The 71,655-nt window shown below is 42.3% G+C and overlaps 1 protein-coding gene and 1 non-coding gene across 2 annotated transcripts; one reads left to right on the top strand and one right to left on the bottom strand.

Annotated features, from left to right (window-relative positions):
• Positions 1-17,316: 17,316 nt before the first annotated feature.
• LOC114217545 (U6 spliceosomal RNA) lies at positions 17,317-17,420 on the top strand. The gene has a single exon (XR_003610992.1). It is a non-coding gene; the product is annotated as a U6 spliceosomal RNA (small nuclear RNA).
• A 13,834-nt stretch (positions 17,421-31,254) lies between these two features.
• On the bottom strand, positions 31,255-40,643 carry STC1 (stanniocalcin 1). The gene is made up of 4 exons (XM_028114348.2): positions 40,476-40,643; positions 38,333-38,475; positions 37,438-37,649; positions 31,255-31,525 (listed from the first exon to the last, which is right to left on the bottom strand). Exons 1-4 carry the CDS (start codon positions 40,591-40,593, stop codon positions 31,255-31,257), a joined length of 744 nt encoding a protein of 247 aa, XP_027970149.1. The 5' UTR covers positions 40,594-40,643.
• Positions 40,644-71,655: the final 31,012 nt, after the last annotated feature.

Below are 71,655 nucleotides of genomic sequence, written 5' to 3' on the forward strand. Positions count from 1 at the left end.
CCTACTTTGCAGAGGGTTTTTATCATGAATGGATGTTGTGCTTTGTCAAATGCTTTTTTGGCATCTATAGAGATGATCATATGATTTTTATCCTTTCTCTTGTTGATGTGACATATCACTTTGACTTTGTTTTGTGAGTATTGAAGCACTCTAACATCCCAGGAATAAATCTCATTTGATTGTGATGTATGATTTTTTTAAAATGTATTCTTGGATTCAGTTTGCTAATATTTTGTTGAGGATTTTTGCATCTATATTCATGAGAGATATTGGCCTGTAGTTCTCTTTTTTTGTGGTGTCTTTATCTGGTTTTGGTATCCGGATGATACTAGCCTCATAGAATGAATTTGAAAGTTTCCCTACCTCTTTGTTGGAATAGTTTAGGAAGAATAGGTATTAACTCTTCTTTAAATGTTTGATTGGTAGAATTAACCTGTGAAGGTTTCTGGTCCTGGACTTTTGTTTTTTGGAGTTTTTTGATTACTGATTCAATTTCATTACTGGTAATTTATCTCTTCAAATGTTCTATTTTTCTAGGAATTTATCAATTTCTTCTAAGTTGTCCAATTTGTGAGTATATAGGTTTTCATAATATTGTTACAATTGTTTGTATTTCTGTGGTGTTAGTTGTTATTTCTCTCCTTTCATTAGTGATTTTGTTTATTTGGCTCCTATCTCTTCTTTTTGATGAGTCTTGCTAGAGTTTTATAAATTTTAATTTTTTCAAAGAACTAGCTCCTGGTTTACTGATCGGTTCTATTTTTTTTTTTTTTTTTTTTTTTTTTTTTAGTTTCTATATTATTTATTTCTGCTTTAACCTTTATTATATCCTTCCTTTTGCTTGGTTTGGGTTTTAGTTGTTCTTCTTTTTCTAACTCCTTTACATGTAAGGTTAGTTGTTTATTTGAGATTTTTCTTGCTTCTTGAGGTATAAACTTCCCTCTTAGAATCAGTTGTGCTGCATCCCAAAGATTTTGGACTGTTGTGTTTTAATTTCCATTTGTTTTTGATTTGTGGTATTAGATTTGTATGTAACATCTTCTGCATAAAGCAGTCTATATTAAGTTGGTGATCACTAAGTTTAAACCCGTTCTGTACTCCTCTCCCCTTTACATTTTAGGTAATGGTGTCATCCTTTCTTTTATGAATTCCTTGACTGATTTACAGAAATATTTTTACTAGTTTTGTGTTTTTTACTTTTCAAACTCTCACTTATAGTTTTTCCTTCCCACTCAAAGAGTCCTTTTTACTATTTCTTATAGTGCTGTTTTAGTGGTCATGAATTTCTTTAGTTTTTGTTTGAGAAACTCTTAATCTTTCTTTCTATTCTGAATTATAGCTTTGCTAGATAGAGTAGTTTTGGCTGCAGACTTATCCCTTTCAGCACTTTGAATATACAATGTCACTCCCTGCAAAGTTTATGCTGAAAAATCCTCTGATAGCCTTATGGGGTTTCCTTTGTGTGTAACTGACTTCTTTTCTCTTGTTTCTTTTAAAATTTTTTCTTTATCATTACTTTTGTCATGTTAATTACTCTGTCTTGGTGTGGACCTCCATGTGTTGAATTTTTGGGTGGATTCTGTGCCTACTGGATCTGGATATCTGTTTCTTTCCCCAACTTTGGGAAGTTTTCAGCTATTATTTTTTCAAATAAATTTTCTGTCTCTTTTTCTCTCTTCTTCTGAGATCCCTATAATGCAAATGTTATTATGCTTGAGGAGTCACTAAGTTCCCTAAGACTATTCTCAATTTGCATAATTTTCTTTCCTTTGCTCAGCTTGGTTACTTTCCATTACTCTATCTTCCAGGTCATTAACTGATTCCTCTGCTTCATCTGGCCTATTTATTCCATCGCGTGTATTTTTCATTTCATTTATTGTGTTCTTGGTCTCTGATTGGTTCCTTTTTTATCTCTGTGTTAAAGGTCTCACTGATGTCCTCTACTCTTTTCCCAAGTCCAGTGAATAACTTCATGATCATTATTTTAAATTCTCTATCAGGTATATTACTTATATCCGTTTCACTTTGGTCTCACTGTGGTTTGGTCCTGTTCTTTCATTTGGGAGATATTTGTCTCCTCATTTTATTTGACTTTCTATGTGTCTTTCTTTCTTTCTTTCTTTCTTTCTTTCTTTCTTTCTTTCTTTCTTTTTCTTTCTTTCTTTCTTTTTCTTTTCTTTCTTTCTTTCTTTCTTTCTTTCTTTCTTTCTTTCTTTCTTTCTTTCTTTCTTTCAAGATTTTATTTATTTATTTGGCAGAGAGATAGAAAGAGAGCACAAGTAGGCAGAGAGGCAGGCAGAGGCAGAGGGAGAAGCAGGCTATCTACTGAGGAGGGACCCCGATGTGGGGCTCAATCCCAGGACTCTGGGATCACGACCTGAGCTGAAGGCAGCCGCTTAACCAACTGAACCACCCAGGCGCCCTTCTATGTGTGTTTCTGTGTGTTAGAAATGTCAGTCTCAGGGTGCCTGGGTGGCTCAGTTGGTTAAGCGACTGCCTTCAGCTCCGGTCATGATCCCGGGGTCCTGAGATCAAGCCCTGCATCAGGCTCCCTGCTTGGTGGGGAGCCTGCTTCTCTCTCTCCCTCCACCTGCTCCTCCTCTTGCTTGTGCTCTCTCTCTCTCTCTATCAAGTAAATAAATAAAAAATCTTAAGAAAAAAGGAAATGTCAGTCTCTTCTCTTGCTCTTAACGATGATAGCTTTATAAAGAAGTGCAGTGTGCCCTGTTCCCTAGGGCATGGCCCTTCAGCGAGGGTCTCCTATGTGTGTTGTGTGTGCTCTGCTGTTGAGTCTTGGCCTCTTTTTTCTTCAGTCCGGAGAGCAAGGCTCCCTTTGCCTGTTGTGGGCAGTGTTTGGTCCTTAGCAGGGGTGGTGTGCATTTTAACAAGATGTGCAGTGGTCTGCCTTCCATACAAGATGTGCCCTTTGCCCCCACTGCTGAAGGAAGTAAGATCCTGCAAAATGTGTGGGTCAGGAGATGTGTTGTTGTAGTTTGTGCTGGTCTTCTGTGGGGGGGGCGGTCAGTAGTGCAGGAACTCAGGTGAGTGTGGCTGGGAAGGGTGGTTCCATTGCAGCACAGGGGTGTGGGGCTTGGTGTAAGCAAGTTAGGTGCTGTGCTTGTGCCCACAGGTGGCCATTGTTTACACTGGTGGATGGGGGAGGAAAATGGTGCCTGTCGGCTCCTTTTTTTCCTGGAGGCAGTCTCTGAGTGATCCCTTTCTCTCCGGGCTGTGCTCTGAGATGATCAAACCATTCTCCCTCCTGTCTGCCCCTGGTGTTTTTCAAACTGCTGATTCTATGTGATATCTGCACTAGCTCTTTGTCATGCTGTCTCTTTAAGGGCAGGGACTCAGCCTCCTAGTACCCTCTGGGCTCTCCCAGAGCTGAGCTGCCAATTTTTAAAATTCCAGGCATGGGGCACCTGGGTAGCTCAGTGGTTAAGCATCTGCCTTCGGCTCAGGTCATGGTCCCAGGGTCCTGGGATCGAGCCCCACATCGGGCTCCCTGCTCTGTGGGAAGCCTGCTTCTCCCACTCCTTCTCCCCCTGCTTGTGTTCCTTCTCTTGCTATGTCTCTGTCAAATAAATAAATAAAATCTTTAAAAAAAATAAAATTCCAGGCTTTTAGGCCCACTGGTTGTAAGAACTCATGAAATTTGGTCCCTCTCACTTTCAAATGCAAATATTACAGGGATTCATCCTCCCTGTTTGTGGGCTCCCTGGTGTGAAAGTCTGTTTTCCACTCTTCTTCATGCCACCAGCTCCCTCCCCACTGTGAATGGCCCTGGTCCATTTTGCTCCCAGACCATGTCTTCACCCTTCTTACTTTCTTCTGTGTGGTTTCTTCTCTTCCTTTAGTCATGGAGTTTGTTCTGCCAGTCTTTAGGTTGTTTTCTGGGTTATTTACACTGATGTGAGTGTTATCTAGTTGCATCCATGGGATAAGGCCAGCTTAGGGTCTTTCTACTCTGCCATCTTCCAAGCCAACCTTTACTTCATTTTTTCTTCCCTTCCTTCCTTCCTTCCTTCCTTCTTTCCTTCCTTCCCTCCTTCCTTCCTTCCTTCTTCCTTCCTTCCTTCCTTTCTCTCTTTCAGATTTTTTTAGTGGGGGAGGGGCAGAGGGAGAGGGAGAGAGAAAATCCCAAGCATAGGATTGACATGGGCTTGATCTCAAGACCCTGAGAGCATGACCTGAGCTGAAATCAAAAGTCAGATGCTTAACCGACTGAGCCACACAGGTGCCCCGAGAGGACCTTTTTAAAAAACATTTTATTTAAGTAATCTCTACACCCAACACAGGGCCCGAACCTACAATCTCAAAATCAAGAGTTGCGTGCTCTTCTGATTGAGCCAGACAGGTTCCCCTACTCCATTTCTTTAAAGAAGTTGCTCTGCTGTCTTCTTGTCTGTTTTTCTTCCCAAGTGAAATCTGCTTTTTATTTTAGAGTAGTTTTAGGTATACAGAAAAATTACAGACATAAAACAGAGTTCCCATGTATGCCACACCCAGGTTTCATTATTAGTAACTTCTACTATTAGTATGGTACATTTACCATAATTAATGAACTAATATTGGTATATTATTAACTAAAATACATATTTGATTCATATTTTCTTAGTTTTTACCTTATGTTGTTTTTCTCTTCCAAGATCTCACTTAGGATACCACATTATATTTAGTTGTCATGTTTCCTTAGTCTCCTCTTGAGTGTGATAATTTCTCAGGCATCCTTTGTTTTTGATGACCTGGTCAGTTTTGAGGAGTACTAGTCAGGTGTTTGGTAGAATGTCCTTCAGTTGAGATTTGTATGATGTTTTTCTTATGGTTAGACTGAGGTTATGTGTGCTTGGAAGGAATCCCACAGGGATAATCATGTCAGTCACATCATGTCAAAGATATACTATCAACAAAACTTCTCACTGGTCATGTTAACCTTGCTCACCGGCTTCAGGTAGCATTTGTCAGGTTTCTCCACTGTAAAGTTAGGTGCCTCCCCACCCCTTCAGAGCAGAGTATTTCCATAAATTATTTGGAATTTTTTTTGTGATTTATCTACTATCTCCCATTTATCTATTCATTCAGTTATTTATTAACATCAGTATAGATTCATGCATATTTATTTTATATTTTAGGTTATAACTCAATGCTTCTTAATTTATTTTGTTGCTCAAAATAATGAAAAAACAATTTTGTCGGCTATTATTTTTTCAAATCTTTTTTCCCACTCTCCTTCTTTGGAAATTCCCACAATATGTATATTAGTTCCATTAAATTTGTCCAGCTGATGATATTTTCCCTTTTCCTCTCTGTGTTTCTTTTTGTATAGTTCCTGTTGCTATGTATTTAAGTTCTTTATTCTTTTGTAATGCCTGATCTGCCATTAATCCCATACATCATATTTTATCATCTCTGACATTGTAGCTTTAATCTCTAAACATTATATTTGTGTTATTTTTATAGCTTACATCTCTTAACTTTTGGACATATGGACTATGGTTACATTTTATGTTTGTCCAATGTCCTTGGCTACTGATTCTAACATCCGTATTAGTTCTGGATTGGTTTTCATTGATTGTATTTCCTTACAAGCCATGATACTTTTGGTGTCTTTGCATGCCTGGTAATTTTTTTTCGTATTTCAGACATTGTGATCTTTACCATGTTGGATATCTTGGTATTCTTTTTGTTTGTTTGTTTATTTGTTTGTTTTTATTTTTGTTCTTTTTAGCCATGGAGAGAGGGGGGGGAAGGGCAGTGGGGGAGAGAGAGAGAATCTTAAGCAGGCTCCACGCCCAGCATGGAGCTTGACACAGGGCTCACTCTCATAACTCTGAGATCATGACCTGAGCTGAAATCAAGAGTTGGACGTTTAACCCACTGAGCCGCCCAGGTGCTCCAGATATCTTTGTATTCTTACAAATCTTTTTAACCTTTATTCTTGCACACAGTGGAGATACTTGGAACAACTTTGATTCATTTGGGGCCTTGCTTTTAAGATTTCTTAGGTGGCACTAGAGCAATGTTTGGTCTAGGGCTTATTATTTCACACTACTGAGGTAAGATCTTTCTGAGTACTCTATGCAGTGCCCTGAGAATATGAGGTTTTTCAGTCTGGCTGTTGAAAATAGGCAATATTCCTGGTCTTATGTGAGTATTGGGAACTTTTTCCCCTAATCTTTTTGGACTGTTCTTTCTGGACTCAGCTAGTCTTTTCAGAAGCATGTGTTGGTCAATATGCTGCTGAATGCTCCATGAGGACCATCTGCAGGTATCCAGGGTTCTTTGCCAGTACAGTTCTCTCTTTTCTGATATTCTGTGCTGTGAATTCTAAGTACCCTGGTCTGCTCAATTTCCTCAGTTCAAGGAGTTTTCTGGGCTCTGCACAGGTTCCCCTTCCCCTATATCATGGCCTGGAAGTTCTCTCAAGGCAGTATACTGAGGCAGTGGTAGGGCTTACCTCATGTGTTTCCCATCTTGTAGGGATCATTGTCCTTCATTACCTGATGTCCAGTTTCTTGAAAACTTTTTCTCTTATCTTTTGCCTTTTGTTTTGTTTTGTTTTTTTTTTTTGTTTAGTTTGATTGTTTCAGGGAAGGAGGTTAAATGTGGTCTTTGTTACTCTATCTTGGATTAAAGTTGAGCATTATTTTTCTCATTTGTTAAATATTGGCAATTACTACAGAATTTTAAAAATATATACTGCAGGCAAGCAAAAAAACATCCGGGGTTGCATTTAGCTTTTAGATTATCAGTATGTGGTCTCTAAAGGAGAAGATCACATGGATAGGCAAAAATGGCACTTTTTATACAATGTAATAAGGATCACAATAGAAGTTGCTATGGGAACTAAAAAACGAGGTTCTTCACCCATGCTGGGTATTGAATTAAGCCTTCTTGGAGGAAATGACACTTGAGTGAGCCTTGAAGACTGGGAAGATGTTATCCAATAAAGAAGGCACGGTAGGGGGGGAGAAGGGAGCTCAGGTTAGAGGTCCACCATGGGTAAAGGTATATTGGTGTGAAATCACTTGACATAAGATGGGAAGTACAAGCAGTTTGATTTTACCAAAGCATAAGAGGCAAGGTAGGAAGTAGTAGAGTGGGACTGGAGGAATAGGCAGGCAGCTCGTAAAAATCTTCCTATGTCATGCAAGCATCTGTCAGCCTTGGGAGAACCACTGAAGAGTTTTAAGCAGGGGAGGGATATGTCATGTTAGCACCTTAGAGCGGTCACAGTGATGGCCATGTGGAGCATGAAGTTGAAGTGCGAAGATAGACTTCAGGGAGACCAGCTGGGAGATCATTACATTAGCTCAGGGAACAGACAGTGGGGCCTGAGCTATGACGTGTGGTCAGGGTTGGACACTCAGGGAGAGACAGGAGAATTATTTAGGATGTAAAATGTCAGGACATCTTGACTTTACTATGTGTGAGGGAGTGAGGGAATGGGGGTGGATATAAAATAAGTTCCAGACCTTTGGCTAGAATTGCCATGAAAAGTGCTGAGATGAACTGTTAGGAGCTATTATGGGGGAAGAACAGTTCTTGGGTAGGGGGAATTTGGGAAATGCTGAGCATGAGATGGCCATGAGAGGATGCTCTTTGTCTGTGACCCTTGCTCTCACTCCCTCCCCTTGTCCCCCATTCATCCTTCCTCCTCTTTTGGTGGGGCAAAAAACATGCGGCTTTGCTACCTGGTTCAAGGAGACTTTATGCCCAAATCAGGTTCCTTTTTGTAGAACTCTGATCATTGGAACTTTTCATCAGTAGTCTCTGATAACTCAGGGGAAGCGGCAGTTTATGGCTGACATATTAGATTATGAAGATTGTCCTCAGTTCTACTTCAGGGCCACCATTCATACCATAGTACAGTGAATGATGTTCCTTGGAATTGGACAGTGCACACCCTAAGCAGCTGTATGTAGTGGTACATTATTGTGTCATAGAAACAGCCTGACCTTGGCTCTAACTGGACCACTTACACAATGGGTGACCTTGGTCAAGTCACTTAAACTTCATGACCCCTAGCATTTTTGTTTGTACTGTGATCTTACAGGGCTGTTTGTGAGGATAAAACACATTATAAATTCTAAAAGTGTTAGTTATTACTCATATTCTTATCTCATCTTTTAAATCTATTTGCTAATATTGGGGAGATTTAGCAATAGGCTTTGGGTGATATATTTGCTCCATGGCAAAGATGGCTGTAGCCAAAGTAAAATAGAAGCAAGACCAAGTCCAGATTCAGAATTTGGGACAGACAGAGTATAACCAGATCTTGTTTCTTTTTGCTGCCTTACTTTCTTTCCCCAGTCACCTAATTCCTGTATCTTCCTAAGGCTTCCTAAGGGGCATGGACTGGGTATAAAAATGAGATGGTAAAGGCTAAGGCAGTGGTTTTCAATGCTAGATGCCCATTAGAATCACATGAGGAGCTTTAAAAAATATTGATGTCTGAGTACCACCCCAAGTGATTCTGGGGTACTTGGTCTGGGGTGTGACCTCAGCAATTGAATTTCTTAATCAGTACCTTGGCCTTTATATCTCCTTGATCTAATGGGAAGCCAGGACTGAAGTTGGTGCTGGTGACAGGGGAGGGCTTTCTTTGTTTTCCTTTTGTTTTGAGCTTAGTTTTTGTTATTTGGAGAGGCTAGGCTGGAATGTGGGTATGATGAGAAGGGGGCTGGGGAGCTAGGCCTTCTAATCTCTGAGCTTTTTGCATTTATAGTCCTTTTATGAAAAAAAAGGTTGAAACATATTTATAAAATAAATACTTAAATTAAAAATAAAACATTCTATGTTTTCAAGAAGAATCAAATTAGCAACTAATGCCTCACTTTCTGTTATAAGGTTGGTCGACATCATTACTATGTTGAATACTGTTAGGTTCAGGAGGAGATAAGATGTCAGTATGTGAATAAAGTAGGGTTGCCAGATCCAGCAAATAAAAATATAGAGTGCATTTAAATTTGAATTAAAGATAAACAAAGGATACATTTTTAGTATAAGTATGTCCCATGTGTGATTTAGGATATATTAAAAAATTATTTGGTGTTTATCTTAATTCAAATTTAACTGGATGTCTTGCTTTCTTTTCTGGCAACTCTAAGATAAAACTACTTAGTGAAGTTAGGAAAAGTACCCGAAGCAAGTCACGGTGAGCTGATCTAGGAATCAAAAGTCACGTTTTGACTATAATCATAAATGAGTTGTCACTGGCTTAGGTTTTGGGATTAGTCTGGCTTTGAAAGAAAACTGAAAACTAAGCAGCCTGCAAAGCTGTTTTAATATGATCTCTTACATTGATATAACACATATGGTTTTCCAAAGTACTTTCACAGTGCATTCTCTCACTTTATCCTCCAAACGACCAGAAGTTTAGCTCACGTTAGCTGTAGCTTGACAGTGGGAAATAACCAGGGGCTAGAGAGAAGAGACTATTCTAGAGTCCCCAAATGGGTTGGTATTAAATCAAGACCTAGGATCTATTTTTTCCTACTTGTAGCCCAGAGTCATCTCTAGATGAGGAGTTGACAGTCTTAAAATAGAGGTGCCAAGGTTCAGACTCTGTGTGTGTGTGTGTGTGTGTGTGTGTGTATGTGTGTACACGGACAAATAGTTGTGAGTGTGTTGACTTTCCTAGCAAGGGAGGATGAGGTTAATTTGCTTACTATGTGCCTAAGCCTGTGAATTTAAACCAGGCCCCTCTTCCTCCCCACCATTTCATAGCTGAAACTGGATCACAAGCAGCCTGGGCACTCACAACTCTAGCGGGGGCAGTTCTTTTGGTCATGCATATTTCACTTATGTTTTTAGTTTCTCCCTACTGCCTCTCTTCGCCTCTGAGCTCTTGGATTTATCACCTGTATCTAGATCCACGAAGACAGATTTCAGGTTCTTGAGTTTCATTATCCTGTAGATGCAACCGGACTTGCTCTTACCCTCTGGAACTTCCTGTTCCTGCCATCTTGATTGAGTTCTAGCCTCAGGACCCCAGCCTGCTATTGACTTGGTGAGCTGATGTTCTAGCCAAGGTAGGGCTTTTGAAAAAGCAGCTGCCTAGTAATCTTGAACTGTGTGTGTGTGGGGAGGTGGGGGGAGTGCTTTGGCAGCAGCTGATTAGCTAGAGATCCTCTGCACGTTGTTCTCTTGGCCATTTTTGACACTCATGGCTGTCCCCCCGCTTCCCTCCCTCCCCTCTCCCCCTCCCACCCCGCCTCACACTCCACGGTGCTGCTAGTCCACCTGCCTCTCGGCCTGGAGTGCTGCAGCACAGTCTACTCCCTTGCAGGCAGGAGCCTCCATGGTGACTGGCTCTAAGTGTCGACTTAACCCAGGTTCATGAACATAAGACCCCTAAAGTCTGTTTATGTCTTAAGCTGCCAACAAATGTTTATTCAACACTTGATTTTGTTTTGCTTTCCTTCTCTTTCTCCCTTGTTCTCTTTTTTGCCCTCTCTTTAACAAACCACCCTCTTCTATCTTTGCCTCTCTTTCCAATCTTGAGCCTTTTGAATGAAGTAAGGAATAGATGAAGGCACAGCTCCATCCAGTAATATATTTTACTCTTTTCTAGTTCATGTTAATGTGCCAAAAAGCCAGTACTAAGTCAAACCAGGGACTGTCCCTAGTAGCAGTGAATTCTTATCAACTGCTTTGAGCTAAGAATGGCATAAAGTGACTGCTTAAATTGGGAATTTTTATTGACCTTAACACTTAAGGGAAAAAAATGTAACAAAGGGGGTGATCATGGTTGATCATTTGTGTACTAGTCAAAGAACTCTGTGTGTTGACCTCCAAGTCTAAAAATTTTAGCGGAAAATGATATACAGGAGCCTAAATTCCCTATCTTAGTATCAAATAACTTTGGAGGTGTCAAGGGCATTGGAAACTCTGAGATGTTGAAAGAGGTAGAGTCAGGACAAAATTCACAGCCTCTGGGCTTTATGATAATTTGCTGTTATCATGTATTTCCCTTTGTTTTCTGAATTTTTCATTTCACTCTGTGAACTTGAGAAATTTCCGAATAATGAAACTATCCCTGTTTCTGGAGTGGGTTCCTCCCTCTGTGTTATCTATAGCCTACACTACATCAAGGCCTAGTTCAGATATCACCTTATCTATGAAACTTTTCTGACATTTTCTGATCTCCTAAGCCATTTTTGTCTGCACCATTCTTTGAAGATTTAGTTGATACTAGGAATGGTATTCAAAATAGTGGGCACTAATTGATCAAATCGTTGCTGGCCCACTAGCACAGGGTCTCAGAAGCCTCCCTTTTGTCCCTTTAATTGCTAGACGATGAAGATACCTTTAAGGTCTGGGACAGGAATCAGAATGTCCAGAGTAGCAGGGAGACAGAGATAAGAAGGCTTTGGGACAGATGCAATTTTCCACTTAGAATATAAGTAATTCAAGATTTTAATGGTCGGCATAGACGTAACAATGCATATCAGATGAATGTCATTTCTCTCTATATTAGCTTATTTTCTTAACCTGCTTTATATGGGTCAGAAATCGTCTAGTCCGGGAATTCTTAATCCAAGGCCTGTACTCTAGATTCAAAGGGAGTTGATAGCTTTCACTGGATTTTTAATGGTCACATAACACAGAAAGTTTAGGAACCAGAAAGGTTTTCACCAGTGCTCACATTTATATATCAAAAAACTATAACCAAGTGAGGTTAAGCACAAATGCTCTGCATGCAAAAGTTTTCAGGGGAATGTTTGCTGCTCACTGTCCAATTTAAGTTCCCTTATTTTTTTTTTTAAAGATTTTTATTTATTTATTTGAGAGAGAGAGACAGAGAGAACAGGAGGAGACTGTTGGGGGGGGCAGGGGAGGGAGAAGCAGACTCCCTGCTGAACAGGGAGCCCGATGCAGGGCTCGATCCCCCTGGACTCCAGAATCATGACCTGAGTCGAAGGCAGACACTTAACGACTGAGCACCCAGGTGCCCCTTAGTTCCCTTACTGAAGGCACCATTATTATTAATCTTACTGAAGGTAAGTGACACCATGTTGACTGACTGTCTATATCTTTCTTTCTGCAGGGAGCCTGAGGAGCTTGCCTCCTGGGCTGGGGGTCTTGGTGGGGTGGGAGTGGGGAGCTGGTGGGAGCAGTAGTTCTTACAAAATAGCAGCACTAATGCTTACACTGAAGTGACATGTTGATTAAGCAATCTGCTGGGGAGATGGGTTGAGAAACTCAGAGCAAAGGGTCTAAAATGAGTTGTCAGACCATGGAGAGATGTCGAAAGCAGATATTAATAGTTTATATATTTTCTGTTACATTAATAGAGCACTTTGCACGTGTTAAGCTCCATAACCTTCACACAACCTTGTGAGGGAGAAATTGCCATATCCCATCTTGCAGATGAAGAACTCGAGGCCCAGAGAGGACATGTAACTCGCCCAAATCCCGAACTAGAAAGATTTGAGCTGACCTAGTCCTGCTGCAGTGTCTGCACTTCTAGCCACTATCTTGACCACTATCTCAATGATTGCCTCTTAAGAGTTGGGCTGTGGAGCCTGAGAATGAAAAGCAAGGAAGGGTAGTTTTAAGTAAGTGGGGGAGACTGACAGATGCCTCCATCAGGAGCTGCTGCCCGGGCCTGGGATCCCAACAATCTTGACAGAGGTTGAAAGCAACTGTGTTATGATATTTATTTATTCATCCATGTAGGCCCTGTGCTTGGTACTAGGGACCCAAGATGCATCTACTGCCTGGCGCTGAAGAAACTTGCAGTTCTTTCCAAAGGAAAAGAAAGCAGAATTTAACAGTTTATCTTCGGGGTACATCCTCCCCTTTCTGAACGTGTCCTGCCCCTTGATGCCTTTCTCCTTTCTCCCCTCCAGGGTCTAGTGCCCTCGTCCTTGGAAAGGGAAACCCTTTCAAGCCTGATGTGTCCATTGGCCAGGCGGGCATAACCTATTACCCTTCAAGGATGTCATGTTAAGCATGTTCTGTCTAGCTGCTCACTTCGAAGCCCTATGCCTCCCTGAAGACCCGTGTAGTCAGCACCCCTACAGCTAAGCCCCAAACACTCCTGCCTTATTCTGAGCCCTAGCCGTGGACCCTCATCTAGCACTGGCCTCTGGCTTTCCCTCTTCTTTTTGTGCCTGTCCCCCCCTTGGATCTGATGACAGTATTTACCTCCCCCCTGGCACTGCCTGGCTGCTCTCCTGTGCCCCCAGCTCTCAGCTGGGTCGGGATGAGCCTGGCTGGGAAGGGGGCTGGGCTGGGTTGGCCTGTGCTTGGGCAGCTAGCTGCTCAAGCCTGGACTGGGAACAGCCAGGGGATGAGTGTGACCATTCCTGACATCCTACCAGCCTCTGAACTTCACATCCTTTATCTTATTTAATCTTCTCAATAACCCTACATGGCTGGTATTAGTGACCTCATCTGACAGATGAAGAAACCAAAGATTAGGGAGTTTAAAATAACTTGCTCATGCGTGTGCAGGTAGTGAATGGCAGAGTGGGCACTAGGCCCCCGTCTGACTGCAAAGCCTCTTGGTGATATTTCCCTGCCCTAGTGCCATGGAAGCGAAAGCCCACTGTCAATCCAAGGCAGCAAGGAAGGTACTAGAAATGAGAAAAAAAAAAAAAAAAGGGCATCGAGTGGGCATTGAAATAGAGCAGCCAGAAAAAAACCCCAGCGAGGGTAAGGAAAGAACTAGAAAGTGAGACAATCACAGTGAGTGAGGCCGGAGTGCTTGAAATGTTTTATATTTTGACTCTGGGTCCTGTGGTTTATGGGAGGGGGCCCGGTGGGTACCCCTCAGCCATGCTTTGACCCTTACTCCTGGACCTGTTCTGCTCATAGTGACCAGATCAGCTCCAGGCCCCAGGACAACACACCAGCCTCAGCCAGGAGCCCAGGTCTTATCTCAGCCTGTGTAACATGGTCAGACAAAATGGGACCAAAGACTTGTAAGCCCATGAGCTGAGCTGGCAGCCTGGGGGAAGGCAATCTTTTCCATTCAGGGCGCACTGTCTCAGTATCCCTAAAATCCTGCCACCCGGTAGGCATCTGCCTATTTTCCATCAGCTTGGGGCTGGCCTCAGAGAGTTATGTGGGTGTAACTGGCCCCCTGGGTGTTCACATTTGGCTTTTTTCTTTTCTTCAGTTCCGTTCTGGGGAGAATGATATGCCTCCCCTCCCCTCCCCATCATTCTATGCTTACTGGCTGAGGCGGAAAATGGAGTCTACAGGTGGTGTGGAGGAGCCCCAGTGGCCTCGGGCTTGGCTCTTGAGACTGGAAAGAGAAGATCCCAGCACTGTCCTGAATGGCTGACTAAGCTCAGCTCCATTCGTAGGGCTCAGGGTTGTGTTCTTTTCTGCTTCTGGGCTTTAGGCAGTATCTTGAGAACTGCATGACGAAGAGAGAGGAAACAGGTGGACACCACATGGGCTGGAGGAAGCCCAGGGTCACCAACTCCTCTGGGGGCCGGGAGGTGATTGCTCCCTTCACAGGATGCCGTGTTAATCATCCGATGGCCAGGATGTCAGGCTGCAGAGAGAGGGAAGTCAGAGTACTGGGGACCCAAGTCCCCTTGCTGGGTTTGTGATGAGGAGTCAGTTGAGCATCGCCTAGAATCACTTTCACTTCTTCTTTGCAGCCATAAGTGAGGCATGGAAAAGGATTGACTATTGTCATTTCTGCAGGCAAATGCGCTGTTAAAGCCCATGTCAGAGGGGCTTTCTTCAAGCCTGGACCCTGCGAGCTGGAAGGCATAGTCAGGCCAGTGCCTGGTGCTTGACTGGCCCTCTGTCAGTGTTGACTGAGTCGTACTGGATTTTCCTGAGAGGGGATCTGAACTGCCCAAGGCTGTAGGGGATATGGGGCTGGACGAGGCTGGATTATCAGGCAAGAGATGTCCTGCTTCACGGGGGATGGTATTCTGCACCCCTAGAAACCCTTGTCATAAATCTGATTACCAGAATGAACTGAGTGGAAGGGCAAATGCAAATAAGAATTTCCTACATGTAGTGTTATTTATTCTCCTCTGGATGTATTTAATTTTAGAGCTAATTTATCATACATATTGTCTTTAGCACTAACGAGCATTTGAATTTCTAAGTTTGTCCCTTGGCTGCTCTGCCAGGTTTCATTTTGTTTTGTGTTTTTGCCAGTTAATACTTTACAAACATTACATGTGCTTAGGGGGTCTATATATTTGTTGGGGATGCAGTTGTTTAATGGAAAGACAAATAAGTAAGAAACAGTAGTTCTGGGATTTGAATCTTTTCTCCACCACTGATTAGATCTGTGATCTCTGGCAGGTTACTTAATCTGTAAGAATTTCTATTTTCTTATCTGTGAAATGGGAGCTACTAAGAACCTTTTCAGTGGATTACTGTGAGGATTAAATGAGATGATAATATATGCCTAAGATGGCACCTAGCACATTGTAAGCCTTCAATGAAGGTTTTTGATATTAAAAATGTTAAACTGAGTACCCAACATCAATTTTCTTCCACTTACAAGATATTCTATTTTCTGTGTAAGGACCTCCCTGCCCCTCCCCTCATTCTGGAATCACCGAATAGCCATTGCTCTGTAAAGTTAAATGTTCTTATATTGGCTCACATAAATGGAAATACACATCTGTATTTTAAATTAGATCACCTGGTGTTTATAGCATCTCTAGGGTATACAAAGACTTTTACATCAGTTTTGTTTAGTTTTTTATAAGCTCATTAATTTTCACAGCATTCTTATGAGACAGGGATTAGACATATTGTTCATGAATTAATGAAAGGACAGAAAAGTTTTGGCACTTGTCCAACATCACAGAGAAAAATCAGTGACAGCAGGAATAGTATGGACATCTCCAAGCTACAAACTCAAGGCCAGCTCACTCTCAGTTATGCGTGTCTTCTGGCATCTGTAGCGGCACGTGGTGGGCGGGGTGCAGGTGCACAGGGAGCCTCTATCAGATATTGGCCCTGACTATTCCCACCACCCCACCCCTGGGCCAGTTTCAGTTGGATGAGAAGGAAGGGGCATCTGGAGCTGTGCTGATGAAGGTCTAATGGAGACTATGAAATGTTCTACTTCCTTTTTTCCACCTTGCACGCCGCTTTGCCTTCCACGAGGTCTGTGTTTTCTGCCTTTCTGGAGCCAAGTTCTTCCCTTTCAAACACTCTGATCCCGGGGAAGGAGTTCTCGATTCCTCCCTTCCAGTTGATAGCACCTCAAGGCTCATCCTTAATAAAAACCATTAAGTTCTGTTTCACAACCAAAGACATTTCAGGCATTGGTGTGGTGGTAAATATGGAAACCGTCAGTGCTATTTCCTGTGTCCCTAAAATCATGTTGTGAGGCGGGGAAACTTTTACCTCTGGGTGAGGGGTGCTGGTTGAAATCATGGTGTCAGATTCTGGGTTTCCATCGCCTTGCTCTGAAGGCGGACACAACTCCCCCGTGCCCCCGTTGTGGCCAAAGAGATCTAGCCCTCAAGGCAACTTTGGGATTGACTCTGGAATGACCAGGTCACCACCGCTCCCATACTTGGTCTGCCTGCTAGCACACCAGTCATCTCAAACCCTGGGGTTGACTCATGGACTTTTCCTCCTCAATGTTTTCTGCAAAGCTTTATGACTTTTGTTTCCTTGCCTGCTAGGTAGACTTGAGACCAGCCCTAGGTCTATTTTGGCTGCTTTCACTCTGTTTTGATTCCCTTTTTCTAGTTTCCTGGCAGCCTAGCCTTGCACCATCTCTGATTTTGCTCTCAAACACCTGTCTTGGTGCTGACTGCTTCGTCTGTCCCTTCTTGCCATAAAGTGAGAAGAAAGAGGGTAACACAGACTGATGGCTTACACAAGGTCTTCTGTAGAAGGTAGGAATTTGAACTGGGTCCTGATCTTTGTGTAACATCCCAATGAGTGGAGAGAGTTGGGGAAGGGGGCAGAAGGAAGTGAAGTGCAGCGGTGCAGCGTGGTATTGTAGGAAAAAGCATTGTTGGGTGTTGGACAGAACTAGGTTCAAAGTGTGAGTGGGCTCTGGTACTTCGGAACACTAATGCAAGCTTTATGCATGTTGTAATCCCAGTGGTTTCTTTGCAGAGTTTGGGTCAAACAAGAGAGGGGCATTCAAGAAAATCCACAGGAAATTCTCTCTTTCCCAAACTCAATACAAGATGGAGGCTCTGGTGGTGCATGTTTGTATATGTATATGTGTACCCAACTTCTAAAGCCCTTTTTCATGATAAAAGTAATGAAATCGCCATATGATTTGTTTTTTTACTATAAAAGAAGCAGCTTCTGAAAAATGTATGATGAGTGTTTTGAGCATGAAAAATTGCCAGAGCGCTTGCTTTGGCAGCACGTATACTAAAATTGGAACAATACAGAGATGAGTATGACCCCTGGGCAAGGATGACATGAAAACCCGTGAAGCCTTCCATATTTTTTCAAAGGCCAAAAAAAAAAAAGGAAAAAAATGAAAAATTGTCAGAAATGTTCTTGAGCAGATCCTTTATCCTCTCTGTACCTGGGCTTTCTTATTTGTAAAATGGGGATCACACAGCTTGTTTCCCAGTGTTATTAGGTCTGTTAAATAGTATGCTAGTGTAATGCCCCTGCTAGGTTCTCAAAGAATGGGATTTTTAGGTCATTTCATGCTGCCTACAATGCTGGTTTACTTAGTAGGTTGGAGAAAGCCGCAGAGAGGGAAGAGCTCCGGCTTCTGCTCTCACCTCTTGCGTGGTCAATTGCTCAACACTGAGCAATGAGTGTACTTCCTCTACAGGTGTGCCTGTTCCCCTGAGCCCGGGCTTGAGTGTTTTGATTGCTGGAACTTGCACACTGGGCTAATGATGACTTACCTTGCCCTTTTTAAAACTTGGCCTGGGGATATAACGTGATGTCAGCGCCTTCCCCTCCCAAGTGCCTGTGTCCCTGTCCTCTTTCCCTGTGATGATGAATTGTAGCCGTTGGTGGCATTGTACACTTAACACAAAGCATTGTTATGGAAACTCCTGTATGATGCTGAGTTCAGGGAGACTTGATGTTGGGAGTAGCTTGGGCTCTTAATTAGTATTCATCTGTTCTTGTTAATCAGATGTGCTTGTGAGCTTATGCGGACATGTCTTGTCCCAGCTCAAGGACGAAGCTGCCTTGGACAAACCCCTTCCTCAGAAGACCTTAGCACACTGCCATGTCCATCTTGCTGCTCACTGCAGCTCTTTCTGTAGTTATTGATCAACTGCTTTGCCATTGGGTTTTGATCTTTGTTTCTGGATTTCCATCTTTGGACTTGAACCTCTGCCTGGTCATTGTCATTGTCATTGTCTCTGGTCTTTAATTCCTAACTTCTTCCCTTCCCTTTGATCTAGAAGCCTCGTTGGGCTCCATAGTTTCTCTTTAGTAAGTGAAAATGTTGTTGGTCATTGTCCAGGTATCAGTAGTTGGGTCTCTAGTACTGGAAGTCCAGGATTCTTCAATTCTGTCTTTAGCTGAATCCTTGGTAGAAGTCTTTTTTATAGGCCAAATTCTGCCTGACCACCTATATCCATCCATGCTGCCAGAAATGCCTTCCTGGAAGGGCCTCTAGACTCCAGACTAAATCTTGGAGGAGATTCTGATTCGAAAGGTCAGGAGAAGGGGTGGGATGATGGGAGACTAAGGGGGAATGGGGCCTAGACCTGCCTAAGGACTCCAGGTGCTTCCGGTACAGGTGGTTCACGGATCATTCACTTTGAGCAACACTGACCAATGCTGAAGTTTCTGGAAGTCTGGCTTTCATATAAAGGGAGATGTTGTCATGTTGGCCAACAGAGGCTTAAAGCCACAGTTTAAACATGAGGTAAGAATGATTGTTTTAAATCAGAGTTTCTTTGGGGACTGAAAACAATTTAAATTTCTAAATAAGTTAAACATTCTCTCCCTAAGTTTGTCTGTCCTAAGCATTTTGCTTGATTAGCTCTTTCTTCAGAGGAAATTCAGAGGTGAATTTCAGGCCATGCTTTGCTCAAATAACTTTAATATTTGAATGTGTTCAAGTCTGTGTTTATAAATGATGCCCAGCCTTACAAAGTAGAAAGTGTATTCTCATCAGGTACCATTGTCACTTTTCCCCCTCCAGTCCTTGCCCTCAATCTGCCCCATATTCCAGCTGGCTCCCACAAATGTTAGTTAATGTCTTTCTGATAAGTGCTTCATGGGTGATCTTGCTCTCAGCCATATTTTTGGAGGAAGAGATAAAAGGAGACTGAAAAATTAAAATCAAGATAAGCGGTCTCTCCCTTGGAATGTTATTAAGAGGATGTGGTCATTTAAAAGTACTTTTCCCTCTTCTCCTCAGTGTTTGACATCTGAAGTCATGGAAGATGCTATCACACCTTGCTTTATTAACATAGCTAGAGTCACCTGTTTTGAAAAGCCCAGCCACATTAACCTTGAATGAAAAGAAAGTGGAACAAAAGGAAAGATAAAGGGAAACTAGGTTTTGGCAGCGGGAGATGCCAGCTCTCAGCCAGGCCCTGCAGCTACTCTGTTAAATGGCCCCATGAATTTATTTTATAGGGAGATCATCTCTACTCTCCGAGTATACTGAGTCTGCCATGGTCCAGACAAGGTTCAGAACCCAGTTAAATTATATAACATGTTGATCTACAGGGGAACAAAGAAGGGCGTAGAAAGTTAGGGAAGGGACCAGATGGTGGAGATGGTGAGGATTGGCTTGCTTTGGAGCCCGGGAGGACTTGCTGAGAAGGGTCAGAGGGTTCAAGAGAAGTTGGACTGAGGATTTATAGGCTAATGCCACAGCCACTGAGCCCGAGGCCACGGGCGTGTGCTGGCAATGCTGGGCTCCTGCAGGCAAGGTGAGGTGAGGTGGAGCTGGGAACTCGGGCTTTACTGTAGCTGGTAGAACCTTTAGAGCAAGACACTGTCGCTAATTCCATTTCTGTGCACTGAGTCCCAGCCTTCTTATTTCTTGCTGTTAGAGATGAAATGTTCCTAAAAGGTGGATGGGGTGGGGGTGGTTGGAGTAGGAGTGGTTTTTTTTTTTTTTTTTGGGTGTGGTGACCTTCTAGCCCAGATTTTATGAGATATGCAGACTCCCAACGTCCTCCTTCATGGACCTCTTAAGTCACTTGTCAAAGCATATGTTCTGCTTTGGGGGTTGGAGACCGCCATATTTGTTTCTCTGACGGTCTGTCACTGAGTGACTGTGGGGCCTGTAAAACTTTACTTCCAGGTCTGCTACTTCCCTTCTAGAGTCTAACGGGGCAAGTGATTTTAGTTCATTAGGATAATAAGATAGTTTATTATTCACTAGAATAAAGAAGACTGAAGAATGGGTTTGATCAAAAGTGAGACAGTTGGTTTTGCTCTGGTCCCTGAGCACAGGTAGAACACCTCCCCTACAGCAAGCTACATTGCAAATGGTGGCCTTTAGTCGCACAGCCAAGAAAGTGAGGAGGGGGCAAAGATCGGGTGTGAATTTATTTTTCCACTTAGGAAAACAGCTCGAAGTATTTGTCATCCTGATGGCTTCATCAATGTATGGAAAGGAACAACAAATTTGTAACCTGGTAGGAAGTGTTTTTTGCTCAGTAAAAACACTGGAAAAGGGGCACCTGGGTGGCTCGTCGGTTAAGTGTCTGCCTTTGACTCGAGTCATGATCCCAGGGTCCTGGGACTGAGCCCTGCATTGGGCTCCCTGCTCAGCGAGAAGCCTGCTCACCCACCCCTCTGCCCCTCTCCCCTGCTTGTGCTCTCTCTCTCAAATAAATGAAGTCTTTAACATAATTTAAAAAAAAACACTGGAAAAAATTTTGAGCGGTTATTATTTTGTAGGAGTGAAGGGGATTATTAGTCCTGGACCATGATGAATACAGAGCCTGGCACTTACTAGGAACTGGGTAATGATGTTGCATGATATATGAATTGCCTGGACCTTGAGTTGTGTGATTCAGCAGTTTTCCTGGAACAGACACATATCTTTTAAATATCAAAATTGTTGGATGTGTATATGAACAGCTGTCAGTTAAATATGACAAGGGCATTTGTTACTTTGAAGAGGACATTTATATACATACATATGGTGAGACCATGGTATTAATATTTGGGATGTTTTAAGGTAAAAATAAATCAGTTTTACAGCAGTAAGTGACTGATTTGTTTAAGCCTTGCTTTTCGATTTTGATTCTTTAAAATTTTATTTTTGTCTTATAAAAATAGCACATTGGAGGGAAAAAAAAAAAAAAAAGAAACCATGCTGCAAAAGACAAAGCCAAAATGGCAAGCAACTCTTTAAACAAAAACAATTACTATCAACATTTTATTATGTAACCTTCTAGCCTCATGAAATTGCACAGACTACATACATGGCCGGACCACACAGCGAGAGAAGTAGGATGGGTTTGAATTGATCGGCAAGAGATAGTCTGAAAAGCAAGAAGTGGCCAAATTAGCTAGCACTTTCTGTTATATTCGGTGTGTGCAGTGGGCATCTTCTTCTGATGTTTAAGAGTTGCCATTGATGGTTTCTAAGCAGTGGAGTGACAGAATCAGATTTCCTCCCTGCAAAGAGTCTGCTGTCCCCAAAGGAGGGAATGCATCTGGGGGCAAAGGCAGGGCATTCCTGAATGCCGAAAGAGAATTTAGGAGGCTTTTGAGAATGAGGCCTCAGTTAAGATAGTAGCAGTGTGAATGTGGATAAGTGGACAGATTAGAAAGACAATTAGAAAGAAATCTATTTGCCAAGAGGGGAAGGGGGCAAGAGTCGAAGACCACATTCAGGTGGATGGAGATGCAATTCTGTGAGTTTGGGAAGGAGGATAAGGAGGAAGTCTCATACAATGAAGGAGGTTTGGAGAATTCGGTTTTGGATATGTTACGTTTTGAGTGCCTATTGTACATCAGAGAGGAAGTATCCAGTTGGATTTGTGTTGGATATGTGGATCATTTTCAAGGGAAATACTGTTTTGGAGTTATTAACGTATAAACAGGAATTGAAATATGTGAGTAGATATAGTGCCAAAGGAGAGTACGTAGGAGGAAAAGAGAAGAAGGGTCAGCACAGAAATCTGAACAACTCCATAATCTCGGGACTGGGAAGGGGAAGTAGAGACTGAGAAGAGTTGTCATGGAGGGCCTTTTATGGAGGACAGAATGTTTATCAGTGCCAAATGGAGCAGATGAATCACATAAGATAAGGATTTTGGATTTAGCAACAGGAGATATTTTGACCTAGTTTAGAGTCATTTCAGGGAAGGTGGACACCAGATTCTAAAGAATCAAAGAGTGAATAGAAGGTGAGGAAATGGAAATGAAAGCAGACATCTCTTTGAAGAAGATGGTGTGGTTACGAGAGTCGGGGAGGCGGGGAGAGGCAGCTGAAAGAAAAGACAGCACTGAGAGGAGGGAGGCATAAAGGGAGAGGGGCACCTGAAGGCCCGGGATCTTGCATGAGGGGGAACGGGGCTGGGATCCAGACCTCAGGTGGATTCATTATTCTGAGACAGGAAGAGAGATTCTGCACCTTTCGTGGCAAGGAAATATATAAAAGGACATATGTAGATGGCTATGGTGGCAGGGAACTGAGGGACATCTCCCGTGGTGGTTTCTATTTTGTCTGTGCAGTGGGAGGCAAGATTTTCTGCTTGGGCATTATTAGTAGAGAGGTGGCTGGGTGGGACTGGAGAAGGTTTTAACCATTGCTATGGAGAGTGGAAAAGGGAGCTGAACAGGGATGGAGAAGATTCCCAGGCAGCACTGAAAGTCTGGTTAAGCTGGAAGCTGATCAATTTTAAGTCACACCAGATCTGAGCATGGCTTTATGATCTTCTTCTCTAGCTGAGGGTTGGGATTTTTCCAGTTGAGTGTGACAGAGATTGATGGGGCAAGCTATCTGAGGGCGATGCAATTGCATGGTTGAAGTGATTAACCATGTGGAGAAGGCTGAGCAGAGAGGATGGGGACAGGACAGGTTTTGGGAGATCAGGAGAATGCAGAAAGGTCAAGGGCCTGAGGTCAGAGGAAGGTTAAGGAACTGATATAGTGCTGATAAGTGAATAGGAGAGCCATAAAGGAAGGATGTTGCAGTCAGAGATTCTGGATTTAAGACTTCTGAATTGTACCATTGTCAGAAAAGGCTAATATTGAATACATTTTGGTATGATAATGACCAGAGTAAACCACAGCCATACTGGGGTGTGCCTCCTGATTCCAAAGTTTGGCTATGAGGTGGAGCTGAGGAAGGACTAAGACTTTGAGCACTGGATGAAGCATTCTCATGAATATTGAATTTGTCCAGACCGATGGGGTGACTTGAGAGTGAAAAGGACCATCACGAGCCTGTTACCAATATCATCTACAAGGCGTTCCTCCCCATATCATTCCAGAGTATACTTGGCCTGGGTAACAGTGACAAAGAGAGGAGGAAAATGGGGTAGCCAGATGGCCTCTCTCAGTTCTTTGGGACTGCTGTAACAGAATTCCATGAACCGGGTGACTTATGAACATCACAAATTTATTTCTCATAGTTCTGGAGGCTGGAAGTCCAAGATCAAGACGATGGTAGACGTGATGTCTGGTGAGGGGCCACTTCCTGTGCGTGGATGACTTTTTCCGCTGTGTGCTCCCAGGGTAGAAGGGCTGAGCAAACTCTTTCAGGTCTCTTTTATCAGGACACTAATCCCATTCATGAGGGCTCTACCCTAGTTATCTCTCAAAGTCTCCACCTCCTAATACCATCACTTTAGGGGTTAGGATTTCAGCATATGAATTTTCAGGGAGACACAAAACATTCGGCACCTAACAGCCTAAGCCTCAGTCAGTCAGCAGTTTTATAGAACAATGGCAAAATCAGTCTGGAACAGCATTGGGACAAAGTGGCCTTTGGGCCCTACTCATCAGGCTTGAGATTTGGAAGAATAACTATTTGGGAAGATGGCAAGGGACAATGATTTTTGAGGAATCGGGTTTCAGATGAGAAACTGAAGGTGATATTAAAAGAGAAGGCGAAGATAGTTACCTTGGAATGGGCAGATTTTGGAAGGGGATAGTAGTAGGAGGTTGATTCAGGGAGAAGGGGCATAAAGCATTAAAAAACATGTGGACATTCAATGAGAAAGTTATATGTATTTTTTAAAGTTGATCTGATTATTTTTTAAAACTGAAATTCATCTGTATTGTATACTATTAAAGCTATTTGAAAAGAAAGAAAACGTGGATGGGAGGGGCTAGACACTGGCTAGATCTTGAGTGGTGACTTTGGATGACCAGGTATAAGGCATGAAAGGATTAGCAAGCGCCAGGCTTTTCAAATAGTCCTAGAAGTCTCCTGATGGATAGGGGATGGGGAAGGGACGAGCTCAGGCCTGTGCGGAGGGAGTGAGCCATGGCCTGGAGTGACTGTGTTTTAGGAAATCCCAAGACAGATGAACAGGCTGTCACTGGAATTGGTTCCGAGATTTTGACCAAATGTTGGAAACCCTGATGGTCTCTGTGGGACATATACTGTATCTGGCTTACTAAAGCAGAGTATACTTGCAGTATGACTTAACTGTGCTAGAGTTGAGAATAGCGTTCTCTCCTCAACTGGAAGCCACAAATCCCTTATTACACAGTGGGAAGCAGAGATGCATTTCATTGGCAGGCAGGGGTCTGAATTAGTGAGTTCTCAGCTTAGCCTGCTGCACGCTGCCTCCAGGTATGATGTCAAGTAGCACATAGCTATTCAGTTGATTACTTATTCAATAATTGGGCTTCAGTTTTGAAAAGTGGAGTGATGTGCATTGCTCTTCAGACTTTATAGTAGAGTGGTGGGGTGGGCTTAGCCAATGCCTCACTCTGGCACTCAAGTTCTTCTTGGGGTAAGATATCAAAGGGCCATGGGGAATTCAGTTCATGGCAGAGCTTGAGTATAGGGAAGAAGAATTAGTGAATTGAGGGCTATTATGAGAATAACTGTATGACAAAAATAAAGATATAAGAAGACACGATGTAGTTTGCCTTGCAGATGGTCATATTCCTTCTGTGTTCTAGCTCTTTAGTATGATGCTTTGCACAAAGTTAGCAAATATCTAAACATGTTTGTTGCTGAGTCTTTTGTTACCAGGAGAAAGTAACAGCAAGTGTAAACTTTTATCAGGAAAGAAATAGAATTATGTGGTGTTGTTATAAGCTGGCAGACTTAAAAGATACCCAAATGGCACCTGGAATTAATTTCTCTATTCACCATGGCAACATGCCCTGCATGCCCCAGCATACCCTGCTATTGCTGCTAAGGCTCAGCATTCTACTGGAGGAGAAGTCATAGATTAGTTGGTGGGTAATGGAATCCTTTCCTTTCCTTCTTCCCTCCTTTCCTTCCTCCCTTCCTCCCTCCCTCCCTCCCTTCCTTCCTTCCTTCCTTCCTTCCTTCCTTCCTTCCTTCCTTCCTCCCTCCCTCCCTCCCTCCCTCCCTCCCTCCCTCCCTTCCTTCCTTCCTCTACTCACAGATGCTTAGCTCATGCTGCTTTGTGTTAAGAACTGGAACACAAGGATAACCAAGCACTTTGCAAGCACTCTGCAGTGCAGTTGGCTATAAGCTTGGCCATGCTGGGGAAAGCTTCCCAGGTGACATGGGCTTTGGCCAATGAAAAGGAGTTTGGGGAGAAGAATATTCATTAGAAGGAATGATACATGTGAAGTAATATGTGAAGGTGATGAGGCAGAAAAGATAATGGTGGGCCTAGATTTTGAGGGGCTTCCATTTGAAGCCAAGATGCTCAGTTGTCCTCTAGGCAATGGGGAGCTACCAAAGCAAGGACGTGAAATGATCATGCTTGCACTTCAGGAACATCCTTGTAGTGGCCGTGTGGAGTTTCTCGGAATGAGGAACTGACTCCGGTATATTGAAACAGCTGGGGCCTTGCCACTCAAAGCATCCATCGTGGAGCATCAACATCACCTGGGAGCATGTTAGAAATGCAGGCTCTGGGGCATCACTCAGAAGGACTGAATCATTTTAATGAGATTCCCCGGTGACTTTTATGCACAGTAAATCTGAGAAACACCGATTCAGGAGCTATGCTGGTAGCTCTTAGGGCGCTCATGCATGTCCCCTGGGAGGGACAACCTGATCTGTTCTTTCTCTTATTCCACAGATTTGCAGACAGTTCGATGATCTTTTCAACTCCATTTTTGAAAGGCTGATAGAAATTCAAAAAATTTTAAGTATATTTCAATGATTTGAAAAATTCTATCACTTTAAGCCATGGCTTTTCAAAACATTTTAATCATGGAATTTTTTTTTCCTTTTTAAAGATTTTATTTTTTAAAGTAATCTCCACACCCACCGAGGGCCTCGAAATCACAATCCCGACAACAAGAGTCATGCTCTGCTGACTGAGCTAGCCGGGCGGTGCATGGGCTCTTAATGTGTGAATGGCTTCAGGAGGGCACATAGGAGAATATCTTTTCTATGCTATTTTATTCCTTAAGCTTGGTGATGGGATACAGATGTTCATGTATTATAATCTGCCATTTTTTTTTTTTTTTAAGATTTTAGTTATTTATTCATGAGAGACAGAGGAGGAGAGAGAGAGAGGGAGAGAGAGAGAGAGAGAAGCAGAGGGAGAAGCAGGCTCCCAAGGAGCAGGGAGCCCGATGCGGGACTCGATCCCAGGACCCTGGGATCATGACCTGAGCCGAAGGCAGACGCCTAACCATCTGAGCCACCCAGGCGTATAATCTGCCATTTTGGGTAAGTTGTAATATTCCATCATTCTGACTCATAAGACCTTGATTAAACAGTAATGTTTAGCGATCTACAGAAGAAGCCCAAGTGTCCCCTCAAGACTCATGTCAGGGGTGGGAGTAAAATCTAAATGATGGTGATAGTATGCATGTAAATAGTGATAGTTCCATTTGTTGAGTGAGCAATAAATACTGTTTGTGGGGGAGCTTGCTATATGCTAGACACTTTACGTGCTTTATATATAACTCATTTAATTACTCAAGACTCTAGGAGGTAGGGCCTCTTACTTATCTGTTTCATAGGGATATTTTCATAGCTGAAAAAACCCAGGTGTGAAGGTGTCCGACACTTGGCTCAAGGGCACAGAGATAGTTGGGGAATTAGGGTTTGCATCTGGAGTAAGGAAATCTCAGGTCTCAGTTCTTAAACACTAAAGTGTAGTAAGCAGCCTCTCTGCATACACAGATGTTGACGGAAGACTGAGGATGGAGGCTCAGAATGAAATCAATGTATTCTTTATCCTGGGCCTGGTCAGAGAAAAGCAAATTCAACATAGTTTTGGCCTCAAAGCGACAACTTTTAAGTATTTGTTAGCTGTCCTGGGCCCCTCCGAACCTGGAAAAATGCAGTCTGGAGGCTATTGAGAAAAATGTCCCCATTTGAATTTACAATGTAGAGAAAATCCACCAATTAGAAAAGAACCCCAAACTATGTAAGAACTCTCCTTGAAAAAACTACACCCCATTAGCCCTCCCCCGCTTTTCTATGACTGAACTTATAACCATCCTTCGAGACTCAGATAAATGTCATTCTGCTGTGAATCCTCTCCCCGCTTTTTCGAGATGGGAAGTTCCCTCCTTTTGCTCTCATCCCCTTTCCTGGGTGGTAATAGCTGCCACTTAGTGAGCAATCCAGTGTATTGGACATGTAAGCACTTCACTTATTTTAAGAGCCCTATGGATAGTTATCGCTACCCTCTGCATCTCGAGATTAAGTCATCTGACATCATGCGGTTAATAACTGGCAGAGCCAGATCTCAAATCCCTCAAGTCCAACCCCAGAGCCGGATCCTCATCACCACAGAACCATCTGCCTCTCTTGTCACACTGATTTGATTGTCTTTTTTCCCCTCTCCTGAACTCCTTCTAAATCACGCATTTAAGTTATCAAGGATATCCTGCGTCTGGGTGCTTTTGCAGTGCTAGGACCACATCGGTGACTGAACATGGGTGCTTCCGGTCTGAGCACAGGGTGCAGGGCAAGGTCTGCTAGAAAGTGAGAACAGTGTAAGTAAAGGCCTGGAAGGGAAAGACAGCACAGGCCTTAGCAGAACTGCTGTGCTGCTGGAGCGTGGAGTTCACTGCTTGGGAGGAAAGGTGAGTCTTGAGGCCGGCGAGCCGAGTGGTGTCCCGACCATACAGCTTCTTTGAAGTCTGTGAGGAGTTTGGCTTGAGATTTTATTGTGAGGGTAACGGGAGCCACCAAATGGTCTTGAAAGGAAATTTGGAAAGTGTTGGCTTAAACTACATTCGTTTGCATGTTGGCACTTAATCTGTGACTTTAAAGAAATTAATCAGCCGTTAACTTCATATTCAGAAAGTCTCATTCAAGAAGTTTTCAAAGAATAACAATGAAAGACATTGGGGAGAAAAAAGCCAATAAAATGTAACACTTTATTTTTATTATTATTATTATTTTTTTATCTTAGAAGGAATTCACCAAAGGCTTCATATTATGCTATGGCATCTTTAATTATAAAAATAAGCAAATAAAATAACTTGCATCTGTCATTACCATGATATGTTTCATAACCTTTATATGCACATGGAGCTTAAAAATGTAATTTAACAATAAATAATGACATATACCAGATATGCTCACTGTTTATTCCAGTACTCAGCCAAAAACCTAAATATCATTTAAATTATAAATACATAATGCAAATATAATGGCACAAAAATGTCTAAAGTGCAACCAAATCACAATAGAAGAATCATGCAAACTGGTCTAGGTCAGCCCCCGAATCACTCTGTGCAGCAAACACAAGACGAAGCTTTGGAAGTTTAAAGGGGAGTTTGGAGGGAGTGGGATGGGATGGGGAAAAGAGAAGCAAAAAACTAGCAACATTGTGAGAACTGCTTCTTTCCATATGTGTAGATATATGTATTACAGATACATATAGAAGTATCATTGTGGGGAGAAAAGGGGGTACCACGGTTTGAAGAGGTCACAGCAAAAAGAGAGAATCTACTGGGACTGAAGTAAGAGAGAATTTCGCTAGGAATACTTGTGAACTACTTGTTGCATTGGGGTCCTGGCCTCATGGGTTTGCGAAACGGACACGACACACAAACTTGAGTAGCTTTTCTGGTTCGGAGAAGTCAGCCTTGCCTGGGGGTGGGGGGCCGGGGCGGGAAGGGCGGGGAGTGGAGAGTCAACTTAGCGTATGGTCTACCTGATTTCCAAGAGGCTAAGGCAGTGTCCATATGTTTGGGGACCTGGGGATGGGACAGTTCTGAGTATAAAAATGCTCTTAACAATCTGATGTCAGCACGCTTCGAGGCGGTGTGGGGACAAAGGCAGCGGTGCGTGTACCACTGCTGCTGGGTCTGCTGCGATTGCTCTTGGTCCTTGAGCAGCACATTACTGCTTTTAAAGGCTTTATGGTAAAGTTGTATTGCTTTTCATTTTTTTCTGGAGATGTGCCCTCCCTCCTCCCACCAGGATCCCTATCACTCGGTTTGGTCAAATCTTGAGTTTAACCTAGTGAGAGTCAAGCACCAATAGTTTCTACCTAAGCGAGTTTGGAGTGGCCCCTACAGTCCTACCCCTCCTCCCTCCTCCTCCCTCGACATTGACCTTTGGTGGGCAGTGACGCTCTTAAGGGACTGTTGGGTTCAAGGACGGTGACCCTGAGAAACTACTGTTGTTCATAGATAGGTTAATCATTTGGCTTTGGTGGTTGCCATCTTGTAAACATCACGGCAGAAATAATCAAACCACCAGCTCTGTTTCCCTCTTTCTTTCTTTTTTCTTTTTTTTCCTTTTTCCTTTTTTTTTGTTTTTTGTCTTTTTTTGTCTTTTTTTTTTTGTTTTTTTTGTATTTTTTTTTTTGTTTTTGTGATCCTACAGAGATAGCCCAGCTGCCAGGACTACTTTGGCAGGCAGTGTGCTACAGGACAAAAATGTAAGAGGAGTCTATTAAGGCTGGACAGCCCAGGGTTCTTTATACCCCCTCAGCCCCAAGTCCCCGGAACTGAAGACCCAAAGGCTGACTGACTCGTTCCTGACTGACTTAAGGGAAAGTCCCCCACGCCATCATCAGTTCACCGATGAAAGGTGGTGGGCGAGTCAGGAACTGCCACTTCCCAAGATAGAGTAGGCCTTATCACACTCACTGTAAGTGGTCCAAGCCCAAAGGGATGCTCTTTTGGGTTCCTGTGATTCCCGGATGGATGTGACAGAGCCGTTTCAGGAGAGATCGAAGTCAAGAGTAGCCTCTGAGTTGAGGTGGGCTGGGAGATTTAACATTTTACCCGGGGTCCTTCAGACAAACCTGTTGGTTTTTCCTATCTCATACAGGCCCATCTTAAGTTTTGATGTTGAATAAAACTACTTCTACCCCCTTAGTTATAAAAAAGGCCACAAGGAGCATTTATGTGGATATCTGGAAGTGAGATAGTTAATTCCATTCCCAGGAAAAGAAAAATAAAGCTAAGTTACAAAACTAAATCTATATGCAATAAAGTTATTATATACTGCTTTGTTTAAGCAGAGTCCTCTGGAATTTATGTACAGTACATTAGTTTTCAGCTATTTATATTCCACAGTTAGACCTTAAGATTCTCTGGTTTTAAGACAATTGTTAAAGATACTTTTAAAGCTCTGAGCAGTTACAGTACATAAAGATGTTAGCTTTTTGTTTTTCATTAGATGCAAGAAGATGCAGGCTCAAAGCCCGGTTGAAGAGCCAGGGTTGAGCAATTTGGTAAATGTGTTGGAAAGGAAATTACACACTGGAGGATCAAGACTGTAAGACACTAGCTCATGAGAGATCAAGAATTCAAACACGACATTCATATTCGTCCATGGCCAGCACAGATTCATCACACGAATTCCATTTAACACCTTTATGGGCATTTAAGACATGCATTTAAATTAAGTCGCTTCTCATCAGCTAACTCTACTGGGGCAACCATCTTAAAAGGGCCCCACAGCTTCCAATGACAATGACTGGGCCTTACGTGAATGCTTTGTGTTTGAGAGGAGTCTGAGGGGACCTGGGGAAGGAACGTGATAAAAGAGGGTATTTTCTCCTGCCGAGAGGCAGAAAGATCACACATATTCTGTCTGTGGGAATGCTGCCATTGCAGAATGTTGGGATATTGATTACAGAAGCCTCGTTTCATGCAATTTTCTGGAAGGGGAATAGAAAATAGGAACTACCTAAAAAAAAAAAAAAAAATCAAACCAGGCACAGTACACTCAAAGTCGGTGTGTGAACACCTTTAAAATGATGCTAGTCTGGCGAGGCTGTGAATACCTCTCCCTGCTTATGCACTCTCATGGGAAGTGCGTTTGATGTGGGAGGGAGAGGCCGCCTCACCTCGGAGGTTCCTGAGGAGGACTTTCAGCTTCTGTGGCTCGCTGGTGCGCCTCCTGTTGAAGTCAGCTCGTGGGTGTGTTTGGGCACAGTGATCCGTCTGCAGGATGTGAAAGAGGCTGGCCATGTTGGGCCCAATTTTCTCCATCAGGCTGTCTCTGATGGTGCTCACCGTGTCTTCGTCACATTCCAGGAGGCTTCGGACAAGCCTATTATAGTATCTGCATTGAGGAAAGAGAGCACATGCAACAGTCAATCAGGGAGGGCAAGGCAAGACCTGGCCTTTCATCTGGGCTGCAGATCCCCACTGGCCCAACGGTGCAAATCCAGATGGTTCATCAGCTGAAGGTGGCTTTCGGCTCTAACTTTTAGGCAACGCTTCCTAGGGTGCCACGGGATGCGAGACAGCTCTCGCGTTTAATGCTCAGGAGACTTAGGTCACACTGTGAAGAATCGGCTGCCAACAATGTCTAACAGTTTTAGAAACACACAATCGTATAGCTGGAGGGGATCTCAGAGATCATTCAGTGGCTATATATCATCATCTCATTTTATAAAGAAGAAACGAAGGTGGGAGAACTGCAGTGACTTGTCTAAGGTCGTGTGAAGGGTTAGTGGTAGAAGCAGGACTTAGTCAAATATGTAATGAAGTGAGCCCAGCCCTGGTGAGACTGTTAGATGAACAGTCACTCACACGCATTTGCCGGTATTTTGATGCATCTTTGCAGTCCGCCTTTTGCTCGGTGGTGTGTGTGCACGTGTACGGGCACACGAAGGTTTTGGACTAAACTTGTATTTTTAAAGGAGGCCACTGCCTTCAGTGTCTCGTGCGTTTTTCTCTTCGATTTAACTTCCCTACCATACGCTCAGCTAGCCTTGCTAATGGCCATTGACCGATCCCATTCTCAGTCTTCTTTCCAAGGGACATTGTAGTCAGAAGGCCAGATGCCAGGCAATGAGGACCCTGAAATGGAGGGACTGGGGGTCCCTGATGGTTTCTGCTTCAATCATTCCAAAGTCTTCCCCGACTGCTCTAGCTTTTGCTGGCCTCTTCCTTTTTTTGAGCATTTTATGGACACGTGGTTATTAGCATCACACAGGTCAGCATTCCCTGCCCGACTGTGAACTACTGACGGCAGGATTTGTGTCCTTGTTCTTCGTAACCCTCACGTGCCGGCATCCTAGTTGCTTGCTCACTGTCCATTTGGAGATTTATTTTGTGGTCACGGAGGAAATGGGGAGTTTGAGAAATTCTAATTCTCTCCAATAAGTCAGGATTTCAGAAAGAGAAATTAGAGGTAGGTGTGGTTGAGTCTTACCAAAAAAAACCTTGCGTTTGGTATCAATCACCTTCGTCTGAGGTGCAAGTTCTTTAGGCAAACGGAACGCTGTGGCTAAGTGTTATGGCTCAGACACAGACTGATACTGACAGCATATGAATTCCTTGTCCTGCTCATCGGGGAGACAGTTCAGGTAATTTTCCAATTTGAGGTGGCACTTGTCAAAACCCATTAGCTCTCTGTTCACTAATAAGAGACTCTCCCAATGACAGTGACCTACAGTATTGATGTGGAGAGACTCTTTCCCCAGAGGAGCCTGCAGGTCGCTGGGGCCACAAGATCTTCCATGAAAAGAAACCTGTTTATTTTTAACTCACCTCACAGAGCACAGGATCAAACATCCTTCCAGAATAACTTAACCCCCCAGAGAGGTCCTTTCAAGGATGCACGGTAAACAGAGTGGAACACGGGTAATGAAGCAGAGCGGTCACCCTCCTGCGAGTGAGCAGAATGAAGCTGGGGGCCCCAAGCAAAGTGCCGTTGTCTGGGTCTCGGACAGAGTCCTGGCTCTACCCCTCCCCCGAGGGAGGATTATATCCAGCTGTTGTTAAAATTGGGATTCTCTGGCACAGAAACACATTTTCCAACCCTTTGGAATTATAAAGCACATGAGTCAAAGCAGATCTCACTTGGATGGGGAAATGGGGAGAAAAATGGTTTTGGAAAAACTGAGAATAAACTACTTTGTACCAACAGCTTCAGATACCTACACACCCACATAGATCCCCAGGCACCTCTTTACTCTTGGGCTCTGCGAGGACATGGGTCCCCTTGATCTCTGCGTCTGTTTTACAGGGTGATTAGATCTTACAGAATAAGGTTTCTGATCTCTCACCCTCCTGACCCCCAACCAGGACTTTATAACTTAGAAGTTAAACCCTTCCATTTGTAGAAAGAACTGTCCATAACCGATTGCCCTCCCCTGCCCCCAGGGGACTGAACTGCAGAAGATGGTCTCTCCTTAGCTCAACGTTGAAAGCTCTTGCATGGATGATGAAGTCTTAACACCAGTAAGGAAACTAAGCCTCGCCTCTTTAAGGCCACATGTGTCCCTTGGGCCCCACTCTCCCTCTCTGAGGGCTTCTGTCTTTTCTGTTGCTTTCTCTGCTTGCCCAGATAGGACATCTGTTCTTGGTGTTTCTCCACGATGGCCTTGCCAGCCCGACCACCCGTAGTGACTGTCCCCAAATCTACCCTTAGCTTCTCTAGTGGAGCTTTGTGAACCTAACAAGGGCAGGCTAAGAGTGCTCATTGGAATAGAAGATATCCATGGCTCCATTAGCAGCTCCTCCAAGTCTGGGAAACCTGTCAACCTGTCCGGCCGCCTTGCTGTCCACATCATTGGCCAGAGTGAGCGACAGTTTAATACCGCACCTCTCCATTAAGGGCTGGAATACTCAGGAAGGGCGCTGACCTCTGGGATTGTGTGGATTAATGAGACAGACCTTTCCTATCTAGAAGTCACCAAGTGAGATTATTTAAGAGAGTGCATCTCCAGCAAAAGTTGACTTGGCAATTGTCACATATTTAATCGAGGCACCATCTTGTACCAACTGTTCATGTCACTATAGCTGTTGGTAAGATGTGCCTTCTCTTTGAGAAGAGAATGTACACAAATGCAATCGTTGATCACCACGGGGCACATTTACTCAATTCTCCTTGGTATTCTATTTTTTTTTTCTATTTTTATTCTGCTTGGCTTGTGGATATTTCCTATAGGTTCTACTGGTTGCCATTTTTGAAGTAAGAATCAAATGGCGTGGCTCAAGGCCACATGCGTTCTAGGCCCAGCTCTGTCATTCACTAGCTGGATGACCTGTAGTGGGGCACTTTCCTCTCCGGGCCTCTGTTCTTTAAATCAGCACAATGAGGTATTTAGTCTAGATAACCTCTGTAATCATCTACAGCTATGACATTCTGTGTTTCTAGGGATTTGATATATAAATTCCTTCTTAATTTAACAAAGATGGTGCAGGTCTGCCTGAGGACCATCTTCTGCAGGAAGACTTAGAACTAGTTAAGGAGATTCCTTTCTTCACCTTTATAGGGGATGGCGGGATGTGCTGCAGGGACTTGGCGGGCTAAGGGTTCTGATTATCCGGACTGAAAGGATTTTTAAAGCATGTTTCTTTTTCCCACTTTGAAAATTCCCTCACAGACTTTTTTTTTTTCTTGGTAAAGAATAAGATCAGATATTCTCCATAGCTACTGTTTCAGCCATGCTTACCCAAATACACACATACTGCCTAGGAACGTTCTGTGTGAGGGTTTATAAATAGTCCTTTGTTTCCCTTGATCAATATTATTCTTCTGTTTCCTGTTCCCTATCCATGCCCTAGAGAGCTGGAAGCTTCGTCAGTTTTCCCACTCTGGATCTGGATTGGTCTGCTTTCTTCCCAAGCTTCACACTGCTCAGCTTGCCTGATCAATTTGCCTGCTCTCCCTCAGGGTTGAGAGAGCAGTTTGTAAATTCAGCCAGGGGGGGGACATCCAGCTCTTCTTTCTCTTCTGAGTGTGTTTCTCTCATGGAAAACATCCCTGTTCTGGCTCCTGGTCCAGTCACAGGCTTTTGGATTCTCCCAGGCCCAAATCTCATGCTAGATAAGTCACAGGAAGGTGGAATGAACCTGTAACTACTTCCCTTCACAATTCCGTGCCAACTGGCACAACTTCGTGTGTATCTGTGGTGGGGCAGAGGCTGGGAAAGCAGGATGTTTCAGGAGAGTGAGGAGCTTAAATAGAGCAAATCAAGCCCAGCAGGGAACCGGAAATCTCTACAGTTCTGAGCAGGAATAATATTAGCCAGTTGAAGTGAAATAATTGAAGAAAGAGCTGCATGGAAGATTCTGGTCTTCAAGGGATGGCCACTTTTCCCCACTTTCCTAATAAGTGTGATTTCCCTGTGATGGAAAAGGGAGATGACAAGACTCCTTGTGACCATTTGCTAAAGGTGGTAAAAAGGAGACCCCCCCCTTTGAAAGGAATAGTGGCCTGGATTAACAAGTCCTATTACTAGTGTCTTCTTAGATATTTAGGATCACCAGTCCAGAATCTGTGTCATATCACCAGTCCAGAATCTATATCATATCAAGACCTCTCCCTTCATAATGGAAGATATGACCTCAGTTGAAATAGAGAGGTTCATATTGCCTCCAAATTGGTTATTTGCTATAAGTCACAAATTGTCACAGGATCCTTAAAGATCTAGACTTATAATAATGGTGTTGCCACCATACCCCTGCCCCCCAGTTACTACCACACAAATACATACTTTTTCCTTAGCCCCTGTCTACTAAGAATCCTACTAAGAATCCTTTTTTTTTTTTTTTCCTTATGGTGAAGGGAGTCTCCAACAATTAGCCAGGGTTGGGTTTTCCATTTTTTTTTTTTTTTTTTTTTTCCTCTTCAGGTGTAACCAGATTCTTCTTAGGAGAATTTTAAGAACAAGGTCAATATAAAGAGATAGGCCTTTTGAGATACATGCTGGATTTGATTTTCTTATTCTGAGGAAATCATTTAGGACCCATTGTCACTTCCAAGTACTGAACCAACAAATTTATAAATTGACATGAGGTTCTGAAGAGCACCTAATGTGTAGGTAAGTTTTAATGTCACGGGCATTTCCCTAAGGAAGCATTTCCCTAAGGGAGAGCTACTTTTCCTGTCTTCCAGTTGCACATCTGTGCCTGACTCAATCACTGGTCAGCCCCGGGAGGAGTAGGCTGTTGCCACTGTTGGAAGAAGGGTGGCAGCACCTGGTAGGAAATTAACCAGGGAAGCCTGTATTAGCTCTCAGGTGGTCGGGTAACATGCAATAGGACTGATCTTTGTCAGTCAGTGCGGATTTGTCCGGAGAGTCAAAGGATCCTAGCGCGTCAGGACTGGGAGGCAAGTTTTAGGCTGCGGGGCATCACAGTAGGCTGAACTTGTCCTGTCTCCACTGTCCCTGTCATACCTCCACCCCAGCCCCATGGACACCTCTCTTAACTTCATCACAGATGGGGGGAAGCCCAGGTCTTGCTGGGAAACCTTGTAGGCCGTGGAATGAGATGTCAGCCCTCTCCTGGCTGGCAAAGACCGTAGCCAGAGGCACAGAGAGGCCAGTGCTCAGGTATGACTAGTTCAGTGGCTTTGGGTCATGTGAGAATACTGAGATGAGAATGTGACTGAGCAGTCACCAGAACACCATTCTGGGAAATCTTGGATTAGAGAAAGGAATAACATAGGACTGGGAGGGAACATGGGAGTCATCTTGTCCAGCCATTTCACTTTTCACAAAGGAAATCCGAGTCCCAGGGAAGTGACATGGCTTACTCTGGGTCACCTACTGAAATACCTGCTTGGGCTTGGGACCGACTCAGAACACATGCAGATTTAAAAGTCTGCATTATGACATTTGACCAGGGTTTTAATAATGGCCAATTGTGCCGTGCATAGCCGTAATTTCAGCCAAATTTGAGGTCTCACAATCTTGTTTCCATAAACTTCCCAATTCCCTTCATGCTTATGGTGAGAAATGACAATGAAAATGCACCCAAGGATGCTGCAGATGAAGCTTTCTATTAGCTGCATGGAAAGACTTTTTCTATAACAGAAAAAAAAAAAAAAATCCAGGCTGCTTAAGCTGTCACAACCAATCACAAACATATTTTTTTTCCTGCAAAAGCTGGGAAGGCTGCAAGCTAAAATAAGATCATGACTGTGGCAATTAACCCCCTTCTGTGTCTGGCTCTGTCAAAGCCCCGCCTCCCCCCCCCCCCACACCATTGCAGAAAAGCGGACTCATTCTGTACCTGTTGGAGAAGTGATTGGGGAGCTGGACGACCTCGGTGATGGCTTCGGGGTTCCGCTTGGCGACGCTGCACACGTTCAGCTTGCTGTAGCACTCCTCTTGCACCTCAGCAATCATCCTCTGAAAAGTGGAGCACCTCCGAATGGCAAGGAAGACCTTGGAGGTGACCCCATTGGCGATGCACTTTAAGCTCTCTTTGACAAATGCTTTTCCCTGTCAGGCAAGGGGTAAGGGGGAGAAGCTTTAGCTCGAGCTGACCAGAGAGGACATGTGGAACTTAAGGGGGCTTGCCTTGGCACTGTCTCATGGCCATCTTCGTGTCCTCGCAGTGAGAAAATTGTACGCCGTGGCCAGGATAAAAAAAGTGTCCCTACTCTCTTTGTCTACCTTCAGAATTGAGCTCCACAGAAATAACGACACAGGGGGAAAAAAAGAGATGAACCATAATCCACCACCCCGCAGCTTAAAAATAGCTGTGAAATGGCTTTGTCTTCTTGGGATTGAGACTTTGATAACTCACAAGCTAGTATGCTAGGTCATACAGTGAGAAGAACTTCTTTGTTCGAAGTACGTTTTTATTTCTTCTTGAAGAGGTAAAGATTTCCTGCTCATCACCCCCTCCCTTATAAGACAGCCTCTGTCAGTATGGTACATTTGTGCGTTAGAATGGGTGGGGAGTGTCCTGTAAAACCGACTTTCTGGCCAAAATTGTGTGTGTGCGCATGTGTGCCCGTGCGTGTGTGTGCGTGCACACACCGGAGCTGAGAATTTACGCTGAGGAGGCTGAGAAGCAGAGCAGCTTCCCTACAAGACTGGCTCCTAAGAACAATAGTCTAACAGGGCATTAAAGACAAGCAGCCCGTGGGAGGCATGGGTCAAGGTCAAGGTCTTATTACCTGAGTGTCAAATTTAGCAGCGCTGTACAAGAAGGATTTACAGATGTCGTACATCCCATCTGTGTCACAGGTGGAGTTTTCCAGGCATGCAAAAGCCCCACAGCCAACCTGCAGAGCACTGTTGAGGCAGCGAACCACTTCAGCTGAAAGAGACAAATCCACCCAGTCTGGGTCAAATGGTGACGGTGATTCAACGGGGTCAAGGTGGCAAAATTCAAGGACAAGGAGTCAGAAGAGCCTATCTTAGATGTCTGCCATGGGGCCAGTAGAGGGACCCGTTCAGAGGGGGTAGGAGTGGAAAGAGTGGGGCAGGCAGATCTTTTGGCTTCTAAGAGCAAGAGCACATGGAAGGAGAGAGAGGGCGTGAGTTTTCCCTCTTGGTCTCACCATTACATACAATGTTGGTGGCTGGAGAAGTAAGGCCAGAATCTGCGGAATGCAAGTGCTTGAAGAAGCTCTGTAGCATCAAAGGGCATCCCTTAGAGCCCGAAAGCATAGGAAGACAGGAGGCGATGGCTGATGGCTGGTGGGCAGGTTTAGGAAGTGGAAGGGCCAGGGAGTCCATTTGGCTTCCAAAAATGCACTCCAGAGTAATAAGAATGGAATTTTAGCCTAAATGGCAGAGAAGAATTTGCCAGGAGTTCATCTGGAGACCCTTCCGATTTAGGGCTTTTAACTTACCTTCCCATTGGCAGAAAGGAATCTGGTCCATTCATGTTTCATCCCAACCCCCACCATAGGTCAGTGCTTAGAGGTATGCATAATCTCTCTTATATTAAAAGCCATTTCTTTTTTAAAAGAGAAACACAGGTGTGGAATAACAAGGCCAAGGCACCCCTTGTGCAAGACTGGAAGAAAAACCGCAAAGAACTTGCATGAGGCTTTCTACATTCTGGATAAGATCTCCCATAAAAGTAATTTCTCTCCTTCAGAAGGGGGGTGTTCTGGCAAGCAGCTCGGCAAGAAATGATCTGCAGCCTTCATACCATAGGATTCTCCTCTGAGATCAAAAGCGTGGTTCAGTTAGGCTTCCCCTCCCCCTCCCACCACCCGCAGCCTCTGGGATGTTACAAGTCATTTCCCTAATTATATATTTCCACGGGTTCAAATTATAACTTTGCTTTAAGCAGTTTTAATATGCATTAGGGTTGCTATTGTTTTAGGCAAGCTCGAATTGTGAATCACTGCATTTCTATAGCAACTAAGTACAAAAGGAAGTGAAGCAAAGCCCTCCTCTAGGCAGGGACCTGTGCTCTTCGCAGGGGAGGGTTGTCTGCAGCATTTGGACACCTGCGATCTCATCTTGGCTGACAGTTGGGGGGCTGGGGGCAGCAATGTTAGAGGAGCAAGCCGGACAAGTGAAGTCAAAAGGCAGAGGTGTTAGTACCGGCTTCCTAGGGACTCTTGTCCTCTAGAGGCCAAGATAATACACAATTAACTGCCCCGGGAGTCAGAACCAGAGTGACACCTTCCCCTTGAAGAAACTGCTGCTACGTTTCACAAATACTCTTTTTTGAGGGTCCCTCTGGCCTGGGGCTGCATGGGCAGCCGAATGAAGCATGAGGAAGCTGGGAGGAGGAGAAAGAGCAGTGTCAGGGGTGGGATGTGTAAGGTTTTCTCTGCATCTGCCTGGGATTTGTCAGACTTGAGGGCTACGGTTCCGTCCATCTGTCTGCAGAGGGAGCTTTCTGTGTGCTCTCTGAAGGGTCAGGGAAGTCCAGTTATGGGGTCTTAAGGGTGAAGGAAGGGGAGCAGCATCTGACAAATCATGTCTCACCTTAAGATCAGCTTCAGCTTCTGGAAAGTATAGAGAGCGCTTTGAAGCATGCCAACGTTCAAGCCTTTCCCCCGCCCCCTTCCCCCCCCCCCCAAGAGGGTACGTGCCAGATTTCAGGCAATCAGGCTAGGCTTATGCAATGAAATACCCTCAGCAGAGCGCCCAGCTTCTTCGTTAGTTGCATGCAATTTATTAAACAAAGGAGCTCCACTTCCTAAGGCTATTGGATTACACTGGCAGTTTATTGCCATCAGGCATGAAGCACATTTATTATCAAGATCAGCCGTCATAGACACAGTTGCAAAAGCGAGAGGCAAATGAGGACAGCTCTTTGGGGGAGAAACCGGTCCTGGGTTTGCCGCTTACCTGAGTTCTGAGCTGCCACCCGGGATTTCCTGGGGCTCACAGAATCATTCTGCTCCGCCTCATGGGTTGCAGAAGCACTGATCACCAGCACCAGAAGCACTGCTGAGTTTTGGAGCATTCTCTGAGAAGTTTCCGCTAAGTTGTTGGGTTTTTTTTTTTTTCCTCCCCCCCTTTCCTCTTTCCCTCTCCCGGCTTGAGTGAAGATGTGGATCTGGATACACTGAGAGCCTAGGTGAGGATTTGATGAGGGTTTTTTGTTGCTGCTGATGCTGCTCCTGCTGACGCTTTTGCCGCTCCTGCTGCAGTGGCTGTTTCTTGCACCTCTGGCTTTTGCAAACTGGGGGCCCAAGAGCTGCACCCAGGGATTTTATAGCCGTTCTTATCGGTCCTTAGGATCAGGGACCAATCAGGTCCCTCAACTGGTCTGGCTAGCCAATCGGAGGGCACGCTCATTGGGCTGGAGCTGTTTGACTTCTTAGAAATATTTTCCAGCAAATTAAAAGTACCTGCTGCCAATGTTTTACATGTGTGTATGACAGTGTGTGCATGGACGTGTGAAAAGCTATTTTCACTGAATTAAGGGATGACTGTGTATTGATTGAACTAAAGAAAAATCATATGAAAATCTCAACAAGGTGCTTTGGGAGATCCATCTTTTTTTTTTTTTTTTTAATGAGCTACTGGCGTGGGGAGGGGGTGGTGGCCGGGGAGCAGCATCGGCAGGATGGGGAATGTGGTCTCTTTGGATTCTAATTTAACCTCTTTATAGCAGTTTTGGTCTGATTTTTCCAGCATACTGTCTGTGTTGTAAGTTACATGCACAGCACTGTCCCCATCTCGTTGATACATACATATGGGTCTGGGATGCACTCTGGTTGCATCTGGGCATCCAGAGTTCTCACTCACATATATGAGCCCCTGAGGAGGGACATATGTGAGTGGAAGGGCCCTGATGGACTGGCGTAGGACGGCTCTGAGCTGTGGCCCCAATTCCTCTACTGACTTTCTCTATGACTGTGGTTAAGTCCTTTTACCTTGTTCTGCCTCCATTTTCAGATCTGAGAAATGCCCACGTTGGAGTCTAGAATTACTTACATCTCTAAAACTATGATTCTCCAGTAACACAAATTAACCTCGAGTCCATCTTTTTAGTCACCGGCAAGATTGCAAACTCCAGGAGTGTTTAGCTACCATAGGTACACACATGCACACCTCCAGGCTCAACAGAGAGACATTGGACATGCCTGGAACTTAACAAACTGTGTTTTCAAGGCCGGGGACTTCATAATCACATTGAAACAATAAGCTGGCCAAAGCAAGACTAAACCTGCTAGGTAAACCAGTTCATTTCTTGGGGGCGGGGAGGGAGTATGGGGGCAGGCAGGACTGGGAAGAAGGAGTAGGAAAAGACCAGAATGTGTAGGAGAGAAGACTGATAAGCTGTAGACTTAATGGGGGAAATTACAGTGGCATCAGAAATCATGCCTAGTGTAGAAGCTCGTATTTCCTTACAAGCTGGCAACACTGAGCTATGTCCCCAGCTTGTGAAGGAGGCTGATGATCCAGGAGAGGACTTATCAGGGTAAAATAAAAAAGTGGGCATTGCATTAAGGACTGGCGTGAAATGAAGGGATTAAGCAAGAAAACCTTTACAAAATTTTAGGACATAAATAAGAAAGGGCCATTGGAGATTCACAGAGACAGGAGCAAGATGATCTTGCAAAGAAACAGACAGTGGTTTCAGTTTAGATCCCAAAATCTTCAAAGGTTGAAGAAAGAATGCCAACTCTACTAACCACAAACCAAGACTCAGCTCTGTATGTGTGAGGGGAGTGGGCATGCTGAGTGATTCTAGCCCCGCCCCACTTGCACAAAAGGATTGTTTGGGAAGCATGAAGTTTGCTAGAAAAAGGATGGAGGAAATAAAGGATAAAAGAAATATCTAAAGGCAAGGAAGGGAATTTTCACATTTTCATTAAAGAATAAGTACATTTCAATTTAGATTAACTGACAGTATTGGCATTTCTCAAGTACCTTCTAGGCTGGGTGCTGGGGGCTGAGTGGGGGAGGGTAACAGAGAAGAGATACAAGAGAATGAAAAGCAAGGACTCTTGTTGTTGAGTTTGCAGTCAAGTTGGAAAAGTGGTCAACCTCAGTCATGTTTCCTGAAGGGTCAGGATGTCAGGACCTTGGATGGTAAGAGAAAGACCTGGTCAACACTGGGTAGAGATGTGGGGAAGGCTTCATGGAAGGGGCTTCAAGGAAGGGTCAGTGTGGGAAAGATGTGAACTGCGGTTATTGCTTTGAAAGAATTTGGGAAAAAGCTATGACTATTTCATTTTTTCAAAAGTGCATATCTGGGAAGCTCAGAGATTGTCCTTTTTGCTTTAGGCAGGAGAGGTAGACAGATGGCAATGCAATATAATAGTTCAGTGTTCTCTTCTAGAAGGAGAACAAGAGGAGAGATGCATGCATTTCCCTCCTGAGGATCTTGCTTTCTGTTCCTCAGCATTCTCTACCTCCTTAGCTGTCTCTCATTGTTCAAGGCAGCCCTGGTTGTTTCCCCTGTCGGCCTTTCCCCATGTTGGCCTACTGGCTTGGTAGGGTTGTAGAGTGATGATTTCTCCCATCCACATTCTTTCCCCCATTATCTGGGGGAATCCACCGAAACACAATGTCCTACAAGTGTCAGGATGTGTTTTATCTTTTCTCTGATGTTGATTTATTATTCCTTCTTATTTCACTCATTGACTGTCACGTGCCTGGAGGTTCATTGCTGGGTGTGTGAAGTGTTTCACAAGGACAGATAAGCTGTCAACTGAAGAAACCCAACAGCGGCCAGCCACTTTGGTGTGAATGTAACTAGCATGAGCATCAGTGCACTTGGGAACGTCACAGAAGGGAACTGGGGGTCTAAGGAGAAATGCCCAATGTAACGTTTCTTCCCAAAGAGCAGTTGTAAAGTTTATGTTGGGCATTCGTACCTAGACGGCAGCTCAAGGCTCTCTGAATATTCACGATCATTGCACTCTTATCTTGGCCTTTGATATAGCAGTGATGGAGGAGTCTTGGGAACTCTGGGGGTGATGTCTGGTTCTTTTGCAACTCTCCTGGGTGGTATGAGAGAATACGGAGGAGTGTGAGCAGCAGGTTTCTGAGTTTGAATTTTATCCTGCAAGCAACAGGAACAGGGAGTCATTAAGCATTCTTGACTAGGAATTATTAGAGGATACACTGAAGTTAGTGTTTGGGGAAGATCTTTTGGTCAGACTTACGATGGTTTGGAGGAAGAAAGGAATGGAGTTTAAAAAAAAAGAAAAGAATGGAGGTTATAAGACTAATAAGTAATACTAGTTTGTGACGATAAGGTCCTGGACACCTATGGTAGTGGTGGGAAAGGAAGAGAAGAAAAAATATGAGAGCTATTTTAAATACAAAGGAAATTATCAAGTATTCTAAGAACCTCCTTGGGAAAAAAAAAAAACAAAAAAAATCTTTCTTCTAGTTTAATGATAATGGAGACAATATACATCAGAGCTTTTACCACCCCAGCTTTTATTGGGAATGGCTTTTATGGTTGACAAGATTATCTAGTATGTCTGTTGGGCAGGCACTTTCTGGCTTCTGTTAACGTAGTAGACTGGCCTGGCCAAAGGACTTGACTGTACTTCCGGTAGATGAGGAACCTTCCCCAGCCTGACTGTGTGAGTTGGAGGTGCCCCAGGTGCAGTGGGTGGGAAGGAAGGGGAGGCTTTGCTGCTGCCCCCAAGCAGGGAAAGTGCAAAGAAGTGGGTGGGAGAATCTGCCAACACCTAAGGCTGGGTGATGATACCCTGGCTGTGCTCAAGAAACCTCAAGAAAAAGGAGGAAGAAGTGTGTGTGTGTGTGGGGGGGGGGATTATTTTCATCCTATATAAAGATACCAGGTGTTCTGTGTGGTCAGTCTCAAATTCTTGAATGAATCTTTGCCTCTTTATTTGTCTTTGATTTCTTTAAACTCTGCCAAAGAAAGAAAGAAACTACATGAAAGGGTCAAACTCCTGCCACCCCCAGTGGTTTATGGAGGGTTACTGAGTGCCTGGCACTAGGTCAGGTGTTGTGGGAAATGCAGAGAAATGTTTGACCTTTTTCTGTTCTTCATGAATTCCCAAGCTAGTTCTTAACGCATGAATGTTGTATTTGAGGAAGAATATCTGTTTTCTGGAAATGTAATACGTCAAGTGGGTTGGAATAGAGCTTATAGGTTTGCATTCAATTAACATTTACTGGGTGCCTATCTACTCTCTGCCAGGCATTTCTGCAGATGCCTCTTATCTGTGAGAAAAGACCCGCTCTCCTCTTTTCCCAGAGGAAGAGCCCAGGACCCAGAGAGAGAAGAATGGCTTGCCCCTGGTCATAGAGAGGACGATGGAGCTACGTCTCCTGAGATTTGCTCATTGTAGAGGTAGCTCTGGGTTCTTCAGTTGTGTGAGCACCACCTTGGAGGAGGGGGTATGCAGCCTTAGAGTGCCCCTCAGGCTGGGTGGGGGGAGGAAAAAGAAATAGGCAGGATGACCGAACATGTTTAAACCAGAGCAGACAAGTTGAAATTAGCCTCCACCTCCGTGAATGTTGGCTCCCCATTCTTTCAGGTATAAGTTATGATGTCCCTTTACATCTGGGAGGACAAATTCGTAGTCCTAGGGGGCGACCTGCAAATCTGCAGTTTCACAAAAGGCACCTGAAACAAGGTGGAACAAGGACGGAGAGGGGATGTGTGTCCTTGAATCTCATTACCTGTAGCCCTTTGAAAGGCCTTAAGTGACATTACTCTGTGGAGACACATGAGGGCGCTCGAACCAACCAACAACGAGATGCCGCTTTTTAAAATAATAAAAAAAAAGTTGTGAATCCTGGTTCTGTTAGATTGGCCATTGTTTCAGGCTATCGGGATGCTTTTTAAGGGGGATAACTTTATTTTTGTGGACGATAAAAAAAGCTTACTCTTCTGTAATTTAGCTGGTGAGATTGCAGACTAGCATGGTTGTACATATTTGGAAGTTTTGCAATTTATACCGTTCTGGATACCATCCTCTTATTGCCTAGTAGGGAAATAGGTTGCAGGGAAGTTTTTTAGAACTGTTCTGCCCCAGTGCTAAGGGGAGGATAATGCCTGTACCTAACTGTTCAGGGCAGGTGATAACACACATGTGTTACTTTGAGTTATTTGTTTTAAAAAAGGAATTCTATTTCCAGGTGGTAGTGAGCATTGCTTCTCATCATTGAAGGAAATGAAACTTCTTTGACCCATTTTTCTACTCAGCATTCTTTCTTCCAGTGGTTTTTAGACAAAGGTCAGGGTTGAGTAACTTTTCACTCTGTTTCTCACATGTTTTTGGTGCCTATCCTATTTCGGAAATCTTCTGGGGGGAGTGTGGGAGGCCGATGTGGGGGCCCGAGTGCTCTCCTGCTTCTTGGTCCTGTCCCCAAACACCTTGGTGAAGAAGACGTTTGCAGTCTGTAACGTGCAGGGATTGGGGCAGACCTGTCCCACCGCACGTGTCTGAGAAAGGTTCAGCCCTGTGCTTAATGCAGACCCCTCCAGTTAGAGATTAGGGCTTACCACTTCCAGCCAACCAATCCATCCATCGGTGCATGTTCTTTAAGCTCTGTGTGTCTGGAACGGCGTTAGCACTGTGAAAGAACAGACAGCGCAGTGTGGGGCAAGGCATGGAGGTGCGCGGACCTGGACACGAAGCGGTAAATACAGTGTTAAACTGTGAGCTCTGGAGTGAGATTGATAGAGGGTGCCGATGAGTTTGTGAAGTAGAAATTAAAAAAAAAAAAAACTTGCTTCCACAACCTGTGCTGAAGCATCATTCTGACATATTTAGCCTAAAGCCAGCTTGCCATTTGCAAAATGCCATCCTAGTATAAAGAAGTGTCTTGCAGCCATTTCTGAGTGCTAGACAAATCTATTATTACTAGTTTATTGGCTGAGAAAAGGGGACATGGAGAGGGAGCAGCCTTTATACAAAGTTACCTGGCAAGTCAGCAAAGGGGCCAGACTAGGAGATTATGGATTTCTTTACTTGATGTTTGGAAATCTTGCCAAGAAATTTATTGTGGCAATTCAAATGCATTTTATAATCAAGTTGCATTTAATATGCTTTAGGCTAAAGCGCAATTAAGACAAACCAGTTCCTGGCTCTGGGTGGGTATCATGGGAGTATCAACATATTCCGACTACTATATCAGAGTAATAAAGTGCAGAATGCAGAGTCAGAATTTATACTGTAAGGGTTTATAATGGTAGCAAAAATGGTCACTGAGTGCCATTTCGTTGGCTTTCATGGAACACGGTTTTTGTCAGCTGTTTGGGAAATGAACTCTCTCAGCCCATTTAAAAATTAATTGTAAGGAAATTTAGTGGAATAAATGGAAATCCAAGTGCAAAGGAAACACACTTTGGCCTCAAGGCAAACATTTTCTTGAACTTGTCATTCCCCACTCTCTAGTGACAATAATAGGAAGGGGGAGGAAGAGAGAGAAAAAAGTTACAGCTTTGGAGGAAGTGTTGAAATCCTTAAGGGCAAAAATGTCATCAGGGGAGTCGCACTGTGCTAAGGCAGGGAAATTTAGCTCAGAATAGTGTGGCCTGGTGGAATATTATTCTTTTCATACAGCAAATTTTAATTATATTCTCATTGCTTGTTCTCATATTTGTGTCTGTAATGATTTCTTTACACAGTTGTGCCTGATTGTCTTTACCGGTCTCTTGTAGATTAACAAAGGAAGGGCAGTTTCCTCTGTGTGTGTGTGTGTGTGTGTGTGTGTGTGTTGGGGGGAGGGGGCTGCACTTTATCCTTCATTTTGTGTTTAAATCACTCACAGCAGACTTTAGAATATAGAAAAGAGCAAGAATGAGCCACACAGTTAAAACCAAACATTGGAAATGAGAAAATATCCTAACATGATATTAAACAGACCTTGAAAAACAGATTGATCTGATGGAAAAGTCAAGGTTTTGGGATTGTTGAATCCTAACTTTCTCTTTTTTTTGCCTCCAAAAAAGTAGAAGAATTGGCAGATAATTTAGATTTATCCCATGACTCCAGATGTCTTCTCAGATCACAGAGAAAGGTGCATGGACGTGGAGTGACTTCTCTTAGGACCCCAATGGTTGTCCTCAGACATGAGCTCCTCATCTCAACCCAGGCTGACCGAACAGGATGCGAGGAGATGCCTTCCCTCCCAGGAACAAGACTGAGAATTTGTGCCTCTCCTTGTGTGTCTTCTTTCAAATAAATGCAGTGTCTTTAGCAAACATTTAGAAACCGAGTTTGTCTTTCAGCCCCTCTCCAACCTCTTCCCCCACTCCCTCCTTAAAATGTTGCCTTTTGCCATGAATTGGAAAGAGCCAACGGAACATGCCATGCTCCTTTAGAAGCGGTAAATGCAAAGCCATCGGCTGTGAAATAGGTGCCCCGAATGGCTTTTCATGGGGAGGCGGTGGTTTCCTGAGAAAGACCTGTGCCTTGCTGCAGGGTTCCATGGCTCGTGCCCAAAAGGCTTTGCTACCGGGGTAAGAATCCAAACCCTACTGAGTGCTTGGGCACTGCGGGTTGGTGGAAGGTGCAGAGGGGGAGCCTCCAACCTACCTCACTGTGAAGTGACTGAATCCAAAACTGCTGTTGTCATGCCAGGGGCTTGGTTTATGATTTTGGTTCTTAACTGGTCGGAACCTCTCCAGCTCCAGTGTGTGTGTGTGTGTGTGTGTGTGTGTGTGTGTGTGTGTGTGTTGTGTGTACATCAGACACTGTAATACATGATTTAAAGCTGTGGCTCTTGTTAAGGAATCTAACGGCCTTTTAAACTCTAGGCTCTCATCCTAATGGAACCCCTGACTCACAGCATGGCACCCATGCTACGATGCACACCCGTATTCCATCAAAAGTCTATTTATATTATATATGATGTGTTAAACAGCAATTGACTAGTTGGTATGATGTTGCATTTTATAGATGTTTACTTAAATATGTTTCAAATTTTTGCAGTTTCCTTTTTTTAAGATTTTATTTTTTTAAAAATTTTTCTTGAAGATTTTATTTATTCATTCAACAGAGAGAGAGCACACAAGCAGGGGGAGCGGCAGGCAGAGGGAGAAGCAGGCTCCCCACTGAGCAGGGAGCCCTATGCGGGGCTCGATCCCAGATCCCAGGACCCTGGGATCATGACTTGAGCTGAATGGTAGACGCTTAACCAACTGAGCCACCCAGGCACGCCCTGCAGTTTTCTTATTGTATTTATTTTCCTTTGGAAGCAGCAGATTTTCTCTTCAGTTGTTAGCAATCTGTAAGCCTTGAAGAGCTCATAGACACCAGGTACCATCCTCTAGTACCTAATGAAGAAGTTGCTTCTAAGCCTTTGGTTTAAGGAGTTATCAGACAGGATCCAGACACCCATTAGTGTAAATCAACATTTCCTATGGTGTGTTCCAAGAGGTAATGGTCCTATGAAATACACCAGGGGTTGTATTGTTTGACGCTCATGTTGACATGAGCGTCAACATGTTAAAGTGACCCAGAAATCCTGCAATAAGAAAGCTTTTACACTGTTTAGTCCAATGTACCCCAAAGGTATTATTCAGAAAGCTTTTTTTTAATGAGTAATACTAACATCCTGCAGGACTGGTGTTCCTCGGAACCAACATTGGGGAATGCTGGTTGTAAGCCACCCAGCTCCCACTCACCTCCCCTGAGATTAGCTTGGTCCTGTTTCGGACCAGCTTGTATCCCTGCAGCCTCAAGTTCCTCCTTTACAGCTATACTCTTAACTAGACCTGCCTCTCCTTGAGGGTCTACAGGGCTTCAATATCTCATTTAAGCTTCAAAACAATGGCAGAACGCAGGTGTTATTATGCATTACCTACAAGGAAAGTGAAGTTCAGAGAAGCACAGTTATTAAGAAGTAGTGGCTTGATTCAACATTGGGTCTGTCTGACTCTAGCGTACATGATTCTAACCAATGTTAATCTACAGGAGAAAACTGAAACAGTCAATTCAGCTAGAAGTATATTTAGGAAGACAGTGGAGTGCGTTTCTCTTTAGGGTCCTGAAAACTGTATGTTCAGCTGAACAAAACTCTTCCAAACTCCCTGTTGGAGCAGAGCAGGGAAGGAAGGAGCATAGGCACTCCAGAATGGTATTTCTCTTCCATTTAGAAAACCCTCTGCTGCTACCAATGAGTCCCAGTTGTAGGCCGGGCTGCACCCAGATGTTTAGGAGTGCTGTTCCCTTTGGAAGTTCTCTGCTGGGTTCAGCTCCTCATTGGCTGTCTCCCTACTCTGCTTCTTCTAGTGCTCACTGCTGAGTGTGCTGCTGGCTACCCAAAACACTGCAGCAAAACAAAACTATCTGGGTTACCCTTGTCTGTGTTTCTTTCACTGTCCCACTGAAATTGCTTTTGCCTCTTGCTGGGGAATGGCTTGATCTGATTGAGGGTTATTTTCTTGTCTTGAGAAAAAGGGAGAAGGAACACAATGGCTGCTTTGATGAGTCTGCGAGAGTGCAGTGGTTTCTTGGCTTGCTCTCTACTTAAAGAAAAGACCTTTAGAGTTACAGCCATTACTGCTTGAGGGGTTCCAAGCTCTCACTCCTCAAAACTGCTGGGGAAACTCTAAGCTTACACCTTTCTCCATTCGTATGTAGTATAGTGGGCGTACGCTTGGTAAAGTTTCCAAAGTCTAATTTTTTTAAAGTACCTCTCCAGTAGAAGGGCATCTGTGTGCCATCCAAATAGTTGATTCTCCATCGGTGAGCTCTTTTGTCCATGCCTTTTTTGGAGGAATGAGTATAGAGGAGATAGAAATTTGTACGTATCTACTCTCTAGGCTTCATAACTGTATGAAAAGACAAATTTAAAAGGCAAGTTATTGGCATAGAAAGGATTATCCATGTTATTTTATTTTTTCTTTCACACTATTTCTAAGCCAAGAACATCAGCAGGGATAGGACGAAAATATGTGTTGTTAAATATTACTTAGGCATTTGACATGTTATGAGGGGAAAAATCCAACCACGTTCTTATGTATAACATTATGTTCAGTCCTTTATTAATATCACTAGTTTGGCTAAGTGGCAGCTACAGGCTAACATAAACAAATAGTCACGAATGTGCTGAGTGTTACTGTTCAAACATTCGAGGCAGTAATCAGACTGAACCTGGGTGGGTGGTCAGAGGAGTTTCCTAGAAGAGGAGGTGTTTAAGCTGAAATCTGGACAATAACAAGATGCAGTTAGGCAGTAGTGGGGACTGGGTGGTTGGGTTGCTCAGTCCTAGGGATTACCAACCGCAACCTACCTACTCTGTGAATACGATGCCCTCTAGTTATTCAAACTTGATGTGGAAGTGTGTGACATGGGAGAGGGTGAGAGGTTTCTTGTGAGAAGGAACAGGATGTATGGCCGTCCTGAGATGCAGTATGGTGCGTCCGAGGACCTAAAACATGGAGGGAGAGGAAGAGCAATATTAGATGAGACCAAAGCGGTTGGATGGGGCTAGATCAAGTACAGTTTTGTAGTCCATGTTAAGATTTTTCAACTCTTTCTTACAGGCAGTGAAAGACCATTAAAGGGGCTTAAGCAAGCATCATTGGTAAGATTTGTATTTTAAAAGGATGTATTTCATACTACGGGATGAAGAATGGATTGGTTGAGCACTCAGGTAGAACAGGTACACTAATAGGAGATGACTGATGATGAATGGTATTTGGACTGCAGGGAAAGTGGGGTTGGAGAAAAATGAGAGGATCCAAGAGACACATGGAACACTGGGTGATTGACATATGGGGTGGGGAAAGTGGAGAAAGAGAGAGAGAGTAGATTCAAAGGTAATTTCTGGGTTTCTCTCTTGAACTAGATGGACGTGGTGACATTTACCGAGATATAGAACACCACGAAGAGAGAGTTTTTCATGCGTGTAAATGCAAAATGATGGCCCAAATTTTGGACTGAGTTAAGACACTAAGATGCCTACTAGGACATTTTGAGTAGGTGGGTGAGTATATGGTCTGTTGGTCTAGAGGGGAATCCGAGCTGGATTTACAAGTTGGGTGGTGGTTGTCAGGGTTTAGACAACATGGGAGTAGTTGAGATTATTTAAGGAGAAAGTATTGGGTTAGAATTGAGGAAGCCCCCAAAACGAAGAGGTTTGTGGAAAGCAAACGTTACGTGGTTGGGTAGAGGAAGAGGAAGCTGCAAGGAGACCCAAAGGGCAAGTCCAATGAGATAAGAGGGTGCAATCCCCCAATTAGGGGAAGATAATATTTCATGAAGAAGGAAATAGGTAACTGTTAACTGCTGTTGAGACGTCAAGGGTATAACGTAAGATATCTTCAGCTGCAAATAACAGAATCTGCTTCAAACTCTCTTAAACAACCAAGGTATGTATTGACTCTTCTAACTGGAATGTAAGAAATTCGAATGGCTCTGCCTTCATTACTCTGGAGCTCCTTAGGTGTGTACCTTCCTCTGTGGCTTTTCTCTTTAGACTATTTCTCTCGTGCAGACAAAATGGTTGCATTTGCTTCTGGCTTCACATCAGTACTTCCTGGTGTTCTGAAGTGATAGTTTGGCTCTTCTTCTTGCGCACTGTTGAGAGTGAGTCAACTTATTTTACAGAAGCCCTCACCACACTCCTTCTGGCTTGTTGTTGCACTGAGCTGAGTCACAGGCTTATTCCTGAACTAAACCCTGACTTGAAAACCACCTTGTATTGAATGACTTAAACGTGATTTGCTGACACCTTTACTGTGAAGGGCATGGGGATAAATAGACCAGTAAGGCTCATTGCAGGAAATAGGGTTGGAGTTATCTTCTCTTGAGGCACAAACCTGGAGTTCTTTTTGGGAATGATCAAGAAGAGAATGATAAAGAAGAAGAGGTTGTGCAACCAGGAAAGTCCGGTACGTTAACACAAGCAAGAGCTGAGAAGTGTTCTTAACAGTTTGGTGAATAGTTGGCTAGGTGCGACGTCCTATACAATGTTCTCATTCTTTTAAAATTTAAATGGGATTATGTTGCACACATTGCTCCATAATTTGCTTTTTTTCCTTTAAAAATATTTTGAAATGGAACTTTCACTGAAATATAACAAAGATAGACATTATTTTAAGGCGGTTACATAGAATTAATGTGCAAAATATATAGCCAACCCCATAATGGGGGACATTCAGCTTGTTCCAATATTTTCAATATTACAAATGATTCTACATCATTTGTAAATGCCTTTTGGGGCACATGTAAGCCTTTCTGTAGAGTACATTCCTCACAGTGAAATTTCTGGGCCAAAGGCTAAGCACATAACATTTTATAGAGCTGAAAAAGCATCCTCCTTTATACTACTTCTTTGAGCAGTCTATGAGAATGAATATTTCATCCATACACTCACCAGTGCTGAATATCAGTAATTGGAAAATATAATCAAATTGTCATTTTAATTTATTTCCTAGGTTAATATGTCTTTCAAAGTGAATCCTCTTCTCTATTTTTCATTTATTTTCATTTTATTGCTCTATTTGGATTTTCTACTCTTTTTTGAGTATAAATGGCAATTTATATTTTTCCAAGAAAAAAATTATTCATCTATGTTTTCATTACTTTGGTAAAAATTTCTCCATGGTATTCCCATTGAACTGGTAAAAGTTCCTCTGTACCTATGATTAAGGCCACTTGTTGGCTTTTAATATTATTTATACATTTTCTCTGTTTTTTGTTAATCAGACTTGGTAAAGATTTGTTTCTTATATTATTTAAAAAGAACCATTTTTTTTTTTTGGTTTTTTGAAGGCTTCTAGTATTTTGTTCTAGATAATTACTTTCTATTTTTACTTTTATTAACTTTTTCTACTTTTATTTTGCTGTTGGTTTTACTGTCTTTTGGACTGGAAGTTTAGTTAATCTATTTAAAAAATTTCTTGTTATATAATGCATTAGGCCTACATATTTTTCCTGAAAGCTGTTTTGACCATATTGTAAAAATTTTGTCATCTAGTACACTCACTTCCTGTTTCTTTCCTCAATAATTTGTAATTTCATTTTAGATTCCCTTTAAAAATGAATCATTATTTAGATCAATTCTTGTTCCCAAATGGTACCATTAATATTTTTAAACATATTTGGACTCATGTTTTTTTTAGTGATGGCTTGTGTTTATCTTCTTCCTAATATTAGCATGGCACAATGTTTGCTTTTTCCACTTTTACCATGTTCTAAGTTGTTATCATCTGGGATTTTAGATCCAGATTCATATTACTATGTTAAGGTTCCAGATCTCTACTCATTTTGCTTTAGTGATAGGTTTTTATTGGATTTTCTAATAACTACTATTTATATTTCATGTTTTCCTCTTTTAAGGCACATTTATTTTGCTTCTTTGTTTTGATGGCATAAATCCTTAAGTCAAACTCTCAGAGAGATTCTCTGGTAAATTTCCTGAGTTCTTACATGTTGAGAACATCTGCATTTCCTCCTCATTGAATTATAGTTGGGTCAGATACAGAATTCTATATTTGAGGTAATTTTTTCTTAGATCATGGAAATATTTCTCTATCCCCTTTTAGTATCTTATGTTGCAGGTGAGAATTTTGATGCCTATTTATTTGATTTTCAGTCCATTGATAGTAATCTACTTTTTTATTCACTTTCTGCAAGATTTCAGCTTTTTCATTTCTTTTTAGAGATCTGAAATTTTGTCAAATTTGTCCAGTTGTCGGTTTTTTTAAATTTATTTTGACTTTAATTTTTTTGTAAAGATAAAACATTAACATGATTAAAACCTTAAAAGGCATCAAAGGCTATTTGGTGAAAAGTGTCCCTTGCATTCCATTTCTACCTTCCCCTTTCCTTCCTGGGAACAACTGATGTAATCAATATCTTGGGTATCCTTCCAGAGCTTTCCCCGCTATCGGCCTCCCACCAGGTAGCATATTATACATTGTTCCATGGTTTTTTTTCCTTCTTTCATTTAACACACCGGAGAACAACATATCAGAATATATATAGCAGTCATTCTTAACCATGTTCCTCTGCATATAATTTGTCCTTTTTCTCTGGATGATTTTAAGGCACTATCTTTGGTACAATTTTAATAACGATCTTCCTGAGATTGGTTCTTTTCCTATTATCCTGTTTAGAGTTTCCTGAGCTTTTTGAATCTGCAAGTCAGTGTTCTTCATCAAATTTGGGAAAATTTCAGCCATTCTTTTTTCTTTTTTTAAATTTTTTTATTGTTATGTTAATCACCATATATTACATCATTAGCTTTTGGTGCAGTGTTCCATGATTCATTGTTTGTTCATAACACCCAGTGCTCCATGCAGAACGTGCCCTCCTCAATACCCATCACCAGGCTAACCCATCCCCCTACCCCCTCCCCTCTAGAACCCTCAGTTTGTTTTTCAGAGTCCATCATCTCTCATGGTTCGTCTCCCCCTCTGACATACTCCCCTTTTCTTCCTCTCCTGTTATCTTCTTCTTTTTCTTTTTTTCTTAAAATATGTTGCATTATTTGTTTCAGAAGTACAGATCTGTGATTCAACAGTCTTGCACAAATCACAGCGCTCACCGTAGCACATACCCTCCCCAATATCTATCACCCAGCCACCCCATCCCTCCCACCCCCAACCACTCCAGTAACACTCAGTTTCTTTCCTGAGATTAAGAATTCCTCATATCAGTGAGGTCATGTGATACATGTCTTTCTCTGATTGACTTATTTCACTCAGCATAACACCCTCCAGTTCCATCCACGTCGTTGCAAATGGCAAGATCTCATTCCTTTTGATGGCTGCATAATATTCCATTGTGTATATATACCACTGCTTCTTTATCCATTCATCTGTCGATGGGCATCTTGGCTCTTTCCACAGTTTGGCTATGGTGGACATTGCTGCTATAAACATTGGGGTACACGTACCCCTTCGGGTCCCTACATTTGTATCTTTGTGGTAAATACCCAGTAGTGCAATTGCTGGATCGAACGGTAGCTCTAATTTCAACTGTTTGAGGAACCTCCATACTGTTTTCCAGAGGGGTTGCACCAGCTTGCATTCCCACCAACAGTGTAGGAGGGTTCCCCTTTCTCCACATCCCCGCCCACATCTGTCGTTCCCTGACTTGTTAATTTTAGCCATTCTGACGGGTGTGAGGTGGTATCTCATTGAGGTTTTGATTTGGATTTCCCTGATGCCAAGCGATGTTGAGCACTTTTTCATGTGCCTGTTGGCCATTTGGATGTCTTCTTTGGAGAAATGTCTGTTCATGTCTTCTGCCCATTTCTTGATTGGATTATTTGTTCTTTGGGTGTTGAGTTTGATAAGTTCTTTATAGATTTTGGATACTAGCCCTTTATCTGATATGTCATTTGCAAATATTTTCTCCCATTCTGTCGGTTGTCTTTTGGTTTTGTGGACTGTTTCTTTTGCTGTGCAGAAGCTTTTTATCTTGATGAAATCCCAATAGTTCATTTTTGCCCTGGCTTCCCGTGCCTTTGGTGATGTTTCTAGGAAGAAGTTGCAGCGGCTAAGGTCGAAAAGGTTGCTACCTGTGTTCTCCTTTAGGATTTGGATGGACTCCTGTCTCACGTTTAGGTCTTTCAACCATTTGGAGTCTATTTTTGTGTGTGGTGTAAGGAAATGGTCCAGTTTCATTCTTCTGCATGTGGCTGTCCAATTTTCCCAACACCATTTGTTGAAGAGACTGTCTTTTTGCCATTGGACATTCTTTCCTGCTTTGTCAAAGATAAGTTGACCATAGAGTTGAGGGTCCATTTCTGGGCTCTCGATTCTGTTCCATTGATCTATGTGTCTGTTTTTGTGCCAGTACCATACTGTCTTGATGATGACAGCTTTGTAATAGAGCTGGAAGTCCGGAATTGTGATGCCGCCAGCTTTGCTTTTCTTTTTCAGTATTCCTCTGGCTATTCTGGGTCTCTTCTGGTTCCATACAAATTTTAGGATTATTTGTTCCATTTCTTTGAAAAAAGTGGATGGTATTTTGATGGGGATTGCATTGAATGTGTAGATTGCTCTAGGTAGCATTGACATCTTCACAATGTTGATTCTCCCAATCCATGAGCATGGAACGTTTTTCCATTTCTTTGTGTCTTCTTCAATTTCTTTCCTGAGTATTTTATAGTTTTCTGAGTACAGATCCTTTGCCTCTTTGGTTAGATTTATTCCTAGGTATCTAATGGTTTTGGGTGCAATTGTAAATGGGATAGACTCCTTGATTTGTCTCTCTTCTGTCTTGTTGTTGGTGTATAGGAATGCCACTGATTTCTGTGCATTGATTTTATATCCTGCTACTTTACTGAATTCCTGTATGAGTTCTAGCAGTTTTGGGGTGGAGTCTTTTGGGTTTTCCACATACAGTATCATATCATCTGCAAAGAGTGAGAGTTTGACTTCCTCTTTGCCGATTTGGATGCCTTTGATTTCTTTTTGTTGTCTGATTGCTGTGGCTAGGACTTCTAATACTATGTTGAATAGCAGTGGTGAGAGTGGACATCCCTGCCGCGTTCCTGACCTTAGGGGAAAAGCTCTCAGCCTTTCCCCATTGAGAATGATATTCGCTGTAGGTTTTTCGTAGATGGCTTTTATGATATTGAGGTATGTACCCTCTATCCCTATACTCTGAAGAGTTTTGATCAAGAAAGGATGTTGTACTTTGTCAAATGCTTTTTCTGCATCTATTGAGAGGATCATATGATTCTTGTTCTTTCTTTTGTTAATGTATTGTATCACGTTGATTGATTTGCGGATGTTGAACCAGCCTTGCAGCCCAGGAATAAATCCCACTTGGTCGTGGTGAATAATCCTTTTAATGTACTGTTGGATCCTATTGGCTAGTATTTTGGTGAGAATTTTTGCATCCATGTTCATCAAGGATATTGGTCTGTAATTCTCTTTTTTGATGGGGTCTTTGTCTGGTTTTGGGATCAAGGTAATGCTGGCCTCATAAAATGAGTTTGGAAGTTTCCCTTCCATTTCTATTTTTTGGAACAGTTTCAGGAGAATAGGTATTAATTCTTCTTTAAATGTCTGATAGAATTCCCCTGGGAAGCCATCTGGCCCTGGGCTTTTGTTTCTTGGGAGATTTTTGATGACTGTTTCAATTTCCTTAGTGGTTATAGGTCTGTTCAGGTTTTCTATTTCTTCCTGGTTCAATTTTGGTAGTTGATACATCTCTAGGAATGCACCCATTTCTTCCAGGTTATCTAATTTGCTGGCATAGAGTTGCTCATAATATGTTCTTATAATTGTTTGTATTTCTTTGGTGTTGCTTGTGATCTCTCCTCTTTCATTCATGATTTTGTTGATTTGGGTCATTTCTCTTTTCTTTTTGATCAGTCTGGCCAGGGGTTTATCAATCTTGTTAATTCTTTCAAAGAACCAGCTCCTAGTTTCGTTGATCTGTTCTACTGTTCTTTTGGTTTCTATTTCATTGATTTCTGCTCTGATCTTTATGATTTCTCTTCTCCTGCTGGGTTTAGGCTTTATTTGCTGTTCTTTCTCCAGCTCCTTTAGGTGTAGGGTTAGGTTGTGTATTTGAGACCTTTCTTGTTTCTTGAGAAAGGCTTGTATTGCTATATACTTTCCTCTCAGGACTGCCTTTGCTGTATCCCAAAGATTTTGAACAGTTGTGTTTTCATTTTCATTGGTTTCCATGAATTTTTTTAATTCTTCTTTAATTTCTTGGTTGACCCATTCATTCTTTAGTAGGATGCTCTTTAGCCTCCATGTATTTGAGTTCTTTCCGACTTTCCTCTTGTGGTTGAGTTCTAGTTTCAAAGCATTGTGGTCTGAAAATATGCAGGGAATGATCCCAATCTTATGGTACCGATTGAGACCTGATTTGTGACCTAGGATGTGATCAATTCTGGAGAATGTTCCATGGGCACTAGAGAAGAATGTGTATTCCGTTGCTTTGGGATGGAATGTTCTGAATATGTCTGTGAAGTCCATTTGGTCCAGTGTGTCATTTAACGTCTTTATTTCCTTGTTGATCTTTTGCTTAGATGATCTGTCCATTTCAGTCAGGGGGGTGTTAAAGTCCCCCACTATTATTGTATTGTTGTCAATGTGTTTCTTTGCTTTTGTTATTAATTGCCTTATATAATTGGCTGCTCCCATGTTCGGGGCATAGATATTTACAATTGTTAGATCTTCTTGTTGGATAGACCCTTTAAGTAGGATATAGTGTCCTTCCTCATCTCTTATTACAGTCTTTGTTTTAAAATCTAGTTTGTCTGATATAAGGATTGCCACCCCAGCTTTCTTTTGGTGTCCATTAGCATGGTAAATGGTTTTCCACCCCCTCACTTTCAATCTGGGGGTGTCTTTGGGTGTAAAATGAGTCTCTTGCAGACAGCATATTGATGGGTCTTGTTTTTTAATCCAATCTGATAGCCTGTTTCTTTTGATTGGGGCATTTAGCCCATTTACATTCAGGGTAACTATTGAAAGGTATGAATTTAGTGCCATTGTATTACCTGTAAGGTGACTGTTAACTGTCTGTTGTCTGTGTTCGTTTCTGCTCTTTGCTGCTTTTAGGTTCTCTCTTTGCTTAGAGGACCCCTCTCAATATTTCTTGGAGGGCTGGTTTCGTGTTTGCAAATTCCTTTAGTTTTTGTTTGTTCTGGAAGCTTTTGATCTCTCCTTCTATTTTCAATGATAGCCTAGCTGGATATAGTATTCTTGGCTGCATATTTTTCTCGTTTAGTGCTCTGAAGATATCTTGCCAGTCCTTTCTGGCCTGCCAGGTCTCTGTGGATATCAGCCATTATTTTTTCAAATATTTTTTTCTGCCCCCTCTGATTCAATTTTCCTCCTGAAATTCTTATTACACATACGTTAGACCATTGTATGTTTTCCCACAGGTCCCTAAGGATGTGTTCATTTTTCTTCAATCTTTTTTTCCTTTTGTCCTATAGATCGACTAATTTCTAGTCCTCAGTCTTCAGACAGACTGGGCTAACCATCATCCAATATGACACATTCGTATGACTAATAGTTGATGCTAGCTGTCAGCTGGAAACTCACTTGGAGTTGTCAAACACAGCACCTACATGTGGCCTCACCATAGCAGCTGCATGAGTGTTCCCACAGACACAGATGGAAGTGGTAGGGCTTCTTATAATCTTGCCCATAAAGTCCCATAATGTTACTTCTGCTGCATTCTGTTGGTCACAGAGTTTTAAAGTCAGGCCATGGGAGAGTGGGACAATGACTTTGAAGAAAAGTATGTAGGATGGGAAGTACTATTATAACCATCTTTATTAAATACAACCTGTTATGACTTCTTTAGAGTCTTTGTCTGCTAAATATACCCTATGGACCATCTTGGGTTTGGTTTCTATTGATTACCTTCTTCCTTGGTGATAGGTCACGTTTTCTTGTCTCTTTGTATCTTTAGTGGTTTTTAACTGAATATTAGACATTTGGAATAATACACTTTAGAGACTCTGTATTCTGTTATCCTTCTCTGAAAATTATTAAGGCATGATTTAGCAGGCAGTGAAATTACTAGCTGATCATTTTGAATTTGTGTTAGCTTGATTTTATGCTTTATCTGGGTGTATACTTCCAAAGCCCCAAGAAGTCTTGGCTATAACAGGAAGGATCTCCACTTCCAAACTCTCTTCCATAAAGGTCTTGTCAGGGCATGGTTTTAGGCATTGTTGGTTCTAGGAAGGTCTGGAGTAAGTCTTACACTAGGGCGTCATCCTAGCTTCTAAGGCAAGCTTTTGTGGTAATTCAGCTTGATGTTGGGGGTATTAATGAGGACTCTCCACCCCAGCAGCATCAGAACTTTCTGGTACTGCTCTTAACTGAGCACAGCCCAAACTCTAGAATCTTGGTTCCATTCTCAACTTTGTAGTATTCACTATCTGGTAAGTCTTGAATGGAATTGTCCTGTGCAGATACAGCCTAAGGCTCATCATGGAGGTACCCAACACAGATTTTTGGAGTTCCTCACTCTGCGTATCTCCCCCCTCTCCTGTACTTTCCCCTGAAGACTCCGTCATTTCAGCTGCTCTGAACTCTGATACCTGCCTCTCCAGCTCAGCAGGACTACTGAATTCTGCTCACCTCCTGAGTTTTCTTTGTCTTAGAAATGGCAGTCTTTGTCCTGCCTGTTATCTGAAGCCTTAAAAGATTCACTTCATCTATGTTGTCCAGGTTTGTAGTTGTTCATGGTGAAGAGGCTATTGCAGTACCGGTTACTCCACCATGGCCAGAAGCAGAGGTTCTATCCACTTTCTTATTTACGACTGCTCAGTTTTATGTTATATTTAGAAAAACTATCTTTATTTTGAGATTGCAATAAAAAATCCTGTCAAATGTTTTTCTAGTACTATTTATGGTTTTAATTTTTAAAGATTGTAATCTCTGATCTAAGATTTATATTGATGATGTACGCTGTGAAATATGGAGCCAATATCATTTATAGCCTCAAGATGGTAGTACCAAAACCATTATTTAAAAAATCCTTAATTTTTAACCACTTACTTGAAATACTTCTTATATAATTCGCTTTATTTTAAGTCTTCTTTCAGTATGTTTCTTGATTTTCTGGTCTGTTATATTGGACTCTCTGTTCACAGACTGGTATATCACTGTTTAATTGTAACTTTATGATGCATTTAATATAGGATAAAGCTATTTCCTCCTCATTAATCTTCTTTTGCACAATTACTCCTCATTAATCTTCTTTTGCACAATTCTTGCACTCAAGAAGAGTGATAACTCTTCTTGATTATTTTTTCATATCAACTTTAGGATCAGCTTGTTTTGTTGAAAAATCTCATTGGTGTTCATTCAGTTTGTAAATTAATTTATGAACAGTTGTTATTTTTTAGTCATTTTATTCTAGAATACACATTACCATTTTATTTAGTTAAGTATTCTTTTGCATGCCATAGTAGAACATTTCTGGTTAAATTCACATCTAGGTACATCTTTGTTGTTATGTTTTTGTTTGTTTGTTTTTAAAGATTTTATTTCTTTATTTGACAGAGAAAGAGGGAGAGAGCACGAGCACAGGGAGCGGCAGAGGGAGAGGGAGGATCAGACTCCCTGCTGAGCAGGGAGCCCAATGTGGGGCTCGATCTCAGGACCCTGAGATCACCAAAGGCAAATGCCTAACCAACTGAGCAACCCAGGTGCCCCTGTTGTTACGTTTTTCATATAAGTCATTTTTCCACGGTACCTTCTAAACAGTTGTTGTTTGTGTATATGAAAGCCTTTGGCTAAATAATATTCCATTGTATGTATCCACCACCTTCTTTATCCATTCATCTGTTGAAGAATATTTAGATTATTTCCACATCTTGGCTATTGTGAATAGTGCTACACTGAACATGGGAGTACTAACATCTTTTGAGGTCCTGATTTCAATTCTTGTGGATAAATACCCAGAAGTCGGATTTCTGGATCATATGGTAGTTTTTTGTTTTTTTTTTGTAGTTTTATTTTTAATTTTTTGAAGAACCTCACTCTTCTTTATGGTTGCTATACCATTTTGCATTTCCATCAGCAGTGCACAAAGGTTACAATTTCTCCATGTCCTTGCCAGTACTTGCATAAAGTTTCAGTTAAGCAAGATAAATAAGTTCTAGAGACCTGCTGTACAGCATTGTACCTATAGTCACCAATATTACATTATACAATTAAAATTGTGTTAGGAGGGTAGATCTCATGTTAAGTGTTCTTACAACAATAAAATACAGTAAAAAAAAAAGAGAGAAAGCTCTTTTAAAATATGGGTATCAAGGAGCGCCTGGGTGGCTCAGTTGTTAAATGTCTGCCTTCAGCTCAGGTCATGATCCCAGGGTCTTGGGATTGAGCCCCGCATCGGACTCCCTACTCGGCGGGAAGCCTGCTTCTCCCTCTTCCACTCCCCCTGCTTGTGTTCCTGCTCTTGCTGTCTCTCTCTGTCAAATAAATAAATAAAATATGGGTATCGGATTCTCACTTTCAACCAGTTTTTAACAGCTCCCTGTGATGTTACAGATGTTACCCTTTTAATCCCAGCAGTATCACATTTGCAAAAATTAAAAAGAAATACCAAACAGTAACACATGATATTAATCATAATGTAATCCCTCAACCTACAAGTCTTTTCTTAGCTCTTGACAGAATTTGTGGATGCTTTTTACTCCAAACTTCTCAGTTGATGATATTTGCTGTCATTTGGTCTTTCACCTTTTCTTTCTGGACAGTTTTCTCTTAAGGGGATTCAAGCCAAGAACTTGTTATTTGGAGCTCCAGTCACATGAATAGGTCATCAAGCATCCCAAGATCACGGTGATCAGCCCAGACATCCAGAATGGCGGGTACATTTCTTCCATCACAAAACTGCATCTGGATCTCTGCAAAACAGCCCATTTGCCTTTATCCTTTCTTTCCTACTCTTTCAGTGGAATTTAGACCCATTGGCCCTTTGGATGGTTTGTGTTTTCCTCTAGCTACCCGGTCAGCTCAGTAGTGGACATGACAGCTGAGCTCCCTGCACTCCCACTTCTGAGGTCTGGTTTCCTGGGGCTTCCCCCACTTTCATTTCTATCCAGGAAAGGTTAAAAAGTTCCAAGGAACTTGGCCCCTAGCCTCTCTGAGGCTAATGATATCAGTGATATAACCATCTCTAACTACTGCTACTGTTACTGTTACTCTTTTGTCTTTAGACCTGAGAACGTAGTGGGTGCTAGGCAGAAGGTTTAGGACCTGGAGTAATTCATGTGCCTGAAGGAAGTCATCCTGATGCAGGTCTTGGACGCATTGTTTTTCTCCATGTGCCTGTGGGCCATGTCTCTCTGCTGCCACTGCCAAGTAGTCCATCCCACGCTATGGTCTTCCATATTGCCACCCCACGGTCTTCCACCACTTGGAACGGTGCTCTATTTCCCCGGTGCTTTCCAAAGGATTTGTGCATAATTCAAGTTGGAGAAATGGTGGAAGAAAATCATTGTCTCTGGACAGTCCTAGTGAAGATGGTAATATGTTCCTTGGACACATCAAAGGTTAATATTATTCCTTCCAACATTCACTAATGAATCTGTAGATTATATCAGATTGCTAGTTATTCTGCATCATGGCATCAGAGTAAATTAACATAGGGCCAGCTGCATAGTGATGGAGAAGAAGATTTAGGATTTATTTAGAATTTATTAATCCTAATGATGAGGTGCTTGTCTTAGCCCATTTGGGTAACTATAACACGGAGTGGGTGGCTTATCAACAAGAGAAATTTATTTCTCACAGGTCTGGAGGCTGGAAGTTCAAGATCTAGGTGCCAGCATGGCTATGTTTTGTGAGGGCCCCCTTTCTGGTTCATAGCTGGCTCCTTCTGACTGTGTCCTCACATGGTGGTAGAGGCTAGGCATCTATATGAAGCCTCTCTTATGAGGCACTAATTCCATTCGTGAAGATTCCACTCTCATGACTTAAGTGCCTCCCAAAAGCCCCACCTAATACCATTACTTTGGGTATTAGGAATTCAACATTTCAACTTTGGGGGACATAAAAACATTGAGACCATGGTAGTGCTTAAGAAGGAACTAAGAATAGTGGAAGGCAGGGGGCAGTCTTCTCTTAATTGACATTTTGCCTTGGGATGGGCCCAATTTGACAAAGATTTCATGACTATAAGAATTTACCATGACTATAGATAGCCCTTTGCTGGTGAGGCTGGTTTGTATCTCCTCCTATCCACTCCCTTCCCTGCCTGGTTCTCAGGTGGACACAGTGAGCCTCAGTGTCACTCTCTCCTTTTTATTATTCGCAGCGTCGTGTTGGGAACACTGATTGGGTTCAATCCTGTCATTTCATAGTTGATGAAACTGAGTTCTATTTATCTCACAGTGACTTTACCAAGATTTCTTCTGTTGTGGTATATGATAGTCATGGCCTCCCTCAGAAGCGTGAAACTCCAGCCTCCCTCCCTCACGCATGGCAGTGGAGGACAAAGCCCCCATGTGGGGCTTCTTCTTCTCAGACCAACCTCTGGGAATCCAAGCACAATTTAATAAATGGTGCTGGTGAACTCCCTTACATGCAGTTTGTTTCTCTTGAACTTGTGGAATTAACTTTAAATAGAACCACAGTAACAGTGACAGCTTTTGGCAGTGACAACCTTGGGTTTAAGTGGACTCAAATAATGTAAAAAGAGAATTGTTATGGAAAATGTGAGAAACTGGTCGATAGTGTCCATGATTTGATGCCAGGCATGTATGCAGGGGACAGAGGTTATTTGTTGACCTAACACCTCAGAGTGAATCTTGTCTTGAGAAGACTGGGGAGAGGGGTAGCATGCTGTGGAAGGAAAAAGTAGATCTCAGGAGACTGCAACTAAAGAAAGAACTGGAGGTTGGAGTCATGACTTGTTTGCCTCCCCATGACTATATCTTCTTTCTTTTTTGAATACTAGAAGTTGGTTTAACTTTATTGTGTATCAGATTCTCCTCTCTCTCTTACATTCTCTCTCTTGTTAACAGAGGTCATTTCCAAGGAATTTACGTATGTAGCTATATCTACTTATCCCTCTGTCATCTAGTATCACACTTTGGGTTGCCACAGGATTTTTTGTGGGTTTGTTTATTTCTTACTTTGTATTGTAATTGTCTCATTATATGTGCTTTTTTTCAAACACCAGACTGAATTCCTTGAGGAGAGGGTCCGTGTCTTATTTGAAATCTGTATCCCTGGGGTCTAGCATCCTTGGGGTCTAGCATCCCATGGGATGAATGAATGAGCCCATAATATAGAGAAGAGAGACAAGACATACCGCCTTTATTTTAAATTAGTGTATGTATATGTGTGTGTGTGTGTGTGTGTGTGTGTGTGTGTGTGTGTAAGTGACTAACGAATGGTATCAATATAAACTAATAGAAGAATTGAGAAAAGTAAGAGTGCTAGAAGACATTATAGGGATTAGGCACTCAGCTAATCCTCGGAGGATGCAGAGGAACTGGATCAACAAATATGATGCCAGAGGAAGTTTGAGGAAGGAAATATGAGCTAAGGAGAGGAGTCAGGAAAGTGTAAGGTGTGTTTGGGAAACACTTTTGATCATCATGTTTCAGGTTGTTGATTTGTGTTGGGGAGTGATGGGCAGAAGGTCCAAAATTTGGTCTGGTTTGTGAGCATCTTGAATATCTGTAAGAAATTTGCATTTTAACCTTTAAGCACAGATGAGAATATTGGGGTATGGAGTGGGTTGGAAGTGTCCAGCAGCTTTGATGAGAGAACTGTCACAGTGAAGGCAGAGGGGTAAGAAAGAGTTTAAAAGCCCTTGATTCGTTTAAACGATTCCTATATGCCAGGCTCAATGCTAGCTGCTGGGGAAACAATATTGAATGAGAGTCTGTAAGTATACACCGTCAAGAGCTAAAGAACAGGCAAACAGACATTTACAATACCCATGAGAAGTAAGGGATCCATATGAGATAATGAGAAGGGGTGTCTGACGCCTCCTTGGAGGATGGGCAGGGAAGCTTTCTCAGAAGGAACATCTCAACAGTTGTAAAGGGTAGTACCAAGTAGCCAAGTAAAGGAGGGTTTTTGAAAAGGAAGATCCAGAGTGCCCTGGAAAGAGCATGGGACTTTCAGGGCATGCCAAGTATTTTGGACTGGTGTCAGCATGGAGGAAATGATGAGGATGTGGTGACCAGGAGGTGGTGACTGAGGGAATTGGAAAGGTGAGCCTGAAGGGCCTGGTTTGCAACCCTAACCTAGCTACAGATTACATTATTAATATCTAAAGTAGTCTTCTTCCTTCTACCCCTTCTGAGATGTTTATCAGGTCACTCTTGTTTTCATACTATCTCATCTAAATTCATTGCCCTAAGAGCGAGGGCTTTATTTAGAAGTACCCAAATCAAAATCAGTGGACTTCTGTCCACAATGTGCAGACTCTAGATTTGTCCATTGATAGTCTGAATTCTATTAATAGATTTCTTTTTTTTTTAAAGGAAAGTGTGTCTTTCTTTTTTTTTTCTTTCTTTCTTTCTTTCTTTCTTTCTTTCTCTCTCTCTCTCTCTCTCTTTCTTTCTTTCTTCCTTTCTTTCTTTCTTTTTTAAGATTTTATTTATTTATTTGACAGAAGAGAGAGAGGGAGAGAGAACACAAGCAGGAGGAGGAGCAAGGGAGAGGGAGAAGGAGGTTCCCTGCTGAGTGGGGAGCCCGATGCAGGGCTGGATCCCAGGACTCTGGGATCATGACCTGAGCTGAAGGCAGATGCTTAACCAACAGAGCCATCCAGGAGCCCCTATTAATAGATTTCTAATATTATTATTATTGAGTTCATGGGATAAAACTTATTTTATTAAAAACACATTTTTTTTTCCTGATAATTGGTGGATTCGTTTACTGCTACTCTATTCCAGATTTTTGCTTTTGTATTTTGTTAAAGAGGTTGTTTTGCAGCCCTGTTTTTGAGGGGCCAGATGTCAGAAAGGGTGAGTGTAACGTGATGAAATGAATCATCAAGTCACTTCATTGTTCTCTATGGTCTAGTCGATTTTAAACAGTACAGATGTGATCTTTCTCTGAGATTTTGAAAGCTTTTTTATTATTTAGTAAGAAAAGTTCCTAATGAAGTATTTAGGATTTTTTATGTATAAAATCATGTTATGTGCCCTAGAGACTATTGTACTTCTTCCTTCCCAGTTCTGATGCCTTTTTTTTCTTTTTCTGGCCTGATTGCGCTGGTTAGGATTTTCAGTACTCTGTTGAATAGGGGAGGTGAGAGTGGGCTCCTTGTCTTGTTTCTTATCTTACAGGAAGAGCTTCCAGCCTTTTATCATGGAGGATGATGTTAGCTGTGGGCTCATATATGGCCTTTATTATACTGGGGTACATTCTTTCTATACCTAATTTGTTGAGAGTTTTTTTTTAATTATGAATGGATGTTGAATTTTTTCAAGTGCTTTTTCTGATCTATTGAGATGATAATACAATTTTTTAAAAATTTTATTTTGTTATGTTATGTTAGTCACCATACATCACCAGTTTTTGATGCCGTGATCCATGATTCATTGTTTTTGTACAACCCCCAGTGCTGTGATTTTTAAATTTTATTCTATTAATGTAACATAACATAATAAAATAAAATTAAAAATTTTTATTCTATTAATGTGATGTATCACATTTATTAATTTGTGTGTGTACAGTGTGTCTGACAGTTTTTTTTATTGTAATGCAAGTGCATAATATGAAGCCTTTTTTTCCCCCAGTTTTATTAAAAATACTTGACAAACATCACTGTATAAGTTTAAGGCACAGCATGATGGTTTGATTTACATATATTGTGAAATGATTACCATAATAGGTTCAGCTAACATCCATCTTCTCATATACATATGATAAAAATAAAGAAAAAGAGGGAAAAAGGAAAAAAATGTCCTCGTGATGAGAACTTTTAGGATTTACGCTCTTAACTTTTCTATACAGACAGTCCCTGCCTTATGATGATTCAGCTTAGGAATTTTTGATCTTACCATGGTGCAAAAACAATACACATTCAATAGAAATGATACTGTTTTGAATTTTGATCTTTTCCCAGGCTAGCGATATGCAATTTGACACCCTCTCCTGATGCAGGGCAGGGAGCCACAGCTCCCAGTCAGCCAATCCTGAGCAACCCATATGCTTCCAACCATTCTGTTGCTCACTTTCAGAACCTTATTCAATAAGTGACATGAGATATTCAACACTTGATTATCCAGTAAGCTTTGTGTTACATGATTTTGCCCAGCTCTACGCTAATGTAGGTGTTCTGAGCATGTGTAAGGTAGGCTAGGCTAAGCTATGATGCTTGGTAGGTTAGGTGTATTAAAGGCATTTTGATTTATGATAGGTTGGTTGATTTTTTTAAAAAGACTTTATTTCTTTATTTGAGAGAGAGAGAGAGTGAGAGAGAGAGCATGAGAGGGGGGAGGGTCAGAGGGAGAAGCAGACTCCCTGCTGAGCAGGGACCTGGATGCGGGACTTGATCCTGGGACTCCGGGATCATGACCTGAGCTGAAGGCAGCTGCTTAACCAACTGAGCCACCCAGGTGCCCAGGTTGGTTGATATTTAACCCCATTGCAAGTTGAGGAAGATCTGTGTATCTTACAGCACCGTTAGCTAGAGTCATCATGTTGTACATTACATCCCTAGCACTGTTCTTATAACTGGAAGTTTGTGCCTTTTGACCACCTTCTTTGGATTCCCCGATTCCCGTTTCCCCACCCTGATGTGAAGCTTTTGATCTTTGAGGCATCCTCTTCAAAGACAGTTACCTTGAATCAACCTGTTGCAAGCCACAGGACTAGATAAAGAGCTAGCTGCCCTACCCCTGAAGTTTCCTTTGTTTTACAGACTTCTGGTTGACTTAGGTATCAATCAATCAATCACATCTGACCATTTGATTGCTTGTTTTTCCCTTCTGGCACTTTAATTCCTGCTTTTCTGTTTTAAATTCAACAATAAAGAGTGAACCTGCAAAAGCTAAGCACCCTGCTCTTGGGTCCCAATAAAAGCATAACCCCAAGCACATTCTCTCTCTCTCTCTCTGTAGTCTGATTGTGTGGGTCCCAGGCATGCCCTGTGCCTTCCAAGATATATGAGTAATAAACCTTATTTTTTTCCCCAAAGTTCCCTGATGCTTATTGCTGAAGTGCATCTTACAGTAAGTAATCAGTAAGTATCGGTCATTGGTTTTGAAAGGAGAAATGTCTGCATGGGCTTACTGCAGGCCCAGATGGGTGCCCCTAGGCATTTCTACTACTCACTACTTGATAGGCTGAGACCAGCACGAATGAGTGTGTTGAACCATCCTTGCATCCCAGGGATAAATCCCACCTGATCATGGTGAATGATCCTTCTAATGTGATGCTGAATTTAGTTTGCTAGTATTTTACTTAGAATGTTTGCATCTATATTCATCATATTTCTATATTTCTTTTCTTTCTTTTTTTTTTTTAGAGAGGGAGAGAGAGAGAGCAAGAGAGCGAGAGAGCAAGCACAAGCAGTGGGTAAGGACAAAGGGAGAGAGAGAGAGAATCTTATCTGATATGGGGCTTCATCTCACAACTCTGAGATCATGACCTCGGCTGAAATCAAAAGTCCAATGCTTACCCAACTGAGCCACCCAGGTGCCCCATCTTATAATATCCATATCTGGCTTCTGTATCAGGGTAAGGCTAACCTTGCAAAACAAGTTTGGGAGTATTCTTTTCTCTTTGATTTTTTGGGAGAGTTTGAGAAGGATCGACATTAATTCCCCTTTAAACGTTTGGTAAAATTAACCAGTGAAGCCATCTAGTCATGGGCTTTTCTTTGTTGGGAGATTTTTGATCACTAATTCAGTCTCCTTACTGTCAATTGGTCTGTTCAGATTTTCACTTTCTTCCTGATTCAGTCTTGATAGGTTGTATGTTTCTAAGAATTTACTCATTTCTTCTAGGTTGTCCAGTTTGTTGGTGCATAATTAATTGTTCATAGTAGTCTCTTATGATCCTTTGTATTTCTGTGGTATTAGTTGTAATGTTTCCTCTTTCATTCATAACTTTGTTGATTTGGGCCCTTGCAGAAAAGCTTCTAATGGTATGAATTCTCCTCTGAGAATAGCTCTGGCCCCCAAGTTTTGTTGCATTATATAATACTTGTATCTTATTATTTTTCCAAATAATTTGAGACTGTGGTTTATATTTCCAATTTTATTAAAAAATTGCTTAAGTCTGTTTTCTACTTTTTAAATTGGTTTCCTTCCATGAATTAAAATGGTTGGTATAATTATCTTTCTTTTTTAGAAATCCATTGTGATAATAGATTTTGGTTTAGATTGGGGGTCAGCAAACTTCTGTAAAGGGCCAGATAATATGCTTTGCAGGTATATATAGTTTTTGTTTCAACTACCCAACTCTGTCTACTCAACTGTCATTGTAGCCAGAAAGCAGTGATAGATGTATTAAAAAAAAAAAAGCTGTGTTCCAAATGGTTATATTCTAATAAAACTTTACTTACAAAGTAGATGGTGGGCTGAATTTTGCCTGTCAGTCATAGTTTGCTGACCCCTGGTCTAGATAGCTTTTGATTTCTGCAATTTAGTAACTTAAAAAGATCTTAATGTAAAATTAACCTTCCCCCCCAAAGATTTATTTATTTATTTATTTATTTATTTATTTATTTATTTATTATTTACTTAGAGCACATCAGGGCGGAGGGGGGAGCAGAGAGAGAGAATCTTCAAGCAGACGCCCTGCTGAGTGCAGAGCTGGACTTGGGACTCGATCCCACAACCCATGAGATCATGACTTGAGCCCAAACCAAGTCAGACACTCAACCAACTGAGCCACCCAGTCACCCCTAAGATTAACTTTTATCAATATTTTCTGATCACTAGACAAGAAGGTATATTCTATATATGTGATAAAATTTCAATCTCTTATATGTTATTTATATATAATTTAGGCCATGTTAGCCTTTTTGGGTTTCAAGTTTCTCAGTCTTTGACAAATCAGGTCATGTCTATCAATTACAACAATTTTATTTGGCACAAATAAAATTTGTACAAGTTGTCTTCCAAAAACTTCCAGGACTGTAACAAGATACCTTTCTGCAAAAGACTGTGAGCTGGTAACTCATCTATCCAGCCCACCGTTCTTTTTGATTGGCTTCCACAGTGTGAGTGATTGATTGATTGATCTAGCTTGAATTAGTTACCAAAGTATTGCGATCTGGAGATTTTATAATCCGTACTCTATAAAATCTAAGATGCTAGGATTGATTTTAAGATGTGCCATTACTTTATATAGCACCAAGGAAGAAAAAAATTGCTGCTAATTAAAATCATCAGACGCCCTTGATTGTAAGACATATCTTGGTTTTACAAATGTTAAAATGTGAAAAAAATGTACATCTTAGAAGCAGTGAATTAGCATAAAAATCTGAATTTGTGGCTTTCTTTATACCCGGACAGTCTAACAGCATTGGGACTACATTGTCATTTCACAGTAAAGAGGCTGGAGTTGAGTACTAGCTGCTCCTTTTGAAGGTTGAGCTTTGCATCTTCCACAGTCCCCATCTCACCTACTAATTTATGTAAGTTCATTCAGGTGTGACCCTTGCTCAAAGGTGATAGACCCAATCCTGAGGCA

The sequence above is a fragment of the Eumetopias jubatus genome, unplaced genomic scaffold, assembly GCF_037043125.1.
Source record: "Eumetopias jubatus isolate StellerSeaLion01/CBP00866 unplaced genomic scaffold, mEumJub1_p1.0 scaffold_2, whole genome shotgun sequence".
In the NCBI taxonomy this organism is placed as follows: Eukaryota; Metazoa; Chordata; class Mammalia; order Carnivora; family Otariidae; genus Eumetopias; species Eumetopias jubatus.

Excerpts from the sequence above, each read along its gene's own strand:
- STC1 (XM_028114348.2), bottom strand. The coding sequence starts at position 40,593 with ATGCTCCAAAACTCAGCAGTGCTTCTGGTGCTGGTGATCAGTGCTTCT. Across the intron at positions 38,476-40,475 it reads GGTGGCAGCTCAGAACTCAG|CTGAAGTGGTTCGCTGCCTC; the intron begins GTAAGCGGCAAA and ends TGTCTCTTTCAG. Across the intron at positions 37,650-38,332 it reads CTGCTAAATTTGACACTCAG|GGAAAAGCATTTGTCAAAGA; the intron begins GTAATAAGACCT and ends CTTGCCTGACAG.